This window comes from Nelumbo nucifera, chromosome 1 (genome assembly GCF_055504915.1).
Source record: "Nelumbo nucifera cultivar China Antique chromosome 1, China Antique-T2T, whole genome shotgun sequence".
NCBI classification, from domain to species: Eukaryota; Viridiplantae; Streptophyta; class Magnoliopsida; order Proteales; family Nelumbonaceae; genus Nelumbo; species Nelumbo nucifera.
In genome coordinates, this window is record NC_142649.1 from 5465465 (window position 1) to 5529986 (window position 64522).

Below are 64522 nucleotides of genomic sequence, written 5' to 3' on the forward strand. Positions count from 1 at the left end.
ATAAAAAAAGTGTTTTATTTCTAAAGGTAATTTTTCATGCCTTCATAAAAAATTGACATTTTCAAAAGTCATAAATCGCACGTGAGGCCACGTTATATACATAATTGACAGTCCATTAACAGTAGGTACTAGATTGTCGCATTTCAAAAGTTTGGGTACTGGGTTATCGCATTTTAAAGTTCGGGGACCAAATTGTCACCTGAGCCAAAATACAAAGTACTGTTTGGGAATTTTCCCTTATTTTAATCAATTTTATTTGGAGAAAATAGAGGTATTTTTAGTTAATTAGAGTTTATGAGAAAATAGCCAAAAATAAAGAAAATAAAAAAATAGGTAGGCATTTTGATAATTTAATGCACTTTTCGTACAAAAAAAAAGTAACAAACAAACAAACGCCCCTAGGGGTGGATTCGAGTCAAGTCGAGCTTAATACTTGGCTATTTGAGTTCGACTCACTGAAACTGTGTTAGGCTCAAGCTCAATTTGAGTTTAAGCTTAACTCCGTTTAAAGCTCACAAGTTCGAAATCGACTACAAGCCAAGTTTTTTTCTAAAAATTAAAAAAAATATATATAAAAAAATATTTTTTATTTTACATACAAAAAATAAGAATTATAAAAATTATTTACCATTATATATAAAAAATAAAAACATTATTATATAATAAAAATTATTTATTATTATTATATATTTATATTTATATGTATATGTATATGTATATATATATATATATAATAAAAAAATTATTTATTTATTATATTAAGCTCGCAAATCTCACAAGCCGAGCTTCAGTGAGGTCGAGCTTAACTCGATTAACAATTAACAAACGAGCTTTCAAATTCGGGTCGTGGCCACCCTTACTTATAGGCGTCTTTGTAATTTGCCCAAATAAAATAAAATAAAATATAAGTCCACTCAAAAGCCTCAACCTCTATGGCTCTATGACTATGATCGAAGGCCATCGAGCCCTAGACTAAAGAATTCCAGCTCGAATCAGTTATTACTAGTTCGATATGTTCATGTTCGTCTTCTCTTTAAGTCTTGAATCTTGATCGTCAAGAATTGTTCGACTTGTCTATGTTCGCCATCTCTTAGTTCTGGATCTTCAAGGACGGAAGACCATTTAAGTAAGTGCTTCTTCTTCTTCTTCTTCTTCCAATTTAATTGTAGAGCTACGAGAAACTCTTTGTCTTACTTGTTTCATCACGTAAATCTGAAACTCGTTATCGACCCAAAAAGAGAGAAAATTCTGCAAATTGTTCATGCCCTACAAAGAAATTGAGAATTTACATTTGCAAGAAAATTGCCCACTATAAAGCTGCCTGATCAACAGATGAATTTCTTCCTTTCTGAATTATTTTTTATTTGATTGATCTTATAGAAGCCATTTGAATAATTCTTGGATGCCTGCTGTCATAGTTTCTGTTAAGCAGAGTTATCATGAAAAACTATGCATATTATTCGTTTAGTCTTAGTTTTTTGAATTTAACATGGGTATAGTCGTATAGAATATAATCGGGCATGCTATGGACTGTAACAGTGGATTTTGGACTCCATGTGGGTGCTGATGGTGAGACATTAGAGAATTCAATTGATATGGAGGTTCGAGCTGGTCACAAATGTGAAACATTATATAGTTCTTCTGAAGGGGGACCTCCTCGGGATCAGGATAAAATGACTGAAAATTCTTCTGGGAGGGAGTTGGTTATAATTCAAGGGGAACCGAATTTGGAACCCGAGGTGGGTATGGAGTTCGAGTCTGAAGCAGCTGCACATGCATTTTATAGTGCGTATGCTATGCGTGTGGGTTTCATCACTCGCTGGAGCAAGCTATGTCGTTCGAGGCGTGACAAGTCAGTTATTGGTCGAGCATTTGTATGTAACAAAGAGGGTTTCAGATTACCTGATAAGCGCTGCAGAAAAGGAACAAAGCCACGGGCACCCACGAGAGTTGGTTGCAAAGCAATGATTGCTGTGAGGAAGCTGAGTTCTGGAAAATGGGTCATTTCAAAAGTTGAGAAGGAGCACAGCCATCCACTAATGACTCCTGGAAAAGGCCGAAAGGGTTCGATTTACGATCAATATCCGGTCAGTTCTTTCCCCCCTTCACAATATACAGCAGCTAGGAATCCCATTTTTTCAAGTATAATAATGGTCAATCCTTCTATGCTCTATCCTTATTCCTTACTGTATTTATTTTTCTGCTCCTGTTCAAACTATTAAGAAGATTTTGTGCTATGTATGGCTTTTCCTTTTCTTTTTTTTTTCCTTTTTCTTTTTTTCCCTTTTGATTATGATTAGTGATTAGTGCCCAAGTTGCTTTTGCAGTTCTTTTTTAAGTAACCCAATTATCCAACCTATTTAGATCTTATTTAAGGATCAAAATATCCATTTGGTTGTGCAAAATGGTACTATACAGATTGGTTTTAAGGCTATGGATATAATAAATAAGGAGTGAAGATAAAGATTACTTTCTCATCAGATTGTATCACATGTTTCAGTAGTATATAAAAGGTTGAAAGAGTTATGTTATGCTTGCTTTTTTCTTTTCGTTAGATGATTTCTCATCCCTTTTGTATTCAGCATGTACTTTTCTTCTTATTAATGAACTTTCTTTTTTGTTTACTACCAAAAAATGTGTTTCGGTAGTATCACATTGATATGGACTGGTAGAAAGAAAGCCTCCGTACATGCTATTGGTGTAGAAGCGTTGGATCACGTATCCTAAATCAACCCGTTAAGAAAAATGGAGAACACACAAAATGGCAAAGTAAACAAAAATTCAAGCAAATAGAGATGAAGACACAAGAATTTACGTGGTTCGGATAAAATCCTCCTACGTTCACGGGAAGAGCACACACTCCAGAGAGAGATTTTTCATTAAAATTGTAGAAGAAGAAGAAGTAGAAGATACAAGATATCCACTTCTTTTATAACTGGCTTTGTGGTTATTATGCACTAATAGCCACTTTCTGTAACTAACTTTATGGTTACCATGCACTAATAGCCACTTTCTGTAACTAACTTTATTTTTGAGTCAATTCCAACATTCTCCACCTTGACTCAAAAAGAAAAAAAATTCTTCAACTCTCTTCTTCACCCTGCTCCATTTCTCTATCTAGAATACCCCCTCTTCCTGGGGCCTTCACAACTTAGCATTGTTGTATGTTTGAAAGATTCAGGCAATGCCTGAACCTCTCCCTTAGCAATGGCTTGGTCATCATGTCTGCTATGTTCATTTGGGAAAAAATCTTCTCCAACTAAATGTCACTCCATTTGCTACAAAATCTCTGGGCCTGTGATACTGCACATCTATGTGCTTAGTCCTTGAGTGGTATACTGGATCCTTTGCAAGACATATAGCACTCTGACTGTCACAGTGAGCATAAATGTTCTTCTGATCAATTCCAAGATCTTGAACCAGTCCTCTCAACCATACAACTTCCTTGGCTGCCTCTACTGTTGCCATGTACTCTGCTTCTGTAGTAGATAGAGCCACCATATCTTGTAATGTTGATCTCCAACTAATAGGGCCTTGACCAAGAACGAAAATATATCCCGTAGTAGATTTTCTTTTGTCAAGGTCACCCGCAAAATCTGAATCTACATACCCAACCACTTTGTCTCCTTTCAAACCATTTTGAAATAGTAAACCTATATCTTGGGTACCGTTCAAGTAGCGCATAATCTACTTTACAGCATTCCAATGCTCCTTCCCCGAATTAGCCATAAATTTGCTCACAACACTAATTGCTTGAGATAAGTCCGGTCTGGTGCATACCGTAGCATACATAAGACATCAAACTGCACTGGCATATGGTATATGTATCATCTCCTCACGTTCTTCCTCCGTCTTTGGACAATGTTGAAGAGATAGTTTGAAGTGTTGAACTAGTGGTGTGCTCACTGCCTTAGCCTCCTTTATATTGAATTTGGTCAATACCTTCTCAATATACCCTTTTTGGGTCAACCACAACTTCCCGTTGCGTCTCTCTTTGAATTTCCATACCCAAGATTTTCTTTGCTCCTAAATCTTTCATCTTAAATTCCATCCTCAATTCCTATTTTAACTTAGCAATCTCATGCAAACTCTTACAAGCAATAAAGCATGTCATCAACATAAAGCATCAATAGTATAATGGAGTCATCATGAAGGAAACGGAAATAAACACAATTGTCGTACTTCTAATGTAGCTATGTGAAGTCATAAAAGTGTCAAAGCGCTTGTACCATTGCCTCGATGCTTGCTTAAGGCCATAGAGCAACCTATTCAACTTGCATACCAGTTGTTCTTTGCCTTTCTCGACAAACCCATCAGGACGCACCATGTAAATTTCCTCTTCTAAGCTCTCGTGGAGGAAAGTTGTCTTCACATTAAGCTGCTCCAACTCCATATCCCACATAGCTACCATTGCCAACATGATTCTAATGGAACAGTGTTTCACTATAGGAGAAAAAATATCATTGAAATCCACTCCTTCCTTTTGTGCATACCCTTTGCTACTAACCTTGTATTGTACCTAAGTGGTTCGCTTGCAGATGAAGCCTCTTTCTTTCTGTACACCCACTTGCACCCAATAGCCTTCTTACCCTTAGGCAATTCTATTAACTTCCAAATTTCATTCTTCCAAAGAGAAGACATCTCCTCTTTCATAGCACCCATCCATAGTGAGCTGTCCTTATCTTTCATTGTCTCCTTGTAAGTCATTGGATCATCACAATTAGCTGTTAATACATATGCAACTGTATCATCAAATCTTACTGGTCTCTTGATGTTCATTTTAGCCCTGCTTGTAGCAATGGAATATGGTGGTTCCTCTTGGGATTGTGCAACTTCTTGGCTTTGATGAGAAGAATCTGTGTAGCGATTGGTTCACTACCCATTTTCTCTTCCTACTTAGCTCCACTTGAATTAAGGTACTGCTCTTCTCACCATCTCGGATTTGTTGCTGATTTTTCTTCAACATAGAAGCTTCATCGAATATAGCATCTCTACTTATCTCAACCTTCTTGGTGTTAGGATTCCAAAGTCTGAATCCTTTCACCCCTTCATTGTATCCCAGAAAAATGCAAGGTTTTGACTTAGCATCAAGCTTTGTCCTCTTTCTATCCTGCAACAGGACATAACAAGGGCATTTAAAAATTCTCAAATTTGAGTAATCAACAGAATTACCAGTCCATACCTCTTTTGCTGTCTTGAGTCCCAATGCTTTGGAAGGTGATCTGTTTGCCACATAACAGGCCATATTAACTACCTCAACCCAAAACTACTTTGGTAAATCTGCAAAGATTCTCATGCACCTTGCCTTTTCAAGTAGTGTCCTGTTCATTCTTTCTACTACCCCGCTTTGCTGTGGTGTGCCTGGAGTAGTAAGTTGTTGAGTAATCCCTTTTGCTGCACAAAATTTTTGAAACTCTATAGAGGTAAACTCTCCACCATTATCTGTCCATAGGTATTTTATCTGCTTTTCAGTTTGTTTCTCCACTTTTGCCTTCCAAATCTTGAACTTCTCAAAAGCTTCAGATTTATGCTTCATGAAGTACACCCAAACCTTTTTGGAATAATCATCAACAAAGCTAACAAATATTGTGCTCCACCACTAGAAGTCACTGGCAATGAACCCCATGTATCTGCATGTACATACTCAAGAATCTCCTTGCTTCTTTTAGTAGTTGCTATAAAACTGACTCTACATTGCTTTCCAAAAATGCAATATTTGCATAAATCTAACTTGCAAGATTTAACATCATCATTTAATTTATTTTTGTGCAGTTCTATCATGCCTCTCTCGCTAATGTGTGCCAATCTCAAATGCCATAATTGACTAGAATCATCATCTAAAGTGGATGTGACAGTTGCATCCCCAATGATAGTTTTCCAATTAACCTATATAATGATCCTTTTTTCTCTCCTTTCATGACAACCATGGCACCCCTTTTAACTTTTATGACTCTATCAGCCCCACTATATGTACACCCAAGATCATCTAAAGCACTAAGTAAGACTAAACTTTTCTTAAGATCTGGGACATGTCTAACATTTGTTAATGTTCTAACAATCCCATCAAACATCTTGATTTTAATTGTCCCAATCCCAACAATTTTACACTTGGCATTATTTCCCATAAGAACTGTGCTGCCAACATGTGACTCATATGTAGAAAACCAATCTCTATAAGGAGGCATATGATAAGAACATCCAGAATCAAGTATCCAAGTATCCAAGGGATCCATACCTGAGGAGACCATAAGAAGATTTCCATCATTCTCTGTATCGGAAGCAACACTTGCCTCATCTACAACTTTTCCTTTCTTTTTTTGAGCCTCTGCAAATTTCTTGCAATCCTTTAGCCAGTGACCATCTTTCTTGCACCACTTGCATTGTGTTTTCTTCAATTTGGACTTTGATCTGCCTCTATTCTTCTTATTTCCCCTCTCTTTAGATCTGCCCCGTTCATAACCCGAATCCTTTGCAATCAAACTTTCACTATCACTAAAGGTAGGCTTTCGCCGCATCTCGTTTGACAGCAAAGTACTTGTGACCTCATCCATCACCAACATATCCTTTCCATACAAGATGGTCATCACCAAATGGTCATACGATTCTAGGAGAGATGAGAGGAGAAGAATCGCCTTATCTTCTTCATCAATCTTCACATCTACATTGAGAAGTTGTGCAATCAACCGATTGAATGTATTCAAATGATCCAATAAATTGGTTCCATCGGCCATACGCAAACTGTATAATTGCCTCTTCAGGTACAACTTATTGGTGAAAGATTTTGTCATATACAATTTCTCCAACTTTGTCCACAAGCCAATGGTGGTTTCCTCATGAGTACGTTGTACATCACTTCATCTGCTAAGTATAACTGAATCATGCTCAATGCCTTCAGATCTAACTCAGCCCACTCATCACTTGTCATCGTCTCTGCCTTTTCCTTTCCGAGAAGAGCCTTGTGAAGACCTTGTTGTACCAGAACTGCCTTCACCCTCTTTTGCCACAACCCAAAATTCATCTTGCCCTCAAATTTCTCCACCTCAAACTTTATAGTTGACATCTTCGCCATCGTAAGTACTTAACAGATTTAATAACCTTGCTCCGATACCATTTGTTGGGGCTCGAGGGGGGTCACGAACCATGAGGAGTTGCCAAAACCGGGGGCTTCATACACGTACACGCGCAGAAGACTTGTACACAAGAGATGGGCACCACTTACAACCCAAAAGCATAAGCTACTGAGTTATGGGCCACTCTTGTATATAAGTCTTTTGCACTTCTTGTGTCTTTCCAATGTGGGACTCTCTTTCATTCCTCATTCCATACACCTACTAGCATGTGCATCCCAACACATGCAACAGAGTCTGTTATTCGTGGAAAGTTGTAACCCATATTTCATCTTCACTGCTATCTGCACTCTAGACTTAAAATCATTACGTTCCTAGTATATACTGGAGGCAAAATTGATTCCTATCTGAAAATTTTTGGAATGAACTTAGAACTCTTGCATTATTAGAGGATTTAGGTGAATTCTTGTTTTCTTTTCTCTTTTTCTTTTTCCTTTTTAAAACCTGATGAAAAACAGCTAAATGTGCTTCACTTTTCAGTTCTTTCATGCAATAATAAGTAGAAGGTCTTAGATAACTTAATAAGGTTTCTAAATAGGTCTAGTAAGGGTTTTATAATAAAAGCCCCCTTGCAAAAAAAAAGAACAAGATGTAAAAACAAAACCTTTTTTTCATATACTTAAGCATTGAATGCTTATACATATACAGTATATTTATCTAGAAAACAAAAAAAAAAAGAACAAGATAATAAATTATAAAGTGGAGTACCAGTCCTCCTGGAAAAATGGCTTTGGAGATTCAATCTAGAGCCAAACAGCCTGTGGAGACAGGTTATTATTGGCAAATATGACACTATAAACATGGGCTGGGATCCGGGTGAATCCCCTTTTCCTTGTAGTTGAGCTCTATGGAAGAATATTGTGAAGGTGACAACAGTGCTCCTAAAATGAATCAAATACAAGGTTGGTAAAGGTGACATAATTAAATTCTGGACAGATTTGTAGTGTAATAACATTCCTTTGAAAGATTCTTTCCCTGATATATACTCATCTGCTCATAATATGGATGCATTAGTGGTGGAACATTATGAAACTCGTAACAACTCCATAACTTGGTGCCCCAAGTTTAGGAGAAACTTAAATAATTGGGAAATCCACTTCATCTATGGAAGATTCAGCAAGTGATCCCATCTCCCAACCATGCTGATACCAGGGTCTGGGCTTATAACAATCAGGTTTATTCTCTGTGAAATCCTTATACAGAGAATTATGCTCCTCATTGGTTGACTGCTTCCCTAGTGCAAGAATTTGGGTACCTTGTGTTCCTTAAAATGTGGCTTTTCTTACATGATATGCAGCTTTAGGAAGATGTCTAACCAGAGAAAATCTTACCAGACGAGGGATGAACTTAGTCAGCATATCATGCTTATTTTATAATGAAACTTTGGAATTTGTGGACCACATCCTTCTCATTGCAACTTCAATTATAATATCTGGACTTCCATCCATCAAATTTTGGGGCTAAGTTTGTGTACTCAATCTGTTGAGTCTCTCTTCAGAAGCTGGTTCATTAGTGGTCTCAGTAGCAGAGGTAAGCTTTTTTGGAAAATTTTCCCTTCTGCAATAATTTGGATCATTTGGAATGAAAGAATTTCCCGTTTATTTGAAAACAAGGCAAGCTCAGACGATGCTGTGCTTGGACATTTATAAGGAACCCTATGTTCCTGGCTATCAATTCAAAAACCATTTCAGGAAGTGCCTTACACATCTTTTTTTTTTTTAATACACACTTTCTCTTTTTGTGATCAGCATCTTCGTTTCTTTTATTTGGATATTTCCAATGGCATGGGATGTTATACTTATATCCTTCTTTCTGTTTTTAATACAATGCCTTAGTTCTTCTTCAAAAAAAAAAGTGGAGAATCACATCCTAATTGTATTGTATTAATTCAACTTACATGAATTGAATCATAAGATTTAAAAATAATTATAAATTATTTCCAAAAGAGGATTATATGTAAAATTCAAATTGAAACCCTTTAGATTCATGATTTGAATAGTGAATTGTGTGGTAAATTGTATAAAGTTGACAATTATGAGTCAATGGCTCCAGCAGCACGAAAGATAATTACAGTTTTAAATTGGTGTTTTTGATGATATTCGATCCATGGGCACAAAACACAGAACTTCATTTTTTTCCTTTTTACCTCAGGAAAGCTCGTAAGGAGAAATTGCATGAGCTTCTAGGGACCAATTGGTTGACCGTGTTTTAGTTATTTTGCTCTCCTACTGTCAAGCTGAACTTGAAGTCTTTCTTTTATGTCAATTTTGGCTTGAAGAATAAAATGATATCCTGTAATCTTTCTTTCTAGAAGCTTTATAGCAGTCATTAGAATGCTTGGGAATTTTTTATCTATATAAGATGTTTTGTGCATGGATGTGAAGATGCATCATTATCATTGTCATCATATAAGCCTTGTCCCAACAATATGGCATTGGCTCCACGAATCATGTTTCACCATTTCATTAAATTCAGTGCCATGGCCGTTGTTAAATCATGAGCCCTTAAATAATTTTTTACTATTTCAATTCATGTCCTTTTTGGTATGCCCCTAGATTGAAATGTCTTAGCTGCTAAGGTTGTATTTGGCATGCTACAAATTAAGAATGTTGGATAGCCCATGCTAGAATGACAAAAATTATGTGACTAAGGTTGATTCTTTGGATACAACCAGTCTTGCTCAATCAGATGATTGGGTGGATTTCAGACAGCTTGGCCCTCTGAGGTCTAGAAAAATACATCCTCCAAGTCAGGTAACTCTGGACTGCCCAAAATTTGAGTTCTCATTGATTCGTACTCAGGTTTGATTCCTGAAAGAAACTTAACTACATACAGTTTTTTTTCTTTTCTTCTCCATAATTGTAACATCACTGGTGACAGGTTGGTATGTTTTGGGTTCTTCACAATTATGCCCTTAATTATAGAACTTTGACTTCACTCCCCGTCCCCGACTTTGACAGATTGGCATGCTTTGGGTTCTTCACACTTTATTTGTGAACATTACTAATCAAGCTTATTGAATAGAGCTTTGACTTCACACCCCCTCCCCGGTCTATTTTTAGGAATTAAAGTAGAACCAGATGCCAGATTCCACCTCTTCTTTTCACAGAAGTTAGCAAATCCCTTGAGGATATCTTCCTTAAAGAAGACTAACCATCTATGAGGAATCTCATATTAAAGCCATGAGGGCCTGGAGATTTGCCCCCATCAAAAGATTTAAGAGCCTTTCTGTCTCCAAATTCCTTTTCCATGCCATGTGACATGTTTTCAAATTCAAATGGCCTGGGGGAGTCCAAGAATGGTGGTATTGATAAGTAAACTGATTAATGACAGTTCAATCTAAGAATAATTGAACAGTGGTCAAAAAGTTGATATATCAGAGCTCCCTATAAATTTTGGAAATGCTAACTTCCATCGTGGAAATGTTCACTTCCATCTAGGGAGAAAAAGAATCTAACCAATTTGACCATGTGTAACAACTCTTAGAATAGGTTCAATTACTTCATTCTCGTGAATATAATCAGAAAAATCCAGTCATCTAAAAAGATATTTTGTCTTCTCATTCAGCATTCTGCTAACATTAATGTTCCCACCAACGATCAAGGGGGAACTCCATCTCCATCCGATATAATCAAGCTCCTCCACCACAAAAAGTCTCATCTGAGTCATGGGGACCATAGACTGATGAGATAAGATAATAGTGAGCTAAAGATAAATTCTAACGTATTGCGGGAAACAAAAATTATACTTTTGTTGATTATGATAAGGAATTCCACTACACATGTTGTCCACTATGTACAAAATTACAAATAGGAAAAGATGAACATGCCCTTGAGGCAGTACAATAAATTTATTATAGAATTGTGCTTATCTATTGCTTGGTGCAATGGTAAAATCTCAGGCTGATAAAACATTAGAAGAGATGTTTTAGTCTGAGTGGCTTTTTGTGTAAAAAATGCCAAAGGTTAGGTCTGTATCACTCCACCCCATTCATGACCCTGGATATCTGGGACAAACACTAGTAATTGCCCTTTAAATTAATGTGTTTCTCTAGCATATATTCTGCTAGGAATCTTGAGGCCAACCTTCCATGTTTCGAACTAGAATCATAGGAACTTCATTTGTACAGCTACAGTTCTTTGACACTTGTATTTTTATGCTTTACTTTTTTTTTTGTTTTGTTTTTCCTTTCATGATTTTTCTTCCTTTTACTCTATAGAATGAACATGAAAGGATTCGAGATCTATCCCAGCAGTTACTCCTTGAGCGACGACGATCTGCAGCATACAAAAGACATCTCGAGCTGATTTTCAAGCACATAGAGGAGCACACCCAAAACCTGTCAAAGAAAATCCAGCACATAGTTGACAGTGTAAAAGAGATTGAATCTGAAAAGTGAGAACTATAGATATTCCGGGTAGCCAAAAGGCAATGTATATCTTGGATGGTCTGGTCTTTGGGACAGTCAAGCCATGCCTGCCCTCTAGTTCCTGGAACCATGTAACTGCACTACTTCAATATCATGTAAAGTTGTAACTTAACTACTTTGAGTGCATATTTTAGTTGTAATTATTCTGGTTCTTATGGGTTCCGTTATATTTAAAGTTCTATGGGGGAATCTTGTCAACCTGTATCTTCAATTACCTATATGTATTTGCCTACATATTGTCCATAATTATTGTCGCCCAATGTGTGTGATTTTGCTTTTCAAAACATTAACAACTTCAGTGCCAGCAATCTATACTCTAGAATCTATTTCACTCTCCATTCCCCTTGGCACTTTTCTTTATGGTGTTTGTTCATTGTTACCTCTTTTCACTTAGAAACGAGCTCTCATGGCTATTTAAGGATTCTAAAAACCAAAAGGCAGGAATTGACTTTTAACTAGACTTCCTTTCCTCTTCGAAGATTAGTAAAGTGATTTTTGTCTACTTATCTGTAATTTCTAATTTGATCATATGTTTTGGGGAGTTATAATTTATACTTTATGTGCACATCCTCTTGAAATAATTCCCTTGATAATAAATATTAAGAATAATTTGTACTTATTAACTTGACATTATTTTTTAATATTTCGAAGATCGTAATATTATTTTAAACTAGTTTTCACTAACTCAATTATGAGTCTAATGCACAAACGTGAGTCACATCAATATTAGTTCTAAGAGTGAGATCATTAAAGCTGAAATCTTTGAGAGGCCTCATAAAGCAAAAACATGGGGAGTGATTAAAACTTGGCTTTATAGCATCAGCGTGGTTAAGTGATTAAAATTGGTTCAGGTCAATTTCACCCTAAAGCTATCTTTGGTTTGAAGGAAAAGGTAGGGAAAGGTAGAGAAACCTATACAAGGTTTGTAAAGGTTTCTGTACTTTTTCCTTCAAACCAAACACAGCCTAAGGGACATCTCCTGATTGGTCATGAGACATGAGATAGCTCCTGCAACTTGGCCAATGAATCTAATGATTGGAAAATCTATCAAATGCAAGAGATGGCACATAGAGATGTAGGGATGCCTCTTGTACGGTTGTACCTAAGCTATACATATCCAACATCCATATGATCTTTGAATTTGATTTCCACCATTCAAATGGTCATTAATTGCTTTATTCGTTTGAGAAGGGCCTTTTCCTGTAAGAGAAGAAACTTCTACTTGGGAAAAAAAGGCAAGATTGCATTTCACGTTTAAAGAAAATAGCTAGTTTACCACATTCGTGAAAGTCCAAAAAGAAGCATATTTTGTCTTACATGCAATAAGGAAAAAAAAAATTGTCTAGGGGAGACAAGTTTATCTCTCATTAATGACAAATTTGAAAAGTAGATAAAGATTTTTGTTTTATAGGCAAAAGTGGTATTAACTTTTGCTGAGACAAAGTAATGATCTCACAAATGGTAAAGTATGAAATCCCACAAATGCAAGCTACGTGCTATTCCTGTAAAAAAAATGGTTATATAGAACTTTATAAGCATAAGTCTAGATAAGCAAAACCTTTTATATATTCTTATCTAGACTAAACTCGAATTGGCAAGGGCGTGTATTTCAAGAAAATGGAATGTTAGAGAGAAAGGGACTTTTTCTCTTGAACACTAGAGCTCGTTGGTATACAAGGCTTTGACTTCCAAAAATGAAATTGGGATGGGGGATTATGCAAAGAGCCAAAAAAACAAAGTGAAACTGGTAAAAAAAGAGAGGAGGAAATTCGAAATGGTCATATCATAACTTGATATATTCTCAACTAGACTCATCCCAAAACTAGTATAGACATCCCCACTGAGAATACGTTAATTAGCTTTACTCCACTTTGAGCTTGAATAGTTTAAGTTGTATGTGTGCTTTGTTGTTTAAGGAGAGATGTCTCAAGGGATGTAATGTGTCAAGAGAATTGTTTAGGGGAATAACAAGAACATGGGGTGTTCTTGTTGGTTGTGAGAAAGCTTTATATAGAACCTATGAAGACCATCTGTGTAGAGGGTTTAGATAGGACCTATGAAGGCTATCAATGGTGCATCAAGTCTTCTAGGAGAGAAAGTAGAGGTGCGCTTCATGCGTCAAATCTTCTAGAAGGGAAGGTGGAGGTGAAGTATCGAATCTTCTAGGTGGGAATTAAGGCAAAAGTTTAATATAAGGATCTGGAACAAGATGCCAACCGGCTCGTTGGTAAGATCTCCTGCTGGTTGTAGTGGAAACTTGGGATTGAATCTCGCCTGCACCTAGGTTGGGGGATGGGCTACTCTCCATTGTGTAACCCTTGGAGCCAAAAGAAAAGTATAAGGATTTGGATACGACCCTCAACAACTATTTGGTGTGATGTATATGATTTTGTTGGCACTGTTAAGTCCAACTGGTTAATGGAGGAAATTCTTGATGATGACCTTGGGGACAGCTTATAGGCTTGGGAAGAGTTGAACGTATATAAGTCGAGGTGTCTCCATTTTCTTCTTCACTATTTCTCACTTCTCCAACAATAAAGGTGCAATCTGGTTCAGGTTTGAATGAGGTTTCATGAACTCAACTGAACATTTATCTTTGATAATCAATCTATGAATGCTTGAACGTTTAATCGGTCTTTAGCATAGGTTGATTAGTCTTGAATATGTATCTAAGAGCTCCTGCAAATAGCCTAAGCCGATTAGGGTTTCTTATTCTAAAACCATTTTAGTGAATACCATTGCATTCATTCTCAAGTGATTAATCATATTGTATCGATACTACGAATCAAAAACTGAATCAACTTAAGGTATTCAAAATCGAGAAACTCAATACATCATAAGGTATTAAGGGAACAAGTAGTGTTAGGATTATTTGAAATCCTCAAGTCCCTCTTTCTTATCCGTTCCCCTCTTTTTTATCACTTTTTATCTCATATCTATAACCCTAAATCCTTGAGCGGCTAAGCCTGATATAGAGTGAGAATTCGCTGGCCATGCACACTACCTGTCGCTGAAGTGGCTAACAGCCTAATATGGAGAGTGAATCAGAGTTTAAGAAAGCAAAGGCATAGACGATTGTTAACTATAAATCATTAAGAGTCCAAGATGACTACGGTAAAGCTGTTACCATCCCGAAATTTTGTGTCGTCTCTATAGCCTATGAAGTTAGTGATAGATCAAATGGTGAATGGCAACGTTTTCAAATCGTTATTGATTCAGACGGTCAAACCATTCGACCTAGAAACCATTCAAGCAACCGGTTCTGTTTTATCCCAAATTCCATCTTTAATAAAAAAACTGTTGAATTAATCCACAACCCGCTAATCTGGGCGGTCAAACCATCAATCCATTCAATAATTTTGGCCATTTTTTAATTTTAATTGTTTTTATTTTTTTTTTTAAATGGAGCATCCGTTCGAAGCAAACGGCCAAATCATCAACTCAGAAACCGGTGGTCAAAACGATTCCGATTCTGAGTCGGTTTTTAAAACCTTGGTGGAAGGAAATGATAGGTAGAAATAGCAATAAATGGTATGTGATAAACTTTGACTTTCGATGTGAAGTTTTTTGGTTCATATAAAAATCATTGGTAAGTTCTGAAATAGTGGAATTAGGGTTTCATTTCTTCCATTCCAGCTTGTTCCACTAGAGTTTGATAATGCAGAAGGTTAGATCTATACCATTGAAACAATGAGAGGAAGATGAATGTATGTAATTAGTTCTACAACAAAATTTAATTTTTGCTTGTGTTGTTAATCATTTTAATGATTAGGGGTTGAATATTTGTTAACCGCCCAATATTTAAATAATTTCACTTCTGTTGCTCAGTTTTCAATATGCTACTCTTATCTAGTTCATGGAGTATCGAATGCTATCAATTAAGATACCCTTATGCCTCCAAGTTAATTAAAGGGGTTCAAAATATCAAGGCTTCAATGCAGTGCAACCAACACATTAGCATCCTTGTATTCCTGGGTTTTAATGCGTTGATTTTAGAGGCAATCTGTCAAACAGACATCTCTTTGTTTCCTCTGATTTCTTTTCGCATTTTCTTTTGATCTTATATAAACCAAGCTTAAATGTATTTGTGTAGTATATGTCCATCAATGCTGCAAATATGAAAAAACAGTGCTGCTGATATGTAGATTAGAAGCATTGTTTTTTTAGAAAACGGTCTTTTTTTTTATTATTATTTGAAACCATTGCTGCCAGGTAGTATGTTTCCTAAAGCAACAGTAACTTTTTCTATTTGATACCAATGCATCAGGAAACGTTTTCAGCACTGGTACTCATTATCCAGTGACACCTCATATTTCTGTTGGCATCAACAAGCTGCAGCTCTAGAAAATGTCAAATTCGGCGTTGCTCAAAGCCATGCCTTCCTAATTTCAAAAGCATAACTTAGAGCACCATTTTTCATGGAAAAGCAGTTCCAAACAAACGCCTGTTTTTTGGAGCACCATTTTTTTCCAACGTGGCACTGATGTAATGCCATTTTCTGAAGCAACGACAACAATGCCAAACAGATACTGTTGTAAGCTGACTTTATCGAGCCTTTACAAATTACATCTACACGAAGGAACCTTTACAACCTGGCCAACATTGGCCTAAACCGATTTAAGAACCAAACGGATCAATTTGAAAAGGGTTTGGTTCAGTTCAGTTCAATTGCTTAACAGCTTAAGTCAATTCAGTTTGGTCCATGATAAAGGATAAACCAAAGTGACAGTTAAGTTTTGTAATTAAACCAACTGAACAAACACCCCTATAACGTGATCATGGTGTGCCGATTTTCATAAGCAGTAGGTGTGGTTACATGAACAGTATACATTTATGCATCATCATCATCACATCAATCACCTAAGCCTTATCCCAACCAAGGATTAAAAAATCAACACGATACACCCCGTATAAGTATCGCAGCGTGTCGGTTGATACACACCGATATAGAAACGTATCGAACCCGCATATTGCACAAGTGTTTCATAGCCTTCACGAGAAAAAACGCTTTTAACGTGATTCAATCCCCAAAACCCGAGTCGCACAACATCCAAGTGCACAAGTGTGTTAACCATCAAGCCGCCTTTCACTTCATAATAATAAATGAAATAAATTATCTTTTATTACATTTAATCTAAACAAATAATATATTCAATAACTCCATGTACAAATTAACAAGAATAATATTCAAAATATTATTTTATAAACCAATAAAATAAATAATTTATCAAATCCACATATATATAAATGATTTTTAATTTCAACATATTTATACAAATAAAAATATTATTAATAAAGTAATTATTTTAATACTTAAAATTATTTATGTAGACTTGATAAATTATAATAATCATTTTATAAATTATTAATTAATATTTCAATTGCATTAAATAAGAATGTATTTATTATTACAAAGATAAAATATTGTTTACAAAATATTTGAGAATATAATATACACTGAATCTGTCAAATCCACTAATCTACATTTAAATAAAAACTAATTTTTTATTTTAAAATTTTCATAAAAATAAAAATATTAATAATAAATAATTATTTTTGTAATTAAAATTTATGATTTTTCATATGATATACATCTTCAAAATTTCATTTACATTTTATATAAATATATTTATAGTTTACAAAAGTGAAAATATTATTTACTAAACATTTGCAAATTAATTTTTAGTTGGTTTTTTGTTGATGTTAAAAATTGAAATAGTAAAATAAAAAGAATTGATATAATAATTCAAATATAATGGTTGCATACTTTTTGTGCCTTGGATTTTAATAAAAATAAAAATTGATGCATTATCAATAAAATTGTATAATATCTATGCATCCCATTATATCAATAATAATATATTTCTTCAAATATACCATTAAAATATACAATTCTTATGTATTTATACATTATTTTGACATTAAACTTGAAGTTATTAATATAATTATTGGATTTATATGCATTTCCTTAGCGTATCCAAGTATTTTCATATTTTTCATTCGTATCCATACATTTCCCAAGTGTATCCATATCCAAATTATCCGATACGAAACCCAATACCAATACTTTAATCCTTGATCCCAATTCTGTAAACTTAGGCATAAATTTTTATTACTACATAAGGTCATGAGAAATTCAGGTTTCCATTTGTGCCAAGGTTAAGGTTGAACTTCCATATTTACCAAGAAAATTATTGAAGTTTTATCAACACAGTATATCCGTGCAATGGTAGTTGTTAAATGCGACAATGCAGATAAGGTTAAGTGGCAGTTGCAAAGGCAATTGTTAAGTGTAGGGGTGTCAATTGGCCAGTTTCGGGTTGGACCCCATCCAATCCGAAAGTGTTATCAACGGATTGGATGGTCCAAATAATTGCATAGACTCAGACCAATCCAAATTTAAGTGGTCCATATATAAAGCAGACCGAATTTAGACCAAACCGCTGAATCGAAAGGTCCAGTTCCCTTTTGTTTGGAGCTCTTCAAATATTTTGTTCGAAGACCTAGGACTCTACACCTCCACCGCTCCCTCCGGCGAGAGTTGTTCTGTTCATAAAACCGAGAAAGTTTCTGTCCAGCGGAAATCCCGGTGGCATTCTTCTCTCTCCGAAGATGATTTATATTTAGCTATTTTCTCTCGCTCTTTCCCTCACTCTTGCGAATAGCAACGGTGGTCATTGTTCCATCATTCTATTGTTATCCGACGACCAGCGTCACTCCCCGATCTCTCCTGCAATTATCTATCTTGCCTCTCTCTCTATCCAACGGTAGACTCCTCACTCGTTCAGGTATTTTCTCTTCTCTATCATTCCAAGCACTGTAGTTTTTGTTTGTTTTTGGTTTTCGTTTCAGCTTTTGTTCCTAAACTGGGGAAAGTGGAAAACTTAACAGGTTTCAATGGAACCAAATCTAGTTTTTGAATGCTCTATTTTATATACTGTAGAGTTGCTCTGTTCATAAAAGAAAATGTATCCTGTAGAATTGCTCTGTTCATATAATTTTCAATGCCAACATCAGAATGGGATATTTTCATCAAGATAGGATCTTCCAAACACATTTACTCCTCTGCTTTTTAATTCTAGAATAAGACATAAATTAGACATTTTCTTAGAATTTCCTGAACGATGAAAAGTAATTCAGTAAATATATTCCGATTGCAAGGTGGAGTGTGTAAATCAAGTTAATTTAACAGAGTGCATAAATTTTACAGGACTGTAAGTAGCAGTCACCAATCCCACGGTGGGATTCCCACCATCAAACCCACACCCTTCTCTCATTTACAGGTACCTCGTCTACATCCTAGACAGATAAGAATAGGGTCTGGCTCAGGTTGTCAACTCTGGAAATTAGGTAATCATGGATTCAACCAGAGTACTTTTGTCACTAATAATAGGAATCTGGCTAATGATCTTATGCTTGATTACATTGAGTATTAGTCTCAGATGATCAAAAAATGTTCAATTGATCACCTGATACTCCATGAGCTTTACTGATCTCATGCTTGATTACAACTTACAACACTGGAATAGCTAATATTTACATAAATATCTGGCTGGGCAGAGATGCAAGTAGAGGGAGATTGAAAACTGGTGGTAAACTGTTTGAAAATTGGGAAAGTACCATGGACCTTGCAGTTTTTAGTAAGACATGCAAGAACATTGGGATCCAATTTGAGTTTCTTATTCAGGTGGTGCACAGGTCAGCAATTAGCACTGCTGACTCCTTAGAAGGTTAGATATTTCAAGGGGAAGTTTATGCTGGGGTCAACCAAGGCAGGGGGGACATTGAAAAATTCTAAAAAGCTTACATAATCTGCAATTTATAACTAATCTCGTTCCTGTTGATAAAAACAAAATCAGCTCTAGTTTAGTAGGCTTAAGTGCTTAACTGCAGCTCTAGTTTTATGACAATAAAGAGATGTTGAGGCTAATGTGTTTTTATGGTTTTGGTTGGACATTATCCGAATCAAAACCAATTTGGATGGGTTGGATGGTCCAATAAGATAATGTTGAATTGGATCAGTCCAAACCTAATGGATTTGGTCCATCAGTATGGACCAATATCCAATCCATTGACATCCCTATTTGTAAACAATCTCATTGTCCTATGGAATTACTATTCCACAATTACCATACTTATTTGTTAAGTTTAATCTCTCTCAATGGATTGAACAGTCCAACAAGGCAATGGATTGGAGTAGTCCAACCCGGTCCAGGTTGAACAGTACAATAAGACAATGGATTGGACCAGTCCAATCTGGTCCAGGTTGAACATGTTGAACAGTCATGGAGTCCAGATTGAACAGTCCAATAAGATAGTGGATTGGGCCAATCCAATCTGGTCCAGGTTGAACAGTCCAATAAGATAGTGGATTGGACCGATCCAATCCAATCCAATAAGACTACCTGAATGTAAGGATTATTCTGTGGCTGGTTGTGCAGTGATGGGAGGTACCTTGATTGGGTAAAGGCATATATTAATTGGAAGTGTTTGTGTTGCATTATAATTTTGCTTCATTTAGAAATCAGAAACCTTATTAGTACAACTGGGGGAGAGTTACAAACAACATTCTTTTTCTGTTTTTCTTCCTTTTCTCTTTCTCCTCTTCTCTCTTAAACAAACCCTAATCAAAATAATTATCTCTATCACAAATACACGTTCCTACTGGAACAGGACTTAAAAGAGCCCACTTTACTGTAAGTATACATAACTAGATTGACATCTCCAATCCATGGGACATGCCTCTTTGTACTCTTTCCAGTATGAACTTCCAGGCTTCCAGCCACCCCTAGGTTCAGCACTGACTTGTTCTCTTCTAACCAAAAATTGAAGCAGAAACTTGTAGAGAAACAATAATTGTAAATGAGTTTTTTAATTTGTCAGAGTTTTAACTATTGAGCTCAAAAAAAGTAACTGACCATTGCAGGTTATATGGTGACATAAAAGGTGATAATTTGTGTCTTATGGATTTGTTATTAGAACTGATCAAAGTGTTTTATGTGCTGCAGGTGCTAGTTATTGCAGAAAATCTGAACGTTCTACTTAAGTGAAGCTGAAGGTGATATGGGCTGGTCTTCTTTTTGTGAAAGAAAAGGGATGTTTAAGATCAACTTGATGGTGACAAATATTTTTGATTTTTTATTAGTGTGATTTAACACTGATGGTGTTTAATGATCCAATTCAACAATAGTAAATCTGCAATTTATCAAACAAGGCATTACTGCACTCAATTAAGTAGTAGATCTGCAATTTCTCTGTAATTCAGTAGTAGACATTACTGCATAACTGTATAATATACTTGCATATACAACAACTGTATAATTCTTGATACAGTTTTAATGTAGGTTTTTTTTCTGCACATTTTTATATTTTCTGACTTTTTTAATAATATATTTCTGCAATTTTTATATTTCCTGGGCTTTCATGTAATTTTCAAAGTATCATTTAGTTTGGACTGGATTGGGTCCAATCCGGTCTATTTGCATTTCAATTGGACTGGATTGGAACCAGTTTGTATGGACTAATGTTGGACTGGATCGGATTGGACCAAATCCAGTCCAATTGACAGGCCTAGTTAAGTGGCAGTTGTTATGTTTATATAAAACAGATACTTGCCCTAATTCCATGCAAGTCATAAAAGATAAATGCAAATACCATATCTCATATATGGTTAATACTTAATGGAGAGAAGGAAGAAGAGGCTGCCATTATATAACCCCAGCCACGAGCAGTTTGGGAGGTTCCATGCCTGATTTGGAATCCCACCTTTACGGCTTTACAATTACAACTACATTTCTATTGCAAGATTCTACTAAAACATACTTGCTCAACTTAAATTCTAAAAATATTATCTAGATAAAAGTAATTATCAAATGACAGAACAAAGCAAATTATACATGATGTACTAAATTCGTTTTCTTTGATGCACAACCTGAGAATTTTAATTGATATATGGTTAAGAATGACCCATATGGAACAATAAACAAGGCCAATCAACTGAGCTCACTAGCCAGCTGCATATTTTGCATCTGATTCCATTTGCATTGATATTCTGGTGTCCTATTACGAGTACTCCTATCAAAGCCAAAAAAATAAGAGTTAAAAGGAAAGAGGGACCCATCTTGGTGATCTTCTTCCTACTTCTAGCAGAAACTTTACACGTTGAAGAATAAAAGCAAGTAAAACCTTAATACCATCTGGTGATTGCGAGATATAATTCATTTTGGCTTATGTAGGGAAACAGGGAACTTACTGTCCCAGAAAAACACTTTTCAGTATGCTTTTTGCAGAAAGCATCAGAAAAGGCCAATTCAATGCTGTATGCACGTGCATATATGAAAAGAAATGCCAAGAAAACAATGAATTGCAATATAGGAGCCGCATAGCAATTCCTTCATAACCTAACCCTCTTTCATCTTCTCAAAAACAAGGAGCAATTTCAAAACAAAAATTGAAACAAAACGAAATGACAAAAGTCATACCTCAAGACTTACTGGCACTGAATTTCACCTTCCTCTTTACCATTCATATTGGAAGAATTCTTATCCTCTCTCCAAACTGCTTGTACATCATCAGTTCGGAACCTCTGAGTGAATGTAGATTCTTCTAGGGGGGTCATCTCACCATGCGCATAGGCAAGGAGACCGGTGTATGCAATCATTGCCCCATTGTCAATGCAGTACCTGTCATCAGTTGCAAACAGATTCCCACCCCTTTCAGAACACATTGTTCTCATCATCTCTTGCAACCGCTCATTGCATCCCACACCTCCAACAATAAGAACATCTTTCTTGTCACAGTGTGCCATGGCACGTTCAGTTATCTCCACAAGCATTGCAAATACTGTTTCCTATAGCAAACAAGCAAATAGCAGAATGTTTATTGAAATGACACTTTCATGCAGCAGAATGCCAACTACTATAGCATATTAGTAAGACACCTATCTAATTCAAAAGGAGGAAAAATCTGAAGTAACCTTACCTGCAAGGAGTAGCACAAATCTGCAGGAGTGCACTCGTTGTTCTTCAGTTTCTCAGGTGCAGTGGCTTCCATGTAGCTCAGTATCCCACTAAAAGAAACATCCATTCCTTTAACGACATAAGGAAGTTCTACAAAATTAACTCCTTTCTTTGCAAGCTGCTCCAGAAGTAAATTAACAGCAATGTAAAACTTTCTAATGCCAGAAGAAACACCAAATACAATTGTTAAGTTTGTGGTATTGTTCAACCAGAAAGGAAGACATAACATATTCCAGAACTAGAAGGTTATTCGAAGGCAACCTACATAGTTGAACTGAAATGTGACTTAAGTTACGAAACAAGAACCAGGCAAAATCTGAAAGTAAAGAACATAATCTTCAAATTTTATCAGTAAAGGGGACTTGCAAACCTTTGTGCTTGAGTTAAACTGAGCAGAACAAGGAGACAGAAAGGAGGCAAATTTCTAACAACAAAAGAACAAACCACCCAAGATTGGGTATGGTTAACAAGTGCAAGAAAAAGGTTCGAGTTTGAGAGAAGCCAATTCATGAAACAAACTGCCAAGATTGGGTCTGTATCTAATCCACCTTTCCCAAAACTCCAGCTAGTGAGAACAAACATTGGGTAATGGTAGTCCAAATATATAGCATGAAATAAATGGCCTGATAGGATCCCACTATGTTGATTTCTATTGGCATGTTTCCATTCTTTAAGGACTCCTCGTATCAACAAATACCAAAAAGATGGAAATATTGCCAATATCCTGTAAGTCCACTAATGGAAGCTTTCAGATGTTTCTTTCATCTCCTAAGTAATTAATGGACGCTTTACTAAATGTCAGGAATGCATAGAAATAATTATAACCTATCCATTAAACTGTAAATAGAAGTATTCAGTTTAGTGATAACTGTTGGTATGCAAATATTAGCTCTGTTAAATGCTTCTACCAGTACAAGTGAGAATGAATTTTTAAAGCTTATCACCTACAAACCATGCAGAGGGGATTGTGTATTATTTCGGAAGGACTGGGAGTTTCATGACCTGATGTTGTTAGAAGCTCTTAACAACATTCACATTCAAACAGATCAAGATAAGAGATGGTGGTCTGCAGAGAATTCAGGCTGCTTTACTGTAAACACTTTTCACAGCAAACTGATTGACTAAAGGGGGCCTACAGTATTGTGGAAATGGATCCAGAGGATGAAGGTGCCAAAAATACCTTTTCTTTATGGACCGCAATCCTAGAAAGGATTCTCACAATAGATCATCTAATATCCAAATAGATAGTAGTAGAGAATTTAAGTTGCCTTTGCAATCAGGACGAAGAACCAGTTCCACACTTGTTAATACATTGCAGCATACATACCGTAGTTGGGTGCACTTTCTAAATTTATTTGGAAAATCATGGTTATGTGGACTGTAATCCTAGAAAGGATTCTCACAATAGATCATCTCATATCCAAATGGATGGTATTAGAGAATTGAAGTTGCCTTTGTGTTCAGGATGAAGAACCAGTTCCACACTTGTTAATACATTACAGCTATACATACAGTAGTTGGGTGCACTTTCTAAATTTATTTGGAAAATCATGGACCATTACTAAGGACCTAGACATGCTTGTATCCTGCCCATCCAAGGGTTTTAGCAACAGGGGTAACATCTTGCATTGTTCTTGTGGAGGATGATTCCAATGATCATTTGTTAGTCCATATGGGAGGAGAATAATGGCAGAATTTTCATATATCGCCAGAACCCAATTGAAGTATCATTGGGAAGATGGAAAAGATGTGGTGTTTTGGGCAAAATCTTATAGGCATGTTTGCAATCACTGGCAACAGATAATTGTAGATAATGATTATCTTTTTTCAGATCCCTTTAGTATAGAAAGTATATAAGCATACAGAATCTGTATGCCTTTGTACATCTTTTGAAGGTTATCTCAAAATCACACTTTGCATTAAAAAAAAGAAGTGTAAAACAACCTTTTATTTTGATATCAGAAAATGAAACCATATCAACCAAAGCAAAAGTTATACAAGTTTTAACAAAGTGAACTTAATTAAAATTGGTGGTACTGTACAAAGCAAGAAGAATGCAAGTATGCAACACCAAGGTGCCCTACCCAACTGCAGTTCTTTGCTGCCATAGACATGGTAGTACTTAATATCACTTTATAAGATGAAGTTGGTCTGGTATTTTCATGCACATCCAATATCTAATAGCATGTAATGAATTCTGGAAGATGAATACTTTGACCTTTATCATTTAGTATTCCTCTATAAAGAGTTAATGGCAATAACAGTGATAGGCACACAGGCGAGGCGCATTTTGGGGTATGCGCCTTGCCTAGGTCCTAGGTGCACCTCATTGCAATAAAACACCTTAAAAGGCAATGAAAGTTATAAAATCATTAATTTTTATGTGAGAAATAAGAATTTCAGACCCTAACATAGACTTGTTCGGGCTTGCCTCGAGGGGCATGCTACAAAGGCGACTCATCAAATCAAGAATACAATATGTTTTACATCACATTAACTACTTGAAGCAATGCAATTAAGGAAAAAAAGAAATTGTGGGTTTTACATGCTTGAAAATGCTTTATATGTTTGCTTTTATTTTTAAATTTTCATTTGAATACACTTTACATGTTATGTTTATGTATTTTAATTTTAGATAATAGGTTTTTAAATAATTTATTTTAAAATTTAAGTTTATATTTTTATTAGCGTTATGTTTAATATTTTTTTAACATTTTTGCATTTTTTTAATTTTTTGGAATTTTCTGACTTTTTTTTATTTTTTAGCTTTTTTTTGTAATTTTGCGCCTTTCATAAAAAGGCGCGCAAATTGGCCCTTGCACTTTTTTTGCGCCTTGCGCTTTTAAAACACTGGACAATAAACAGAACAGAATGGCAAAACAGAATTCATGTAGGCAACCCCATAGAGTTGGGATAAGGCTTAGATGATGATAATGACATCTACATAGTTCATTAGTCAGTAAGATGAGTAGAACTTAAATTTCACCTAAAAATGAAAGAAACAATTTATTCTAGTACCTGCTCAATATTGTATCCTGGACTTGGATCATTGGACAGGGTTAAAACCCTAGCAAATCTATCCAGACAATTCCCAACAGCAATGTCAATGGTCTCCCCAAAAATACGATAACGTCCTTCACTATAAGCAATGACCTGTGTATTGCCTCCACTAACATACAATACCACAGGATCATTGGCCCCTGTTACAACCCTCCCCATCTCGATGTGTGCAACACAATGGTTTACAGCAACAATTGGCTTCTTCCAGAGCTGGGAAAGGATTCGAACGACAACAGCAGCAACCTGAAGAGGAGCACCCATCCCAGGGCCTTTCGTGTAGCAGAGGCAATCAATTTCATCAGGGGTAATCTGGGCAGTTTTTAGTGCAGATTTGATGAGTGGAAGAATGTGTTGGAGGTGGTGTTGAGCTGTCTCTCGAGGAAGGAAGCCATGACCTGGAGGGGTAATGTAGGTATGGCGTGGGTTTGACAAGATGGCGCCATCAAGGGTCACAATACCAACACCAATTTTGTTAGCTGAACCTTCAAAGCCAAGGGCGATCATTCTCTTCATCTCCCAAAAGGAAGGAGCAGAATCTCACTTATCCTGAATATGCAAAATACAGATACAGATACTTAAATAGTTTCAAAATGCATCCTCAAAGTATTTGCAAAAGAACATTAACTCCAAATTATTATAGAAACAAAGGGATTTACACAATATACCACAGAAATGTCATAATAAATTGAAATTTAATTGTAGAAGAAACAAAATACCAACTGATTTGAAATTAAACTGAAAGCTTGCCAATGGAAATACGAACTGATTTGAAATTAAACTGAAAGCTTTCCAATCCTTGAATTAAAACATAAGAGGCAAAGGGGAAAGAAGATTTGGCAATACAATCAGAGCCAAGGAATTACACCACAGATGAGAAAAGGGGAATCAAAGCATGATAATCATTCTCACTTTTTTTTTCATTTTGATTGATGACTTATAACCATTCTCACTTGAAATTTGCTGCCACATAATTCTTCATTCAAAAAAAATAGTCTCACCACTGTCAAAAAATTTTACAAATAAAAAATGGGTCATTTCTTCCTTCCATAGTCTCACCCATTCTTTCTCCTTTTTCCTTAAGAGATATGATTATAGAAAACCTAATTGTTAAGAGTGGTTGGCTGATGGACTGATATGTCTCTATTTTTAGTTTAGGACCTCTCCTTTACTTAGGGGCCATTACTTGTTTAATGGTAGTTTCAGTTTGAGGGTATCCACTTTGTGCAAAAAATGCCAAAGGTTAGGACTGTACCCATTCCACACCAGTTTGTGCATAATTGTTTCAGTTTGCCAGGACCAAAGGGTTCAATTGTTGCATGACCAACATTGATGAACCAGATGTGAGGATTGGAAAACAGCTCATGTGGACTGATATGGAGTCGCCACCCATCATTTTATAAAATTGGAAGTAATGGGCCCTCTAGATATTGAATTTGAGGTTCATTTGGTCCAATGGTGACTCCAAACCAAAGACATCGGATGGGAGAGGAAAGGGGTCAGGCACCCCTCTCCCGTTTCAGTAGGTGGGGTCCACATGGAGACACTTAGAACAAATATAAATAGATGAGAAAGCTATCTTAGTAAAAACAAGAGAACACTAATAAATCAATTAAGTAAAGAGAACATTCAATATAAAACCTTAGTCATCACTAAAACCAGAACCACTTGATAACAAAGAAGATGAGAATCTTCACTAAACCCTTTTTATGATTGCTTTTTCTGCAACCGCTACCTATTAGAAAGAACAAAGTCAAACACTCAAACATACTATTAAGCCCTAATAACCTAAGCGAGCTAATAAATTCTACAGAGAGAACTGAACTCGATTATGCTAATTCATTCTAACAATTCAGACCATGAATATCTGAGAAAAACGATCAAACAAACCGGCCATACTTTTTGCCTCTAACAGCCCTACTTATTGACAATCTAGCAAACAATGCTGAAGACTAGGGAATAACCAATGTGCATCGAGAAAAAACATCATATTAAGAAAACTCACTGAAAAGAATCTAATAATTCGAAAAAAATAATGCAAGACTTATAGTATCCAGATTCCGGGATCAAAGATTCAAAATAACTTCAACATCAAGAAAACTCACTGAAGTAAGAGTGACTGAGACGACTTGATTTGAATGTGAACCAGGGAGGCGAGCTGGTTGGAAACTGCAGAGGTTAATCTGTTGGGAGTCGATGCACGCGACAGTGGGGGTTGGGGTTCTTCAGTTGCTCTAATTGTAAAGAATGAAACTAATGGTTGGCTTCGGCGATGGTGGTGCGGCAACGATGGTGGAACGGCGACCGAATGACAGTCGGTAGAGATTTTAGGGTTCGACTGTCTTAGGAAAGTGCGGAAAGCCAGAGACTAGAGATTTTCGACTTCGAGACGAGAGGATTAGTAGAGAGGAGAGGAAGAAGGGTGGAGGGAGCGGCGGCCGGTGTTCACGGTGACGGAAATGCAGGAAGGATGGGCAGAGGAGGAAAAATAAGGAGAAAAAGAAAAACGAGAAGAAGAAAAGAAGAATAGGAGGAGAGAGAGATGTGGAGGGAAGAGTGGTGGCCGGACTGGTTGGATGTTCGACGGCGGCCGTGAAATCAGAGAAAGAAGAAGAAGAATACAGTAGAGAAGGAAGAAGAAGAAAAGGAAGAGAGAATAAGAGAGAATGGGAGAAAAAGGAGAAGTCGGAACCGATGTAGATAACACATATTTTGGAGAAACATTGCCACGTTGCCTGGGACATAACGGAATGAAAAATTGAACATCCGTTAATAATTATTTTTCACTCTTAAAAAAGAAAATTACTTTATTACCCTGAACTTTGGAGCAAGTATAAGTGTTAAATTAATCCCTGCCGTTAATTTACCTAAATTTTCAAAATGTCAAAAGACATTGTTGCCGGCGCGATTTGGCCGAGGGCAACAAGGTAAATTTATTCTTCAGGCTTCGGAAGAGATTGACCAAAGATGATAGCAAAAAACTGAGACGAAGTACTACTTTCGAAGACTGTGATAGCCAAAGACTATGGTAATCAACGACTGCTAGTTGAGAAGAGGTCCCTAGTGGCCTAAGATACTACAAGACAAAGAGTGTCAAAGGCCTCGGGATGGATACTCGAGGCGGAGTCTCCAATGCTCAAGTTAATACGAGGTGTGAAGTCGGGGAGAGTGTGAGAGTGCTCCAAGAGAGAGTCCTCGGATGCACCAGATCTCCCAGCTTCAATGCTAGGTAGACAAGGTAGGTGCAGGAAATAAATGAGTGAGTAAATGTTGGAGTTACTCTGTTCCAACCCCTTTTCAGGGGCAGTTACCTCTTATTTATACCGAGTGTGCTGGTGGTAGGTAGAGATGAACGCCTCGAATGAGAGTCGTACGAGGTCAGGTTGCAGGCCCTGGTGATACGCCAAATAGTTATGTGACTGGCTCCGTACAAAGGCAGCAGGGCTCAAGCCTACTGTGGCTGACGTTAGCAGACGTTAGTGGGTTGGAACTTCTAGCCCTATGTGGGCTAGGCCAAGCTAACCCACATGACTTGCCCCCCACTCCCGAGACCGAGGTTAGGCCTCAACTTTTGCCCGTAATAAGGGTGGTCATCGAAGCGAGGCTTCAGCTTCGGTCATTGGGAGTAGCGACCGTAATGCCTTCAGAATCGTCAACTAAGAGACGCCCTACAGTGGCGTCGTCTTCATTATTCTCGTCGTCACTCTTCAGCTCGAAACGGCAAGCGACATGGGTGCCTCAGCATGGCGGGGGTGCCCCATATCCTGCAGGGGCAGGTCACATTAGCGGGGGCTACCGTGCAGGGGACAGTCGTCCCAAGAGTCCTGTGTTTGCTGGGCTGCACGGTCTGTCCGGTGGTCCGTGATGAGCGGGCCTTCCGGTTCGCTCGGAGGGTTGCCGCGGGCAGTCTTTGTGGTTCACCCGACGTTGTATCGCCTTCCGAGGGCATGCGCTAGGAGATGCGGTGAGACAAGTTCATAGGAGCGGGAGGCTCCCACGTCCGTTGGTTCTACGTCGATCTGAACCGTTGCTTTGAGCGTCATTTCGACTTCCGAGGGCCTACGCTAAGGGGCTCCCGCGTCCATTGGATCTGCGTTGATCTGAACCGTTGCTTTGGGTGTCATTTCGTCTTTCGAGGGCCTGCGCTAGGTGGCACATCACAGTTGAAAGGTGGGAGCGGTTTGATTTTAGCCGTTGGATTTAGAGAGATCCAAGTTGTTCATTTTCCTTTAAATAGGGGCCCTAGCGGCCTTTCTTCTCCATTTGGACTTAGATGCCCTTGCTCTCAAGTGAACACAACTCCCTAACTCCCAAGTCTCCATAACTACTTTGCCTCTTTCTTTCTTCAGGACACCCCATCCTTTTTAGGTAATATCAAAATGTCATTTTAAGACTCTAGTCCCAAGTGTCATGAATTCCCGAACATCTCAGGAGGGAGCTCTCCTGCAACCCCCTCTCCCTTATCTTCTATAGATTCTTTAGCTGTAGTCCCCCATCGACGGGAGGTAGCCGTTTTGAGGGAGAGGCTAACCTCGGGGGGTGCCGAAGGCAGTCGTTGGGGATATGACTCTCCCCATGAAAGCGCCGCCTCTGCATTGCCAAGGGAGCCTGAGGGATCTCCTCTCTCCGAGGATGATGCCACGGAACTCATCGTCGGAGCAGTAAGAGGAGTGCTGCCCGAAGGGTGGCTGATGTTGGCATCCCACATTCGGAGTTTGACAGCTCCTTGGATGTGTGCCAGGTCAAATCCCTGGCGAAGAGGTTCCATATATCTCAGTCCTACCAGCATTTTTTAGAGTCTGGCCTTAGGTTTCCCCTCCCAACCTTGATTTCTGAGCTGTTGGAGTGGTACAACATCACTATCATCTAGCTCGTACCGAACGCCCTCAGGACCATTGTGGTTATGATGGTGTGGGCTCGGCTCAGGGGCATGGAGTTGACGTTGAGACTATTCCGTGCCAAGTTCGTGCCGAGGAAGCATGCTTCCGAGGCTGGCATGTACTACTTCCATATGAGGAGGGGGAAGCTAGTGCACAGCCTTTCTTCCATTCACGGGTGGAAGGACAAGTTCTTCTATGTCTCCTGCCCCGAGGACTGGCGCTTCAAGTCCGACTGGGGGGAGGCCCGCATCGTCATTGAGAGATGTCCCCCACTGCTCCATGACGACGAGGCTACAGCAGTAGCTCATCTACATGTGATGGGGACATTCCAGGCAAAGCCGTTGGTGAAGGAGGAGGTCCCCCTAGTCTTCGCTAGGATTAGCCCAGCCCCCCTCGGTAGGAAAGGTTTTGTAGTTAGTGCATCTTCCACGTTCTTTTCTTTTTCTTTTTGTTGATGTGCTAACCACTTTCTTTTGTTGTTTCGTAGAAGTGCCAATGGACATCAAGGAGCGATTGCTGGCGAAGGCCCGGGCAAAGTAGGCCGGTGGACAGACGCTAAAGAGGCCCGACGACGAGGTTGCCCCTGCCTCGGGAAAGAGGGGGGATTCACAAGTACCCTCCAAGGGGAAGTAGACTGTGGTGGCGCTGAAGAAGCCCACCGCTGGGGGAGAAGTTCCTAAGAAGCCCACCACTCGGGAAGAGGCGCCGAAAAGGCCCACGGAGGGGTCGAGGCAGGAAAGAAGAGGTTTGTCGTAGACGCGCCGAGGGAGGAGGTGGTAGAAGCTTGCCAACACAAATTGGCAGGCCGAGGAGGTGGTGCGAAGGTCCGCACCCGTCTGGGCCTTCGTCAGCCCCCCCCCCCCATCAGTACAGGGTGCCTCCGAGAGGACCGAAGGGGCTGGCAAAACTTTCCGCCCTCAATGGCAGCTCCAAGAGGGGGACTCCATCCGCAACGAGGGAGTCAGCGAGGAGCTAGTCAGCAGATCCATTCTACCAAGGGATCGCTACCGCCTTCTGCAAAGCGACCCCAAGTTTATTTACGACGAGGGCCTGTACCACTTGACCGAAGTAAGATGTTCTTCAATGTTTCACCGTGTATATGTTTATTTTATTTATTTTTTGTTTTCGTTGATCAGTTTTGTGGCAGGCTTGTCTACACTTTGTCGACTTGAGGGACCAAACGAGGTTGGCCATGGGCCGCGTCGACAAGGCCGAGAAGGAGAAGAAGGTTGCGCAGGAGAAGCTCCAGAAGGTAACCGCCACCACCAAGGAGAAGCACCAGAAGTTCCGCAAGGCGCTTCTGGACGAACAATCGCTTCGGGACCACCTTAAAGTTCACCTATAGGAGGCACGGCAAGGGCTCTCCAAAGAGCAAGTGGAGCAGGTAAGGCTGGAGAGTATCGTCATGGAGGCAAAGAGATGAGCTACCGAGGTCGAGAAGAGGGCTGTCAAAGCCCTAAAGAGAGCTGCCGAGGGGGAGGCGAAAGCTGCCGAAGCTAGGGCTTCGGCGGAGAAGTCAAAGAAGGCAGCGACTAAGGCAGTGGAGACGTACAAGAAGTCTTCCGACTACCTAGACGCATTGAAGGAGTATTCTTCATCGTCTTACCTCGACGGCATAGAGGACACTAAGAAGGCACTCCTACTGGTGCTGCCAGCTTTTGACATTGAGGGACTGCAAGTGATCCCCGATGCTCCTACCAAGGCTCCCCCGACTGAAAGCATTGTTCCCCCTCTGGCCCATGATGAGGCGTAGGCACAGACTTCCCTCATTGTCACCGAACTCACCAGGAGGTCCTCGTGGACCAGGCCTTGCACCAGGACCCATAAACAATGGTTGGTACTCAAGCGGGGCTCCTCCCTTCTTATTTTGTTTTGTTGCTATAATAGTTTTGTTGTTTTTTTAGCACAATACAAAATTTTGTAAAAGCTATACAAGATCAAAGTTGAATAGTGAATGAAGTGAATGAAGCTATTTTTTGTGTACAATGTGTTTTGTGTATGTTGTTTCTTTCCTTCTCTCTTTTCTCTTTCTTTTTTTTTTTGTATGTGAGAGGTCCTTGCCCCTCCGAAAGGCTTTAACCACGATACACAAGGCACATACGATTCAGCCATACCATTCGTTTATTTGCAGGCTCATCTCGACTGGATATTGGGAGCCGAGGCAGAGTCATACGCTCGAGGCAGAGCTCGCTTGGCCTTGAATCCCGTGCTATCATAGGCGAGGCCAAAGAGACCTGTCATTTTGGTTGAGGTTCGGGGCCGAAGTATACCGCCGAGGTACTTGGGTGGATGAAGAGATACAGCGGGGTGCTACTCCCTTGACTCATTCTTACCAAGTGTTCTCTCGGGGGAGGCCGAGGTGTCCCACCGGCGAAGCCAGGGGCTCTGCCTCGTTGTTTTCCTTGCGCTAAGTGCAAATGGCCGAGGGGGTCACCACATTTCGAGGTGAGAAGGTGATGAGGTGAATTGAAGAGGAACTTTGCTTCATTCATTCATTACTTTCATCAAAAAATTACATTTATCTGTAATACATCCGGAGGTTCTCTGAGTTCCACGTCCGAGGGAAGGGTCTTCCATCTAAGTTTTCCAGTCGAAATGTGTCGGGGCCAAGAGCCTTCTTGAGTTGTAGTAGCGGGCCATTACATTTATTTGTAGTGTCTTTCTTTCACTCTGGAGTTGTAGTAGCGAGCCACTCGTTGCTGATAGGCAATCTATGCTTGCTCTCAGGCTTCTTCCAATAGGTCTAAGTTTGCTCTGAGCACCTTATCATTCTCGTCCTCGGTATACCCTTGGACCTGAAGCGTTGGTTGGTCAATCTCCACTAGGATCACTGCTTCCGTGTTGTAGGTCAGGTCGCAAGGGGTTTCTCCCATCATTGTCCGAGGTGTGGTTCAGTACGCTCAAAGGACGCTTGGTAGTTCGTCGACCCATAGGCCTTTAGCTCTATCCAACCTAGTCTTTAGCCCATTCAGGATGGTTCTATTTGTGACCTCGGCCAGGCCGTTTGTTTGGGGGTACCCCACCAAAGTGTATTGTTGCCTGATGCCGTGGGAGGTACACCATTCCTGAAATTTAGCGTCACCGAACTGCATTTTGTTGTCTGTGACCAGCATGTGTGGTCAGTCGAAGCGACAAATAATGTTATTCCAAAAGAAGCATTGAATTGCCTGCACAGTGATAGTGGCTAGGGGTTCAACTTCCACCCATTTAGTAAAGTAATCCACAGCAACGACGAGGGACTTCCTGCCTCCTGTAGCTTGAGGGAAGGAGCCGAGGAGGTTTATCCCCCACTCGGTGAAGGGCTAGGGGCTGCTGAGGGCCAATAGGGTGGTCGCTGGTTGATGGCAGAGGTTGGCGTGTCTCTAAGACTGATCACATTTCCACACTAGCTCGGTCGCATCCTTGTGAAGTGTTGGCCAAAAGTACCCTTGCCTTAAGGTTTTCTGGGCTAGGGTCCGGCACTGAGGTGATTGCCGCAGATGCCTTCATGAATTTCCCAAAGCATGTTCTCGCCCTCCTCACTTCGGAGGCATTGGAGGTAAGGCAAGGTGAAGGACCTCCTATACAACTTTCCTTCTAGCAAAGTGTAGTGAGTTGCCTATCGTCGGAGTTTCCAGGCATCGTTCCTGTAATCGGGTAGCCTTTATATCTGTAGGAAATCGACGATAGGATCTATCCAAGGCGGTTCGGATTCTACAGTTAGGATTTGGATCTTCACTATGGAGGGTCGGGCTAGTCTTTCCACGTGCACAGTGTGGCCGAGGGCCGCATCCAAGGTGCTCGCCAATTTGGAGAGGGCATCAGCTCGGGAGTTCTCAACTCGCGGGACTTGCTATAGAGAAAAGCATTGGAAGTGGTGGGATAACTCTTGGACTTTGGTGAGGTACTTAGCCATGCTTTATTCTCTGGCCTTGTACTCACCGTTGCTTTGGTTCACCACCAGCTGCGAGTCGCCAAGGACTTCGACGTGCTTGGAGCCGAGGTCTCGGTTGAGCTGTAACTCGGCCAAGAGGGCTTCGTACTCAGCTTCATTATTGGATGCGGGAAACTCAAATCTCAATACATACTCTATGACAACATTGTCAGGGGTGAGGAGAATGAGCCCGAACCACTCCCTTTAGCGTTGGATGAACCATCAACGAAAAGTTTCTACGCGGGGGGACCCCCTCGGCCGGTCGTGCTTCTTCTGGCTCATCTTCGTGAGGCTGGTCGAGGGGCCTACTGAAAGTGCTTTCTGCTACGAAGTCAGCCAAGGCTTAAGCTTAGATCGTGGGCCTCAACTGGTACTGTATGTAAAACTTCGTCAGTTCTATTGCCCACTTAATCAGGCATCCCAAAGTCTCTGGCTTGGTGAGGACAGCCCTAAGGGGCTGATTTGTCAAGACCACTATGAAGTGGTAAGGGAAATACGGCCTGAGCTTTCTAACCGAGGTGACGAAGGTTAAGCTAGCTTCTCCACTTCGGGGTACCGGCTCTCAACGTCGCTGAGGACTTTACTAACATAGTACACGGGTCTCTAAACTCCGTCATCTTTCACCAGAAACGAGCTGACGGCCTCGTCTCTGGCTGATAGGTACAAATACAGGGTTTCTCCTGACACCGACCGAGTGAGAAGCATGAGTGAGGTGAGGTACAGTTTAAGCTCGTCGAAGGCACGCTGGCACTCCTCCGTCCACTAGAAATCTTTTAGCTTTTTGATGGCATGGAAGAAGGGAAGGCAGTGGTCTGCTAACTTCGACATGAAGCGGTTGATGGTGGCTATTCTATCGGTGAGCCTCTGAGTTTCCTTCACTGACCGAGGGGGTGACATGTCTAGTATGGCATGTACCTTGCTTGGGTTGGCTTCGATGCCCCTTTGAGTGACGACAAAGCCTTAGAATTTTCCCGAGGTAACCACGAAGAAGCACTTGCTCGGATTGAGCTTCATGTTAAACTTATGCAGAGTAACAAAGGTCTCGGCCAAGTCCGATGTGCACTTCGGCCTTTAGGCTCTTCACCACCATGTCTTCCACATAGGCTTCGATGTTCTTTCCCATTTGATTCTTTAAAATCTTGTCGACGATGCGCTACTAAGTGGCCCCAGCATTCTTAAGGCCGAACGGCATCACTTTGTAGCAATACGTGTCATTCTTAGTGATGAAAGATGTCTTCTCCTCATCATCAGGGTGCATCTGGATCTGGTTGTACCCGGAGAAGGCATCCATGAAGCTGAGTAGTTCATACCCTGCAGTGGCGTCGATGAGGTGGTCTATCATCGGCAAAGGAAAATTGTCCTTCGGGTAGGCTCGGTTAAGGTCTGTGAAGTCAATACAGATCTGCAATTTTCCATTAGCTTTCCTTACCAAAACCACATTAGACAACCAGTTAGAGCAATGTACCTTACGGATGAAGTCGGCATCGAGTAGCTTATCAACTTCCTCTCCTATAGCCTTCCATCATTCCGATGCAAAGTTCATCTTCTTTTGTCGGACAGGCTTAGAGCCCGGATCCACCGAAGGGTCAATTTCGAGCATGTCAGCGGCAGACCAAGCAAAGACGTTGGCGTTAGTTCTGAGGAAACTTACCAATTCAGATAGGTGTTCACGGGGGAGGTTGGACCCGACACAAACTGTCCTCTCTAGGGCTGACTCATCATGGGGAATCGAGACGAGGTCCTTGGTTGGTTGGCCTCGACTCACTAGTTCTTCCCAGGGGTCAAGACCCTCCAGTGATAAGCCCTCCATATTTTTTCCTTTTAGCGCCGTCACGTAGCATTGGCGGGTGATTTGTTGATTCCCATGAACGACTCTGACATCGTGCTTGGTGGGAAACTCAAGGGCCAAGTGATAAGAGGACATGGCTGCTCCTAGTGCATGAAGGGTTGGTCTTTCCATTATTGTGTTGTAGGGAGAGACAACCTTCACCACTAGGAACTCATGCATCCAAGTCACCTGGTGTGGTGTTGTTCCCACCATGATGGGTAGGGTAATCTTTCCTTCCGGCCTGGTGATGCTGCTAGAGAAGCCGACGAGAGGAGCTTTAGCTGGCTGGAGCCTCTCTAGCGTGAGCTTCATTCTCTCATAGGTGTCATAGAAAATGATGTCGGCTGACGAGCCATTATCCACTAAAATCTTCTTCACCATAAAATTGGAGATGATGGTTGCGACCACGAAGGCGTCGTCATGGGGGACAGTAACCCCCTCTAAGTCCTCGTTGGTGAAGACGAGGGCATGTGGACATCTCAGCCTCAGTGAAGTGTACGGGTATTTCTGCTTCTTCGGGGCAGGCTCCTGGATGTTGAGTTGCCTGGCATAGGCTTTTCGAGCCTAAGTCAAGGCTCCACCTGAGGCCATGGCCACGGCGATGATGCCTGCCACTTGTCGGTGTTGTTGCTGCTGCTGTTACTGGGATGACGATGCGCCAACCTCTCCTCCGACGACCTGCTTGAGGTGTCCACGACGATTGAGGGACTCTATTTCATTCTTTATATCGTAGCAATACTTCGTAGGGCTCTCCATTTGGGGTTCCGCTTCAACTTTGTTGGCCACTTCACGAACTTCTCTTCCCCTATTGCATCAGAATTTGGGTGCGGGTGGAGTTGAGTGGCGTGTAGTCCCAGTAGGCCAGGGTGGCGGGCTTCTTGTTGTGTTTGTCGCCATTGTTGCCAGGGTGGTGTTGGTCTCCACTTTTCCTCTTCTTCTCCGGGGGCCCATCGTGGTGCTCGACTGCCCTTTCTTGGTTGTCCCCAGCCGAAGCCTCTTTGACCATGATGTATTTCTAGGCCTTCTTGAGGAATTCGAGTTTGGTCTTCGACGAGGTCATGGCAACCGAGCACTTGAGAGCCGAGCTGGGGCGGAGTCCGTTGATGGCCGCATGAATGGAGACCATAGGGTCGAGGTCTCGAACTTCAAGCTCTTCTTTCTTGAAGCGGTCGATGTAAGACCGCAATCTTTCACCCGACTCCTGTTTGAGCAACATCAGAGAGACTACACTCTTCTGGCATTGCCTGCTATTGATGAAGTGGGTGAGGAACAGTTTTGTAAATTGCTCCCAGAAGGCAAGCGGCACCCCTGAAGGTATCCTGGAAGGTCCGGCACGTCAAGGCGTCGAAATAGTCATACAGTATCATGAGCGCTCTGAAACCCTATAGGTGGTCACCGGGGTCAGTGCTTCTGTTATACGTTTCCAATGTGGGAGCCTTGAAGTGTGGGGGGAGAGGCTCCGAGATGATTTCCTTGATGAATGCATCCATGCGACCGATGGAGTTGTTATGACTAGTTGAGGCATCGGCTCGGCTCTCCTTAACCTGGCAGAGCTCCTCCTTGACGGCCCCAATCTTGGCTTGCAACTCGGCGATCCTTGGGTCGGCACGGGCATGGGCCCTGCTCTTGTCTTCGCGGACCCGATGAGTGTCGACTCGGACTCCTGAATACTTCAAGACAGAGTCGCGTGCTCCTCTATGGGCGCGACGGTCATTTAGAACGTCCTTGAGGTCTGAGACGGGAGGTGGAGTGGAATGGTGTCGGCTCTTGCCTCGGGAGCAGACTCTAGGGCAGTTGAACTGCCTACCATCGTCCTAGGAAGCCTCCCTACGATGGCGGTGGGGTTGCTCCGAAGATTGATGATTGTCTTTGGATTGAGCGGGTGCACTCTCCCTTCGACTCATAGGATAAACATTCCTTCGAGGTGAGTCCGGGAGGCGGTTATTGCCCGATTCTAATGTTGTAGTCAAGGGCCGATATCTCGATGTTCTCACACTGGCCCTGATCCTCTGACACCCCAGCGAAGCGATCGCCTTGAGAGGGACCTCCTACTCAGGGGCAGACTTCTTCCATTCATTGGGCGAGGCGGTCCAAACGATCAAGAACGGCCTAAAACTATTCTTAGGTAACCAGGCTCAGAGAGTTCCTAGCTCTACTCACCATAGCTTATGAGCTTATAGGGATTTTGGATCTTAGAGTGTTATTATTGTTTATCTTGAAGTGGGGGACGTCTTAGCAACCACTTTCCCACGGACGACACCAATTGTTGTCGCGCGGTTTGGCCGAGGGCAACAAGGTAAATCTACTCTTCAATTTTCGAGCGTTATCCGAGGACCCCAAGCCTCTGGAAGAGATTGATCGAAGACGAGAGCAACAAACCAAGGTGAAGTACTACTTTTGAAGACTATGGTAGCCGAGGACTACTAGTCAATGTGAGGTCCTTGGCGGCCTGAGATACTACAAGACAGGGAGTGTTAGAGGCCTCAGGGTGGACACCCGAGGCGGAGGCTCCGACGCTCAAGTTAGTACAAGGTGTGAAGTCGGGGAGAGTGTGAGAGTGCTCCTAGAAAGAGTCCTTAGATGCACCAGATCTCCCAGCTTCAATGCTAGGTAGACAATGTAGGTGTAGGAAGTAAATGAGTGAGTAAATGTTGGAGTTACTTTGTTCCAACCCCTTTTCAGGGGCAGTTACCTCTTATTTATACTCGAGTGTGTTGGTGGTAGGTAGAGATGAACGCCTCAAATGAGAGCTGTACGAGATAAGGCTGCAGGCCCTGGCGGTACGATTGATAGTTATGTTATTGGCTCCGTACGAAGGCAGCAGGGCTCAAGCCTACTGTGGCTGACGTTAGCAGGCATTAGTGGGCTGGGCTTTCTAGCCCTATGTGGGTTGGGCCAAGCTAATCCACATCAGACACTGTTCATTATCTTTTAACCAAATGGTTGAAGTGTTTGAGATTTTAGATTAATGAAGCCATTATCTTCTACCTTTTGATGGTAGGTCATTCTCTAACAAAACGGGAAGAATTTTCCCCTAAATAACCACCGAAATCTTACCCTCTTCAATTCATGAGAATGCTAATGTGCCTGAGGTACTAAATTATAGATTTTCGGGTTCTGAGATGGAGAAGTCCTATAAACTGAATTTCGCAACTTGGTAGATTAAAACTGAATTTTGCATCTTCATTTTAGAATCTAAACCCTAAAAATGTGACATTTATCTTGCAATTCACTTCAAACTTGACCCTAAAAGTCCTAAATTTAATGAATGTGGTCAATACAAATTTCCGTTATCAGTTTGTACGTTTGCCCTTCCGTTTCCATCTTCATGTTTGGGAAGTTGGGTTTCTAGGGTCAGGTGTTTGAGGCTTCAGGTTTCTGCATGGAGTGCAAAAAAGAAGCAGTTTTTTAGAGGCAAGGAAATAGTAGAGAAGCGATTTGCTGTGGAAGACTTTGCAAGTGCCAAGAAATATGCAGTTAAGGCCCAAAAATTGTATCCAGAATTGGATGGCATCTCTCAAATGCTGGCCACGTTTGATTTTTATGTTGCTTTGGAATCAATGGGGAAATTGATTTCTATGTTGTTCCTGGATTGAATCTATTTGCAGATGAAGATGCAATTACGAAACTGACATTGATGCTTCACCCTAACAAGAATAAACTGTGTGCCGATGGAGCATTCAAGCTTGTATCAGTTGTATCTGAAGCGTGGACTCTCTTATCAAATAGTGGTAAAAGATCCTCTTATAGCAAATGTCATCAAGACAAACTGTTGCAGTTCAGAAGCCCATAGCCAATGGCTTCCATAACTGTACTAAAACTTCATCTCATGGCCAGCCCAAGCCTCAAACTTTCTAGACTGCTTCTCTACTTCATGCAAAATACAATATGAAAACCTCTGCAAGTACATAAACAACAAACTCTCTTGTAAAAATTGTCGGAGAACCTTTGTGGTTATAGAAACAAGGAAAGCCCCCACCAATGGTTTTAATGACAGTACTACCGCTCCAACCCCAATTCCAGTAATGCAGGTCTCAATACCTTAACCGGTTCAGTCTCAAGGTAAAAGACAATGAACTGTGTATTCTTTTGAAGGGTAATTTTGACATTTTCAATAACATAATTGACAACCAGTTAACGGTAAGGACCAAGTTAACAACTTTTTGAAAGTATAGGTACTGTAGTGATACGTTTGAAAGTTCGGGTACTAACTTGACACTACCCCAAAGTTCAGGGTACTAAAGTGGAATTTCCTTTCTTTTTGTTTTTATAAGGCAAATTTCTTGAGGTACCCCTATGGTTTAAGCTAATTAACTAACTCGCTGTTTACATATTATCTTAAAAAACTTTTAAGTTTTCTAATAATTGTCTAAAACCTCCATTTCGATTAACTTTCCGTCACACTCGGCTCACATGTGACATCACACAATTGATATATTTTTTAAAATTCCTAGAATACTCCACTTCATCTAAGTCATCATCTTCGTCTTCAACTCCATCTCTGCCTCTACCTTTGTCTCTGACTTCGTCTCCAACTCCATCTCTGCCTTCATCTCCATCTCCAACTTTGACTCCATTTCTCCAACTATGCTTTCTATTTATAGGAAAAAGTGCTTAAAATGTTGCCTAATCCGTGATATTCTTAACATCGTTGCATTGCCAACTGATGGAAGAGGGGACAAAAAGGAACTAACCAAGGAAAACATTAAGGATCTTTCATTCTCTATTGGAACCATAAGCCTTAGAGTGACCAAGAGCAAACCAAAGAGTGGTGAGGTGATTAGGGTATTGGAGAGCAGTGAGTAGACCTCTTCATGGGTCGATGCAGGCTTTTACTCTTCGTAAATAGGATTTTATTAGGCCCGAGACTAAGCCCGGCCCGACCAACGTGCTTACAACTTGGGCCCAAGCCCGACCCGACCAACGGGCCTACAACTTGGACCTGAGCTTGGCCCTAATAAAAAGCCCGACCTAACAGAAAGATGGCTTGTTTCCCTTTTTATTAAAGAATGCATTGTTCTTTTTTTTATGTTTTAAAGAACACGTTTTAAAGCACCGTTTTACAATCTTAAATCATAAAATTATTCAAATGGACATAATCCATTTTAATTCCTATAAAGAATCCATTTTAATTTCATTTTTTTTTCTTACATGCAAGTGAATCAACAACCTTCTTTAAGGTTGTTTAATATGTTCCCTGTTGTTTGGTTGTTTCTATACAACCAAGGCAAACCTGAAACAAAACACATGATAATCCATTTTAACTTCTACCAAGAATCCATTTTTTTCTTACAATCAAGTGAATCAACAACCTTCTTTAATGTTGTTTAATATGTTCCCTATTGTTTGGTTGTTTCTATACAACCAAGGCAAACCTGAAATAAAACACATGATAATCCATTTTAACTCCTACAAAGAATCCATCTTAATTCCATTTTTTCTTACAATCAAGTGAATCAACAACCTTCTTAAAGTTGTTTAATATGTTCCCTGTTGTTTGGTTGTTTTTATACAACCAAGGCAAACCTGAAAACACAACACATGAGAAAAAGAAAACTAGAAAATAAAAACACACGAGACAAATTCATATAGCTTCATATTCCTACAAATAGCATAACACACTAAAACTAAATTCATATAATTCCATGTTCCTCCAAAATCATTAAAAAAAAAATTGAATAAGATAAACAAAATGCATAAAACATGTTCTCCATCCATTCTTGAATTCACCAACAAGATGGAATAATTCAACTCTCAAGTTCCAAACCATCCTAAAAAAGAAAATAAAATACCACTTCATTGCTCATATCAAACAAAACATGTTTTAGCCATCTCCATTCATTCTTGAATTCACCAATAAGATTGAACATTCCGACCTCCAAGCCATCCTACAAAAGAAAATAAGAGACAAATTCATTACCCATATCACATATGTAATTTGCTATCATGTCAAATGATAAATAAATAACGGAAAGATATGTTATTATAATACTTAAAACATATCATCAAGTTCAGCAATTTCATTATCATCATCACTACTATTTGATCATTCACCCTCTTCTAACAAACTTGAAGATCCTGAAGAAGCCCCTAACAAGCTTGATCCCCTGCATACAATTGGAAAAACTATTAGAAAAAATTCAATGAAGTGTTGAATCATATATTTTAATAGACAATAAATAAAAAAATTACCTAAATTTTTAAGACAAGCCAAAGCTTAAACTATCTTGGATTTAAGTAAACTTCTCCAAGTATTGATCACCTTTTTTCCAATGCTAAATGCAGATTCAGATGCAACTGTGGAAATAGGAATAACCAAAATATCTCGAGCCATTGATGCCAACTTAGGATACCTAAGTGAACTCTTACTCTAATACTCCAAAACATCAACATTTGCTTTGATATCAAGGTTTTGTTCCTCCAAGTAAAAGTCCAACTGAGTTTTTTCACTTTGAATCTTTTTTAGAATTAAAAAATTGCTCATAATCCTCAAACTCGTCACGATCATCATTTATTTCATTCATGTCAAACTGACTAGAAGATCCAATAAAGGAGGTCGAGGAAAATATTTCTTTGGATTCATCAAACAAATCATGGAGAGTTCTAATTATAGCATTAACATTCTCCTCGACTTCATTACCATAAAGTTTATTAAAACAACACTCCACTAACCTAATCTTGCAATGATGATCTAATACAGTAGCACAAGACAAAATTATACTATATTCCGCCCAATATTTATCAAATTTCTCCTTCATATTTCTAACTATGTCAATCATAAAATTCTGAGATTCCTTACTCATTGCCATTAAATGTCTATGAATCATCCACACTCTCTTGAAGTAAATGTTTGAAGTAGGGTACTTAGTGGCAAAAAATAGACAAGTAACATCATAAAAAACCTTTAAGAATTTGTAAGGCTTATCCACCTTTCTCTATTCTTATTCTGAAAGCATAAACATTTTAAGTATTATCCCTTTGCCCCCAATGTTGTAAGACTTGCTTACAATAAATGGCATGTTTAAAAATCAAATAAGTTGAATTTCATCTCACACATATATCTAACCTCAACCTTCTAGTTGTGTTTAAGTGAAAACTTTTTTTAGCAAGTTCATAAAACCTATGCTTTCGAACAACTAATTTCTTTATATTTTTCATACCACCACGAATCTTATGAACAACATCATCAACAATGTTCAAACCAGCTTGCACAATAAGATTCAAAATATGGCTACAACAAAGAACTTTGAAAAAATCACCACCACGCACCAAATATTTATGTATTGAAGATCTCAATTCCAAAGAGTTAGCCATCACATGACTATGACTAAACATTATTTAATGTGATGCTAAAAATTTTCTGGTCAATACTCCATTCACTTAGGCTCCTTTTGGTTTGTAGAAGATTTGGGTAGGATGGGATGGGATGGGAAAGTGTAACAATTTAAACTTCCATTATTTGGTTTTAGATATGAGAAAATAAATGGGAAAAGCACTATGACAAAGAAGAGAGGAGAGAGGGAGGAAGGGGAGGTAGCAGATCTAGGTTCGAAAGGGGAGGTAGAAGAAGAATTATCTAGGTTCAAAAAGGGAAGGTAGCAGATTCGGGTTCAGGAGAGCCGCCACCGTTGCTTTGCTTCTAAGTTCGAATAGAGGTAGCATATCTACGTTCGAAAGCCACCATAGCTGCTCTGCTTCTAAGTTCAAACTGAGGTAGCAGATCTAGGTTCGAAAGCGCCGTCGTTGCTCTACTTCTAGGTTCGAACGGAGGTAGTAGATTTGGGCTTTAAAGTTGCCATTGCTGCTCTGCTCTGCTTCTGTGTTTGAACGGAGGTAGTAGATCTGGATTCGAAAGGGGAGGTAGAAGAAGAAAGATTTGAGTTCGAAAATGGGTGGTAGTAGATCTGGGTTCAGGAGAGCCGCTGCCACTGCTCTGCTTCTAAGTTCGAAAGGAGGTAGCAGATCTGGGTTCGAAAGTCATTGCCGCTGCTCTGCTTCTAGGTTCGAACGAAGGTATCATATATGGATTCAAAAGCCACCGCCATTGATCTGCGTTGCTTCTGTAATAGTGATTTTTCAAAATTTTCCACTAGGGTCGCACGGTTTTGGTGTGATCCCGGATCCTTGATTTTGGGATGCCACATGGCCACCTCATCTGCTAAAGATTGTCCATCAAAAGAATGTGCCAAAGTTTTAAAGCAAATAATTTTTTTTAACTTCCAATTGTTGTCAATCCAATGAGTAGTTATACACATGAATTCATCATCATTGTGCTTAGATCTCCAATTATTAGAAGTTAAACAAATTCGACCAAGTGTATTATACAAATCACTTTTTACACCCCTCTCTTTTTCACATAGCTAGACATGATATTTCTTTTGGCAGTATGCCTACTCACATTTTTAAATTTAGGATTTATAGATTGAATAAGGAATCTAAAACAATGTTCTTTAAGAGTAGTAAAAGGGTGTTTTCCACATACAAGAAAAACTGATAATGCCATACGAGACTCTTGTTGATCAAACTTGTAGTTTTTAAAAGAAGTACTTCCATCAGTGTTTGATTGAGTAGTTATTTTGTACTGTCTAATATCCTGAATTGTACGTGTAGTTATTTTGTACTGTAAATGACGCTTTAAGTGAGTAGTTCCCTTACTTGACTTACATTTTAAGATCTTTTTGCAGTGCTTACATCGTGTCTATTCTGAATTAATCTTTTCCATTTCTTCCCACACCTTAGATGTCAGTCTTTTTTTACTGAAAATCTAGTCAAATTCTTGATAGTCATCATCTACTATATTTACTGCTACAGCCACACTTTCACTTGCCATTGACATGCTAGTAATTATTAAATATGAAATAACCTGCACAAATGTATTCCAATTTTATCTATAAGACAATAATATATTAAATAAAAAAAACTAAAAGAAAAATAGAGTCAATTTTATCTACTAAGAAATAGATGGGACCAAGTCAACAACATATCTAAGAGAAAAAGTGAAAAAAGTAGAAGAAAGAAAAAAGCAAAAAAAATATATCCATTTTTATGTATTAGATCAATCATGGAACAATTAACTAACTCAAATGGTATATAGACCAATTTTCTATAAAGAGATATTAGATAAATTAATTATTTTATTTACATTAAAAAAGAATATAAATTCTAAATTCAACATAAAGCTGGACGCCTATGCTAGGCATTCGGATCCAACTCCAATTTTATAGTTACATTATTTATATTTACCCTTATCCAAATTTGGATGCCAACAAATTGCAAAAAAGAAAAAGAAAAAGAAAAAAGGAAAACCAATCGCAGCATTACCAAAGCCAAATACAATGTTTTTTTCTTTAGGAATTAGGATAATCAAATATAGAGATTGAGTAGGTTGTTATTATGACCAAAGCCAAATAAAAAGAAAACCAAATACAACATTACCAAAGCTAGGGGTGTAAACAGGTCGAATTCAAATCAGATCAAGCAATATTCGAATTCGATTCGATATCCGACGGATCTTGAAAATCAATTTCCGAATTAGAATCTGATTAAATATTCGAATATCCAATTTGATTCGAATTCGAATTCGATAAATTAATTAATTATTTTAGATAATTAATAAATATAAAATAAATATTTTATTGATATAAAGTATATAAATATATACATTATTTATATAACTTAATTATATATAAATTATAAAATATTTTATATATTATGTATAAGAATTAAATAATCTGTTGAATTCGGATATTTATCGAATCGAATAAGGTCATATCTGAATCTGAATCAATTAGATATTCGAATTATCTGAATTCGATTCGATTATGTTGAATATCAAATTCGAAATCGAATTTTCGAATACCGCTGGCACCGCTAACCGAAGCCAATAATCAGTAGTTTCATCACTGTTGAAGGACAAACTAAGCATCAGGTTGCTTTTATGATTGCCTAACAAATCCCTAATAGCATAATATTACCATAATGCATCAGGATGTCTAGACTTGCCTGAAACTAGTATTTCAATAATTTATAGGATAAACAAATGGGAAAACAATAGCATACGGGCAAACAAAAGCACATAGGCTAATAGCATATATGTAAACAATAATTTCATAATAAAACAAAATGGTAAAGAGAAAGGACTCACCATCGGTGACAGTGTTCGTCGGTGCTGAGTTCGCGTCTAAGAGAGAGAGAGGACTCACCGCCGCCGCTGGTGCCTAAGTTCGCGTTTGAGATTCTAAGAGAGAAGGAGAAGTGAGAAAAGGAATGAGATAGATAGATAGATAGAGAGAGAGAGAGAGAGAGAGAGAGGGACTCACCGTCGATCTGCTGAAGTCCACTGGTTGCGCCGGTGAGTGTTCGCTGGTTCTGTCTGCCTAAGAGTGTGAGGTTGCGCTGATGAGTGTTCGACTACTAAGAAGAGAGAGCTGAGGTCCGACTAGAAAGAGATGAATGAGAAGAGAGGGGTTAGGATATTTAGGGTTTTTGGTTTAACCTAAAGGTTGGGCCGGGCTGGGCTATTTTGACAAATCCCGAGCTTGGCCCGAAATAAATTCGAGCCAGGCTTTTAGGCCTGAGGTCAAGCCTGTGGGCTCAAATCTGTGTTCAAGACCATCCGGGGGTTGGGCCGGCCCATTGGGCTACCGGCCCATGAACAGGTCTACTAGTGAGCAATTTGATTTGGGAGCAAAGACTCCTAAAGGCATGAAGATGTCTAAGGGATCTTCAAGCATGAAATTATCAACCCAATTTGGACCCCATATACTTTGCCCAGAAGATTGTCCAATCTTTTTTCCTTTATAGTTCCTAAGATCCAAAGTCCTCAAACATTGTACAGAACGAAAAGAAGTACTAGAAAGCTAAAACCTAATCCCCCTTACCAAAAAAGTTGAAAAACTGAAAATTTCCACTTTAACATTTTACACAATCTATATCTATACTACTTTAAAAAGTACGAATAGCCTCCATAATGTTTCTGGATTTTTTAGGACAAAATTTACCCCTCCATATTAAATATTGTTGATAAAAAAGAGGGCAAATAGGGTAATTGGTTATTGATATTAATTGACTTGAAATAGGTAATTTTAAGATATTCAATGCATTCACCTCCCTCTCATTAAATCCAACATTTAAGGTATTAACTTGCATTCACCATCATTGAATCATATATTTAGGGCATTTTTGTTTCTTCTCATCATTAAATTCTATTAACTAAATCCATATATTATAAACTAATAATTTTAATAACACAAAAACTTATACTTTTAAAATATACTTTGAAAAAAATGCTTTCGTCTAGGTGGTGGTAACATATTAAATCATTCTCAATCAAATGGAACAATCCATGTTGTCACAATTAAATAATAAAATTTAAAAATAGATAAAACGCAAAAAAATAGAAAAATTTTTAACATCACATATTCGGCATATTAAACAAAAATAAGTATGATATATGAGAATATTTTATTAATGATGGAAATGGAATATGAAATTTAAAACTTTTTGGAAATAAAACTATTTTCCTGTTTTCACTCATTAAATCTCATATCTAAGGTATATTCTCTCATTAAATCCTATATTCAAGATATATTTTTCTCATAATTAAATTCTACTATCCATAACATTAATTTTAATAGCATAAAATAAATATTTTTAAAAAGTAATTTAAAAATAAAACCATTGCCTTCCCTCCGGATGGTGGGTAAACAATTCTACCATATGGGGTCAAATGGGTTAACAAATAATATCACAATTAAATAATAAAATAAATTAAATATATAATACAAATAAAAATAAAAAGAATTGGGCATATATTTAATATTGTTATTCGGGTTATGGTTGAGCTGGCCCCGGACATCACGTGTCACCTCCGTGGCCATCCTATATCCTCGGCCACGTTACCTACGCGGCCCTACCTTATCTCCTCAGCCATGTCAGTACCGCGTGAAGTGGATAAGTGCAACTAAGACAAGAGATCATCGTATGGATGGGGACAACCCTAGAAGCCTCATCCGATTAGAACACAGACCTTCGTCTATAAAAAGGTATCTCCTGCTCAAGGTAAAGGATCCAACTCTTAACTCCTGTACTGTTATTCTGCTCGGACCAACACTCTTTTCCAACTGCTCAGCCCGACCACCCACTATTTTCTACTAACTTGAGCATCGGAGTATCTACCCGGGGATAACTCCTCGGGCCTCTCACAATTTCTTGATTTCAGGTCTTGGAACGCAGATTCATCCTTCCACCTCGGCTCTGCCCAGTTGGCAAGGACTATCTAACTGTGACCACGATTCCTGCACTACCTCGGATCAAGCAGCATCAATTGTATATTCATTATACTAAACAAAAACAAGTACAAAATGTAAGAAGTGTTTTTATTAATGTTGAAAATGAAATGCCAAATTTAAACAACCTATAAATGAAATGAAGTCATAGTCAAATAATAAACTTTTTAAAAATAAAAATACAAAGAATCACAAAAATAAAATAAATAAAGAAACATTTGGGGACGTATCTAATGTTATATATTTATAAAAAATAAAATATTAGGTACATATATAATATTATACATTCATTATGTTGAACAAAAATAAGTATTATACATAATAAATAATTTTATCAATGATGGAAATGTAATACAAAATTTAATGTCAACATAAAAATCAAACTATTTTCCTCTTCTGAGTGGTGGAATAGTGGTTTGGATCAAAGGGATTAATCGATGATATGATAGATAAATAGTTAATCTTTAAAAAATAAAAAAAGTACAAGTAATCAAAAGAATATATAAAAAGTTGTATATTAGTTATGTCAAACAAAAATTAAGTATGATAAGTAGAAATTATTTTTATAATGTAGATGAAATATATTACTTGAAATTAACCTGAAAGCAAAGCTATTTTCTTATTTAGATGGTGGGAAGTTGTCCAACTTTTAAAAGAAATTCACGATGTGAGAATTGAATAATAAATATTTAAAAAAAAATAGAACACAAAAAATCAAAAGTGTAGAATTTTGTCGAAAACATTTGGAAACATTTCTAATGTTCTATATTCATCATATTAAATAAACATATTTGTTAAAATAAAAAAATATTTTTATTTATGATAGAAATGGAATACAAAAAGATAATAATAATAATACTAATAATAATAATAATAATAAGTGTTATTATAATTTAAAATTCCCATGTGCAATGCACATGCACATTTACAACAAGTATTTAAGTTTAGTTTTAATCATATTGTTACTTTTGTTAATTTTCAATTTCTATCTTAACCATGATGTATCTAAAATTAAAGTAATTAATATGAACAAAAATTCTCACGTGCAACACACATGCTTAATTACTAATATGTCTATGTTATTCAAAACGTTATCAATTCTACCACAAAACAGTCACTGTAACATAAAAGACTACTAGATTCGAGCTAAAATTCCTAAAAAAGGGAAAAATAATAATCGAGAAAAAAGGAATAAGAAGGTAAATAACAAAACATACTAGAGAAAATACACGGGCTTTGAAATGACATCAAAGCAAGTTGTGTGCACTTTGGGTGAGAAATTCCTATCTGGAGTGGGCAACAAAATTTTCCCCAATTTTTTGGGTTTTTTAATTTTTATTTTTTTATCTAGGTAGAAATGTGTATGCTCTGATCACGGTACAAGACAAATCATTCAGTTTCCCTTCCATTGACCTAAGTTATTTATTCTCTGCTCCTGTGTTTCAAATTATTAATGTCATGTCGGATTTTTTTTAACCATTAAAATGAAAATACCCCCAAGTCTTATATATCCCATGATTCCACTCTCTCCTGCGAAACCCAAAGACCACGAGATCAGATTTGCTCCTCACAAACTGTGCCTCACACCAACCTCACAATGCATCCCAACTGTGCATTGGGAACGTATCCAAGTATGAGAGATGTTTTTAATGCACGCTACAATGTGCTGTGAGGTGCACTCTATGAAGAGAAAATCCGAATTCAAAATATCACTTTACCCCCCCCCCCCCAACAACCTCCTATTTTATTTTCCCCCTATGTTGTACTCCCTTGCCCTTAGCTTGTTTAAATCTCTTTCTTGAGTTATTGAGGCCTTTTGTAACTAGTATTTTTTATTTATCTATTTGTGTTTCTTTCTCATTCTCACTTCTTTGTGGTTTTTTTTGGTCTAGTTCAAGTGATAAGTTGTGGAGTTTCAAGTTAATTATGTTGAAAAGAAAGAAAAAAAATTGGAACATTTTGGCGTGATTAAAGTCGTGTTGTTGTTTGTAGTGAAGAATTTGGTTGTAAGATTTAAAAGGTTTTTTTGGTAGAAGATTTAAAAGGTTTAAGGTTGTTGGGGTTCAAATTTGTGGAACTATGTGTCAAAATCAGAGAGACCAGTTAGAACCAAGCCTATATGATCAAACAGATGGATTCATTTACAACAACCCGCTATCGGACCTCTTCTTTACATACGAGTGTCTGATTTTATTCAGGGTCAGGAGAGATACTAGGTGTCAACTTGGATCAATCAGAGGAGAAAGAGTTGAGAGTGAAAAGGGTGTCCTGTCTTGAACCACATGCCCAAAAATATTTAACTTATATACGAGAAAATACAATGTTATAGAAAGGACAGTTATGCCCTTATCTTACAAGAAATAATAAACCAAAAGATATTGTACATAAGTTACAACATAAAAGGGTGGTTCCAAGGGCCAAAAGAGGAAAGAAGATGTAAGAGATATAGATCAGTCTCTACACCCCTACCTCGACATCAGTTTGTCAACTAGAAATTGGTGGCGAGCACGGGTCATGGCCTTCATGAATATGTCAGCACGATATAGGGCAGAAGACATGTGCGGTAGAGATATGTGTCCAGTAGAAAACGGGTCTCTAATGAAGTGGCAGTCAACCTTTATATGTTTGGTGCGCTCATGAAAGACTGGGTTAGATGCAATCTTGATAGCACTCACATTGTCAGCATAAATAGGAACTGAGGATGATAAGGAGATTCCAAGATCATTAAGAATGGCTCTCAACCATATAATCTCACCATAGACAGATGACATAGCCCTATACTCAGCCTCGGTAGATGATTTGGAAACCTCGGTTGCTTCTTGCACTTCTAGGATATAAGAGAGTCACCAAGAAAGACACACCAACCACTAGTGGAGCGTCTAGTGTCTAGGCATCCTGCCCAATCAGCATCTACATGTGTAGATAAGCTAAGTGAAGGAGATGCAGGGAAGAAAATGCTATGTGAAAGTGTTCCACGAATGTATCTGATAATGCGAAGAACTGCAGTCATGTGCGGTTGTCGATGAGAAAAAACAAACTGGCTTACCACTTGAACCGCATAAGATATATCTGGATGTGTTTGTGTCATGGTGAGGTAGATCAGACTATCGACAAACTGTCGATAAAGAGTGGCATCTGCTAGGAGGTCCCCATCATCTTTTGAGAGGTCCATCACATACTTTCATTGATTAACAAAATACCCACGGGGAGAGTAAGTAACTTCTAGACCCAAGAAATAAGTGAGATGACCAAGGTCCTTCATCTTGAAAGACTGACTAAGTAACTATTTCAGAGAAGAAATATTTTAATTGTCATCACCGGTAATAAGAATGTCATCCACATAAAGGAGTAGTAATGTAATTCCTTGGGGACTCCTCAATATGAACAATGAATAATCTGAAGAGCTATGTATGAATCCTGCATATGTGATCACTGAACGAAATTTCTCAAACCAAGCCCTAGGGGCTTGTTTAAGACCATACAAGGACTTTTTGAGTCGACATACCAAGGAAGAACTGTCATAGTATCCCAGTGGAGGCTTCATATAAACAGTTTCCTTGAGGTCCCCGTGCAAGAAAGCATTTTTGACATCCATCTAATGAATTTCCCAATGTTTAATTGCATATATGACCAACAACAAACGGACGGTGATGATCTTAGCAATAGGGGTAGATATCTCATCATAATCTATCCCGTACTCCTGCTTGAACCATTGTGCCACCAAACGTGCGTTGTATTTATCAGGAGTCTCATCGGAATTGAGTTTCACTGAATACACCCATTTGCTTCCAATAAGAGAGGCATCTGGAGGAGCTAGAACCATATCCCAAGTATCATTATCCATAAGAGCTTGGAGTTCAGTATCCATAGTGTCTTTCCAATGCGGGACAGCCATAGCCTTCTGATATGATGTGGGAATTTTTGTGATAGACCAAACAACAGAGAAGGAGCTATGGTTTAAAGGAAAACCATAGCGGTCAGGAGGATGAGAAATTCAAGAAGAGCGACGTAAATGATGATTAGAGGATGGTTGAAGATCACTGATAGGTGCAGGTGTACTTACAGGATCAAGAAAAGGATGAGAACTCATGGCTATAGATGATGAATCGGCTTCTAGTGATGAAGGGGGCAGGGCGATAGGAGCTGGAGCAGTTAGCTTCTCTTTGAAAAAGACACGGAGCAACTCTGGAATAGAAGGTGAATCTGAAGAACTTGTAAAGTCAAAACAATGCAGTATCGAAATAGAAGTAGCATGCAACTTAACAATGTGAGCAAAAAAGGGCATGTTCTCAAGGAAGATGACATTGCGGGATACGCGAACTCGACGAGACTTTGGATCATAGCAAAGAAAGCCCTTGTGATCGGGGCTATATCTCACAAAAGCATACATTGTTGATTAGGGAGTCAGCTTTGTGCATTCATGTGGAGGAAAATGAACAAAACATACACAACCAAAGACATGAAGAATAGAAAAATCAAGTGAATGGTGAAACAAACTTTGAAAAGGAGATGTATTATGCAAGACAGATGATGGAAGAATGTTAATAAGGTACATAGTAGTGCTGGCTGCCTCCACCCAGAATGAAGTAGAAGCATGGGAATCATGAAGAAGAGTTCGAACTATGCTCAGGATATGTCTGTTCTCGCACACTGCCACTCCGTTTTGTTGTGGAATGCCAGGACAATATCTCTAGGATTGTATTCCATTGTCTCTTAAGAAAATTTGAAAATCTCCATCAAGGTATTCACCCCCCGAGTCTGAATGGAGAATCCCAATATTTGCATCAAATTGGTTTTTGATTTTTGTTATTAAGGATTTAAAGGTAGAAAAAACTTCATATTTGTTTCTCAAGAAATATATCCATGTAAAGCGAGTGCAGTCATCAATAAATGTAACAAAATATTTAAATCCCAATTTGGAAACAACTCGAGACGACAAAACATCACTATGTATTATTTTAAAAGGAATAGAAGCATGTTCAACAACTGAAGGAAAGGGTAAAATGTGACTTTTACTCAAGCAACAAGAAATGCAAGTCTTATCAACATTATTAAAAGAAGTGGCTTTAGAAGACAAATAGTCATTACAAAACAAAGACTCAAGTTTATTTGCATAGGGGGTGCCCAAGACGCCTATGACACAAGTGCCATACATTTTTTCTACAAATAACCTCAGTACTAGGAGTGATAGTAAGTAAACAGGATGTGGATGAATGCCCCGGTGTCTTTTCAAATTCCAAGGCAAATAGCTGACCCAGTCTACGCTCCTTCCCTTTCACCGTTCCAGTGCGTTGGTCCTGTATCAAATAGCCATCATGTGAAAAGGAAATAACATTACCATCCTCAACTAACTGACCGACTAAGATTAAATTAGTTGTAAATTTAAGAACAAAGAAAGTTTTAGGTAGATGAAAACAAGAATTAGCAGATGTGGTCCCAAGGGCCAAAAAAGGAAAGAAGATGTAAGAGACATAGATCAATCTCTACACTAGGATAGTCTTCCCTTTATACTTTTTCCGTCTTGTTGTCCCCTCTTCTCCCATCCTACGCCTTTTTATACGATTGCTCCAACTTTTGCTTGGGTAGGACCCTAGTTTTTTCACCATTCCTATTTGCCTAGGATCTTACTTGACTTGGAGATTGCTTTGGTATCTCCCTTATCCTTTTCCCCTTGCTTGAAGACCTCGCTTTGGCACTGCCATGCCCCTCATAAATGCTTGCTCACTTACTAGCTTGTAAGTGGGCGTGGCGCCTTCCTAGTATCCCCTCTCTTGCCAAACCTTGCCCGGTCCATCTTCCTTGGAGGTTCCTTGTACTTCACAGTCTATTAAAAGTGGTTGGTTCCTTTTATTCCTAGTTACCTCTGATCAGATGGCATGTGGTGCATTATAGTCATTCTATTTTCTTTTATCTCGACAAAGGTTGAGTTGAAGAGATAGGTTTTGAGATTTTCTCATTCTCATATTCCTAATTAACCACCCAAAACTTCTTCCTAGAACATCTCCCTCTTCAAAACTATCTCATTAATTCATAGCTAATAATACCATTTACCCTTTTATTCTAAAATTTTGATTCTCTCTCTCTCTCTATCTATCTATCTATCTATCTATCTATCTATCTATCTATCTATCTCTATACCATCCAAATACATGCATTTAGTTGTCCATTGTCCATCAAGTAGTTGAACCACATGGGAACCCATTTAAATTCCAATAAAAACATATAAAAATAATACAAATACATTAATAAAAATAGTAAAATTAATAAAAACATTAGTTTTACAGTTACTTTTTATTAATTTAAAATCCATTTTAAAAGTAATTAATAACAGTTACAATGAAAAATGAATAAAACTTAAATATCAATAATAAGAATATGAATTATTCATTTTTATAATTAATTTATAATAATTTGAAATCTATTCAATTTCATTTGAATTAATAAAAATTAATAGCAAAAAATGGACATTTTCAAACCAGATAGACATAAAGTTGTAAGCACGTTGAATGAGCACTTAAAAAAAATTTAGCACCTACCCCCAGCCTACGCTGGATTCCAGATTAAAATTCTTGTCACAATATTTTTCAGAGTGTGCCTAGTAGATCCGGTCCCACTTTCACGACATGGAACGCTTTTGTTGGACTGTGAAACAATGCAGTTTGCTACACGTGTCCATTAATTATTGCTGGTTAATTTGGTATAGCTAGTTCTAATAACAGATTTTAACTCCCAAGGAAGAAGCTGGTTGGTGTGCATTTCTCAAACCATTAAAGTAGGAAAAACAGTTGAAAACATGACTACAAACTGGCCAGAAACACTAACTACCGTCTATTTTGTCACATTTCTTCAACTGAAATTTGCTTCATTTGTTCATTTCCCATGCTATAAAACGAATCCTCCTGGCAAATCTCAATGTTGCAGCAGAGATTAGCTCATCTTGTTTCATTAAAGGAAAAACTGAGAAATTGTAGAGTAAGCAGCTGTTTGTTCAAAAAATGCCATACGGAGATGCAAACAATGATGCAGAGAAGAAGAAGAGGATCGCCGTTATTAGTGCATCTTCCTTGATCCTGGTGGCCATGGTTGTGGCCGTGGCGGTTGGCGTCAATCACAACACTTCTGACGCCAGTGGCGATGGGGAGAGTGTGAGCAAAGATTCGGGTGGTGACATACAGTCATCGATGAAGGCAATCAAGGCCATATGTCAACCCACTGATTACAAAGAAACATGCGTTCAGAGTCTGTCGTCGGCGGCCGGAAATACTACTGACCCCAAGGAACTCGTCAGGGTCGGATTCCAGGTGGCCATGAAGCATATACGCGAGGCCCTCAGTCAGTCGGAGACGCTGAAAGAAGTGGAGAAGGACCCAAGAGCAAAGCAGGCACTTCTGTCATGCCAAGAGTTAATGGACTATGCCATTGATGACCTAAAGAACTCGTTCGATAAGCTGGGTGCCTTTGACATCTCCAAGGTTGATAACATACTCGCCGATCTAAAGGTTTGGCTTACTTCTGTGAATACCTACCAGGTAACATGCACGGATGGGTTTGAAAACACGACTGGAGATGCTGGGGAGCGCATGAAGAAAGCACTAAAGACATCCGGGGAGCTCACCGAAAATGCCCTCGCCATGGTAGATGAGATCTCCTCCATCCTTAACCAGTTGCAGATCCCCGCATTGAATCGTCGTCGGCTTTTTTCTACCAAGGAATCAGCAGAATCATCAGAAACTCCCACTACCGCCGAAGATGACATCCCGGCGTGGATCCCGAATGAGCATCGCAAGCTCCTCTTCACCGGTCCTCTGGATGCCCTCAAGCCCGACCTCGTCGTCGCTAAAGATGGAACTGGAAATTTCGCCACCATCCTTGAAGCACTTGAGTCTCTACCCAAGACCAAGGAAAACAAGACCATCATCATGTACATCAAGGAGGGAGTCTATTCTGAGATCGTGGAAATCAGCAGGAACCTAACCGGCAGCTTTATTATGTACGGAGACGGTCCTACGAGGACCAAAATCACCGGGAGCCTCAACTTCATTGATGGAACTCCCACATTCAAGACTGCAACAGTTTGTATGTAGGAAGTTATATAATTCTGTTGGGTATTTTACACTGTATAATTGTCTGATTGATTCATGTAATATCTTCTTCTTCTTGCAGCTGTGAATGCACATGGGTTCATTTGCAAGGACATCGGAATTGAGAACGCCGCCGGTGCTGAAAAGCATCAGGCGGTGGCTCTGAAAGTCGTCGCCGACATGGTTGTGTTCTTCAACTGCCAGATGGATGGATACCAAGACACCCTGTATGCTCACTCCGGCCGTCACTTCTTCCGCGATTGCACCATCAGCGGCACAATAGACTACATCTTCGGGAACGGAGAGAGCATTTTCCAGAACTGTAAGATGGTGATAAGGAAGCCAATGGTGAACCAGGCCAACATTGTGACTGCCCAAGGTCGGAAAACCGAGCGCGAGGTGTCTGCAATCGTGCTGCAGGGTTGCACCATCAGCGCCGATCCATCGCTGGTGCCTGAGAAGAACGTATTCAAATCATACCTGGGTCGCCCATGGAAGGAGTTCTCCAGAACCATAATCATGGAGACCGATATCGATGATTCCATCAGTCCAGATGGGTGGATGCCATGGATGGGTGACTTTGGCCTCCAAACTTGCTACTATGCCGAATTCAACAACAGAGGTCCAGGAGCTGTGCTGACCAACAGAGTGAAGTGGCCTGGAATCAAGACACCACTCACCCCGGAACAGGCTCAGGAGTACACTGCCGCCCCATACATCCAAGCTGATGATTGGGTGAAGCCTCTGGGAATTCCATATGTTCCAGGCCTCATGTCCGGTCCCGCGGCCGCGGCCGCCCTTCCCACTCCCGCGGCCTCCACTCCCGCGGCCTCCGCCACTCCTGCAGCGGCCTCCACTCCCGCGGCCTCCGCCACTCCTGCAGCGACCTCCACTCCCGCGGCCTCCCCACCCGAGGCCTAGACCTAGAGCCCTAGAGGGGGACTATATAACGTTGTGAGTTAATCTACAAGTATTTTTGAAGGAGACAAAGTATCATTCCTTCTCTTAATACGTGTAATCTTCTTGTCCAAAGGGACGAATCAAGAAATGACTCAAAAGAATAAAAATAAAAAGATTTTATGAAAAGGAGACAATACCCCCCCCCCCCCCCCCCCTTGTTTAATTTCATGCTTCTCCTACATTTTATCTTTAATTTTGACATACATACATACATGAACTACTCACTCGTTTCTTAATTTCATTGATAATCTTGTTCTTGTATGCATCGTAGAAAGAAATTTGTGCGCATTAATTTAAAATGATGGAGAATGAAAGACGCATTAATAATCAAGGTCTTTGGTTTATTTAATACTATGATCTAATCTTTGTCTGCACCTTTTGATCTCTATGTATTCTCGAGTTAACATTTTATATATATTATACTTAGATTGAAAGTTGTACTTTATTGTTGTTTTACAGTTTTGTCACTTAGGCTCATTTTGGAAGGACTGTAAATATAAATTTGTAGAGTGCAAAACCTTGTATTTTGTTCTGAACATATTTGATCAATTATATTATATATAATTCTAAACTGAGCTTTAACTTTTAAACTTTTATTTTGATCAATATAACCTTTAAATTATTTCTATTATTGATTTACCTTTAAAAAATTGTTTTAACCTAAGTTTTTAATTTAAAACATCAATTTCACTTGTTAATGATTTTATTGTTTGCTAAAATAAAAAATTATATATAATATAATTCTAGTGTTTTAGAATTGGAGGAAGTAATAGAGAGAGAAAGATGAAGGTTTGTTCGTGATGTAGCACGATCTGACTACTCCCTGCTGGAGGATGATATGGCTTCCAGTCGAGCAGCGAGGTAGGTGAATCTGCAAGACAACGAATCAGAAAACCCGGGGTGGCTAACCCGGCGAGGTCGCTCCAATGCTTAAGTTAGTAAATTGTGGTGAGAGCTGAAAGCTTTGAGAGTTGGAGAGCTAGAGTGTTAGAGAGTAGAAAAATCACGCGTGCCTTGTGTTATTGGGGTTGGTGCCTTTATATAGTTGAGTCCTTGCGGGTTTTGCGAATCGGTTCTGGGATTTTCGTCCTGAGGGGATCCATTTCCGCTTTAATTGGGGAGTAATGTATCAATTAATAAAGATTATCAATTCCGCCCGATCCGGGCGTGGAGAAGATTAGGCTTGCCGTTACGCCACGTGATCACGTAAGGTTCGGAGTTTGCTGGAGAGACTTCTGGGATCGTTACATGGTGATCTGGGTTGGTAGCCCTGAGCTGATACTTCAGTCTTATAGTTCCGAACTGGATTGAATGCCGAGGTGACCCTATGCCGAGGTGATTGAATACCTGAGTTCAATTGTTGCGAACTAGGCTTGCCAAACTGAACTGCCATCTCTTAGTCGGGTCGTGTCCACGTGTCCGTTTTTCGCTAGGTCGGGCCAAATCACCCTTCATCTGTTTGAATTCAGAGAAGTAATAGAGAGATGTGGTGTGTATGATGGGGTCAAAATTCAATTTCCTTTTTGGAGTGGGATATATTTCTTATTTTTATTACTTTTTGTTCTAACCAATAGAGGGGTTAATGGAGGTTACAATCCGTTTAATTGAGATTTTGTAAGTTGGCAGATGTCATTCCTTGAATGGGAGGACACCTAAGGGGTACACAATGAGAGGATAGACGATCCCACTCCATATCTAACTACATACTCCAATCGAGCTCTTTCCTCTTTCTACCCTTTCTATCCTTCTCACATTAGCAATGTCAACAATATTCCTCTTTTTTCTCTTTGCCATCCGCATAATTTCATTTCATTTTGGAAATGATGGAAGCTTTCTCTTTGTACTCACAAACGATGTAATTGGCAAAGAAATAGTGGTGGCAGACCTTACCAACTCCAAGCTGAAAACTCACTAAGACCAAGCAATGAGTCCTGCTCATTTTACCCCTACACTCTTCAAACAATTGCCATATGGAACAAAAATATAAAACTAAAGAAGTTTCAATGTAAAGAAAAAGAAGATCTTGAGAGTTGAAAGAGAAAACATTTACTATCATTTAAGGATTTGAGGGTGGTCGATTTGAGATTAGATTGCCACCAGCAGAGGAAGAATTTAGAACAACAACCTCCCATTGCCAAAGATCTAGCTGCACCAAAAGGATTGGAGATCATACAACCCATATTTCTTTGAAACCACCTGGTTGAAGGGTTTTCATTAGTGTTTAGGAAACCAGACTAGACCGGTCGTTCATACCAATTAAACCATGACCTAGAGCCTTAGCAAGTTGGGTCACACCCCAAGAACCGGAATTGCTTAAAACCCAATTAAAACTAACTCACTAGATAGTTTAACCAGAAAATCGATGAACCGATCCCAATTTAAGGAAACCACCAAGGTCATTAAATGATTGAAATTTCAAAATGCATGTGGCAAAAATTGAACCCATTATCTCTTATTTTTATGCATTGCTTAATTACCATTAGTCCACTTCTTTATTCATGCTAATTAATGATTGTATCGTATATGTTACTTTATTAGACACATATTTTGGAGAAAATGTAAACTAAGAGACTTGAACCCTAGTCATTCTCTTTAAAAATTAAGGAACTTGCCATCCATCCACCATATTTTAGTATTAACGATTTGTTAAGAGAAAGTGAAACAACAAAAACCGCTAATTATTACAAAAAAGAAAATCAATGTTGGTTAAAATAATTATTCTTTATTTTAGCAATTTGTTACAATAAATAATTTAGTAACTTAGTAATTTGGATTAATTATATTAAAATTTTTTGATAAAGATAATAAATTATTACTAATTACTTAATAAAATAATTATTTTTCCATATTATTTGTTAGTGTTCTATTTTATTTATTTTACTTTATTAATGATTAAATGTTATATTTTTTTAAATATTACTTAATTATTTAAAATACATAATACTGGTAAATATATAAAATTAAGTTGTAGTCATAATTAAATTAATCTAAGCCCAAGCTTGAGGTATAAGACTTCGGGTTGGGCTTTGGTTAATACCCAACATGACCTAACCCACCAAGTTACACCCCTAAGAGCAATGTGACATTTGTAATTAGATTTAAACAAATTGATTACAACCTTGCATGCATTATTTTTTGGGTTTTTAACTATTTTTAGATAAAATTGTTAATATTGAAACAAAATGAGCTATAGGGGGATGGGCTACCCCCATTGTGTAGCCTAATGAATAAAAATAAAAAAAGATCCTGATCCATATTTTGATAATGTATTAATAGCTTTTAAGGTTGCTTGGCCCAACTTGACCCACACCCCAAGTGTAATAATATTTGTCTAGGCATAGGACTGGGACAAGATTGCCCATGTTAATTATAAAACTATGTTTTTTTTATAAATTATTTTTTTATTCAATTTAAATCTATTAATGTTCATTTGTGCATTAATATAAAATTTGTTATCTAAATATATATGTATATGACTTCCAAGTCAAGCTTGGGAATTGCTTAGCTTGGTTCTACTCACTGGGGTTGTCAATGACTCTAAAAAAGTTTGATACCTAATTTGGATGTTAGAACTTGCATTTGATTAATTTGGATTTGATGTGAATTTAACCTCATCAAATCCAATTAAACTTCCAACCCAATAAAATATTATTATTTTATGCATATTTGTAGTAATTATGTGTACATATATATAAACTTTATAATTGATAAATTTAATATTTAATATTTATATACATTTATTATACATATCTACTTTAAAAATACTTAGTTTTTTAAACTTTTTTAAATTTTTCATAATTTTAAACAGAATAAGCCGGTTGCATATTAAATCCACTTCTGATCCAAAATTTGATATAATGTTCAAATATAGATGTAGATCTAGACATATCTTAAATTGGATGTAGATGTGGATGCTGATGCAGTTGGATCTTATCTAAATCCAACCAGTTAACAACCCTATTGCCTGTATTATGTGTGAGCTAGTCGGGCTATGATCATCCCTAAGTAGAACTGTAGAATGAGTCTTATGACATTTCTAATTAGGTCATTATCAGTTTCATTATTTTAATTAATTTTTATAATTTTATTTGAAATGCAAATGGTTTATTTTATTATTTTAATAGTATTTTACTTGTACTATTAATTTTAATTGTCCTATTAATATTAATTATCTTTGAATATAATTAAATTGCATTTTAATTTTTAATTTATGAATTTTTAATTTTATTAATTTTTAATAGTTTCTAGATAAAAACTTGCTAAAATGTAATATTTTTATTATTTTTAGTTATTAGGTTCCAAATTGTAATTTTTTGTCAATTAACAAATTAAAAAGAATTTGAGTATTAAAGAGAATTGGTAGGGAGAAAGGAGAGACATGTTGACATGATCTATATAGATCATTATTATTATTATTATTATTATTATTATTATTATTATTATTGTTGTTGTTGTTGTTGTTGTTGTTGTTGTTTTATATGTTATTTAATATATTGATAAATTATCATTATTTTTTCGTATGTGTTAAAATATGTTGTGTCGTGTATAGGTTTCTAGATGAACTGAACTATTTATGAAAATGGGTCAATGTAGACTTGTTTAGCTCATCTTTTTCACTCAAGCGATAAAATGAGTTATGTGTTTTAAATTTTAATTACATCTATTTTATATCATTTTTAGTGGGTCCTCTATTTTATTAAAATCCCTTATGTAGTATGTGCACCGTGCATAATAAAAGGTCTCAGCTCATAAAAATTATTAACTTTAATAATTTTATTAATTAATTTAAAATGCATTTATACAATGTTATCTAATAAAAAAAGAATTAAAAAAAAACAACAATAGAACATGGGTTCTATGTGCAATATATTAAACCCATGATTATTATGTGCAATGGATTTTCAATTTGTAATATTATTAAAACTATCGATTAGTATTTTTTGTATTTAAATTTCTTATTTTTTTATTAGTGTTTATTGAGTTTGAATTTTAAGTAGAATTGAAATGTTTTTAATTAACATTTTAAGGAAACCAAATTTCATATTTTATTAACTTTTTAAGTATTTTAATTTACTAAGTTTTATTAATAGCTATTACTTTTAAGTGGACAATTAGTGGGCTTTTAAATTAATAATTGTTTTAGAATAATATTTTTATTTTTGTTGTTTTATATCTGATTGTTTAACTTCACCCTATTTAGATTATTTGGTTTATTAATATTTTATTTATTATGTTGTATTACTATTCCCACCCTCACACACTCTCTCCCCCCTCTTTAATAATATAATATTTATTTATTTCATTCACACATTATCTTAAATGGCTTCAACACATGTGTTTCTTTTTCTTTTTCTCTCGTTCACACTCTCTCTTAATTGTCTTTCTATAACAGTGTACAACTTTATTGATGACATGATTTAATTTGTCCAATCAAAATTAGTAATGATTATTTTTCTATATTTTTAAAGCAAAGAAAAATAAGAAAAATGTAAAAAAATTAGAAAATAGATGAATAGTTATCTTGAAAATAAAGGCATGCTCACATGGTATGTCTTATTTTATTATATAAATATATATGTATATATATGATAAAATTGGTAAAATATATTATATATAATATATATTGTATGTATATGTATATGCCACATAATAATGGTTTAAACTCTGGTTCAACCCCGATTGAACCCCTAACTCATTAACCTCTCCCTTTTCCAAATTTATGTATGGTATGGTTCTCTAAACATTGGGTTTCATTTGAGGAGAGAAGGAACATTTTTAGGAACAAAAAAAGAAGGAGAAAAGGGATGTTGTTCATATACAAGGTGACAATTGGCTTATGGTCTCTTAATGGTTATAGTAGAGAATTGGGATCCAATATCGCATGCATTAGGATTAGGGAACAAGATTGTCAATCACAAAGTATGTATTGCATACATATGATACCATATATTACTAATAATAATAATATTAATTGTCACTATAAAAGTAAAATTAACTAATAGAAAAGAGTTACAAGTACGTTCACTCAGAAGATGTGAACTTGGACAATTGGGCCCTGCAAACCATTCGGATGATCTGGATGGTCTATAGGTCTTGAAGTAGAGACTAAGATGCCAAAGGATAGAAGAAGAGACAAAGGTTGGAAAGCTAGAGAAGGGGAAGTCATCAAGAGAATTAGGGTAAAAAATGGCTAAGGAAAGGATCTGCTTGTTGTCAGGTAGCCTAGCCCAAGAGGGGGTGAATTGGGTTCTACCCAAGGTTTTTAAGATCGATCTAGACAACGAACCGGTCAGGGGGACGATTCCTGGGTCAAATGGTCCGACCGTTCAAACCAAATGAACGACTCATTAAAACAAAAAAAATTAAAATTAAAAATTAAAAAATGGTCAAAACCATTGAACGGTTCAACTGACTGGGTCAGGTGTATGCTGGCCAAATCAACATTTTTTTGGCAAAAATCCGGTTTTGGGGAAAATCGGAACCAATCCGACCATCCAGTCCGATCCGGTTTTGAAAACCATGGTTCTACTTTTACAAGTTTCTTGCCTAAATATCGCCTTATCTATATCTATAATATATATAAAAGTGTGAATGCATTGTGGAACTTTTTGTTGGACTAAAATTACCATCTATTTCTTTGTTTAAAAAAGGATAAAAGTCACTTTATTATAACTTTAATGTTAGCTTTAATGGCTACTAAAATGATCATATTTGTATATTTAATATATCTCTAATTGTAAGGGTTGAAAATGTAACTTCAATATTTTTAAGTTATTTTTTCACTAATTAAATCTATATAAATATTTTTTAATAACAATATAAATCCATATATTTTAAAATTGACCAAAAAACAAAACCATTTTTTATCCAAGTGGTGACTAAGCAATTTAACCATCCATATCAAAAAGATCAACCTATGAAGTCATAGTTAGGTAATAAATT

The 64522-nt window shown here is 38.2% G+C and overlaps 4 protein-coding genes across 7 annotated transcripts; 2 read left to right on the forward strand and 2 right to left on the reverse strand.

Annotated features, from left to right (window-relative positions):
* The first annotated feature begins 885 nt into the window (after positions 1-885).
* On the forward strand, positions 886-11802 carry LOC104605209 (protein FAR1-RELATED SEQUENCE 5-like). Of its 3 annotated transcripts, none has more exons than XM_010269875.3 (3): positions 886-1126; positions 1508-2087; positions 9279-9504. In XM_010269875.3, the coding sequence occupies exons 2-3, from the start codon at positions 1521-1523 to the stop codon at positions 9288-9290; spliced, it is 579 nt and encodes a 192-aa protein (XP_010268177.1). In that variant the 5' UTR covers positions 886-1126; positions 1508-1520; the 3' UTR covers positions 9291-9504. The 3 variants fall into 3 exon arrangements, with proteins under 3 accessions (XP_010268177.1, XP_010268175.1, XP_010268176.1); XM_010269873.3 differs by lacking the exon at positions 9279-9504 and adding an exon at positions 11347-11802 and having other exon boundaries at positions 889-1126; XM_010269874.3 differs by lacking the exon at positions 9279-9504 and adding an exon at positions 11347-11802 and having other exon boundaries at positions 891-1126; positions 1540-2087.
* Positions 11803-20112: 8310 nt separating this feature from the next.
* LOC104605208 (Actin-like ATPase superfamily protein) lies at positions 20113-28359 on the reverse strand. Of its 2 annotated transcripts, none has more exons than XM_088896350.1 (5): positions 27737-28337; positions 25593-26180; positions 22537-22692; positions 22038-22405; positions 20113-20394 (listed from the first exon to the last, which is right to left on the reverse strand). In XM_088896350.1, the coding sequence occupies exons 2-4, from the start codon at positions 26145-26147 to the stop codon at positions 22046-22048; spliced, it is 1071 nt and encodes a 356-aa protein (XP_088752476.1). In that variant the 5' UTR covers positions 26148-26180; positions 27737-28337; the 3' UTR covers positions 20113-20394; positions 22038-22045. The 2 variants fall into 2 exon arrangements, with proteins under 2 accessions (XP_088752476.1, XP_010268174.1); XM_010269872.3 differs by lacking the exon at positions 20113-20394 and adding an exon at positions 21200-21630 and having other exon boundaries at positions 27737-28359.
* Positions 28360-35580: 7221 nt separating this feature from the next.
* On the reverse strand, positions 35581-40829 carry LOC148802859 (uncharacterized). Its single transcript, XM_088896468.1, has 3 exons — positions 40764-40829; positions 36190-36780; positions 35581-35826 (listed from the first exon to the last, which is right to left on the reverse strand). The coding sequence occupies exons 1-3, from the start codon at positions 40827-40829 to the stop codon at positions 35581-35583; spliced, it is 903 nt and encodes a 300-aa protein (XP_088752594.1).
* Positions 40830-55438: 14609 nt separating this feature from the next.
* LOC104605315 (putative pectinesterase/pectinesterase inhibitor 28) lies at positions 55439-57706 on the forward strand. The gene is made up of 2 exons (XM_010270035.2): positions 55439-56615; positions 56703-57706. The coding sequence occupies exons 1-2, from the start codon at positions 55535-55537 to the stop codon at positions 57539-57541; spliced, it is 1920 nt and encodes a 639-aa protein (XP_010268337.2). The 5' UTR covers positions 55439-55534; the 3' UTR covers positions 57542-57706.
* The last annotated feature ends 6816 nt before the right edge of the window (positions 57707-64522 follow it).

Excerpts from the sequence above, each read along its gene's own strand:
- LOC148802859 (XM_088896468.1), bottom strand. The coding sequence starts at position 40,829 with ATGGAGTCAAAGTTGGAGATGGAGATGAAGGCAGAGATGGAGTTGGAG. Across the intron at positions 36,781-40,763 it reads AGACGAAGTCAGAGACAAAG|GAGCCTGCCCCGAAGAAGCA; the intron begins GTAGAGGCAGAG and ends CTCAACATCCAG. Across the intron at positions 35,827-36,189 it reads TTGACCCCTGGGAAGAACTA|ATCTGTATTGACTTCACAGA; the intron begins GTGAGTCGAGGC and ends GGAAAATTGCAG.
- LOC104605315 (XM_010270035.2), top strand. The coding sequence starts at position 55,535 with ATGCCATACGGAGATGCAAACAATGATGCAGAGAAGAAGAAGAGGATC. Across the intron at positions 56,616-56,702 it reads ATTCAAGACTGCAACAGTTT|CTGTGAATGCACATGGGTTC; the intron begins GTATGTAGGAAG and ends TTCTTCTTGCAG.
- LOC104605209 (XM_010269873.3), top strand. The coding sequence starts at position 1,521 with ATGCTATGGACTGTAACAGTGGATTTTGGACTCCATGTGGGTGCTGAT. Across the intron at positions 2,088-11,346 it reads CGATTTACGATCAATATCCG|AATGAACATGAAAGGATTCG; the intron begins GTCAGTTCTTTC and ends TTTACTCTATAG.
- LOC104605208 (XM_088896350.1), bottom strand. The coding sequence starts at position 26,147 with ATGAAGAGAATGATCGCCCTTGGCTTTGAAGGTTCAGCTAACAAAATT. Across the intron at positions 22,693-25,592 it reads CAGGATACAATATTGAGCAG|CTTGCAAAGAAAGGAGTTAA; the intron begins GTACTAGAATAA and ends CTTCTGGAGCAG. Across the intron at positions 22,406-22,536 it reads ATTTGTGCTACTCCTTGCAG|GAAACAGTATTTGCAATGCT; the intron begins GTAAGGTTACTT and ends TGTTTGCTATAG.